General features: G+C 41.5%; 1 protein-coding gene and 1 long non-coding RNA gene across 3 annotated transcripts in view; both read right to left on the reverse strand.

Moving 5' to 3' along the window:
• The window catches only part of LOC118176627, a 16,021-nt gene extending 6,084 nt beyond the window's left edge, over nucleotides 1-9,937 (reverse strand). Inside the window, exons 1-3 of one of the 2 annotated variants that reach the window (XR_004755495.1) lie at nucleotides 9,363-9,937; nucleotides 9,132-9,187; nucleotides 2,371-3,060 (exon numbers count right to left, since the gene is read on the reverse strand). This is a non-coding gene — a long non-coding RNA (uncharacterized LOC118176627). Of the gene's footprint in view, nucleotides 1-2,370; nucleotides 3,061-9,131; nucleotides 9,188-9,362 lie in introns of those variants that run through there. The other variant, XR_004755494.1, reaches the window with a different exon arrangement.
• A 24,373-nt stretch (nucleotides 9,938-34,310) lies between these two features.
• On the reverse strand, nucleotides 34,311-58,980 carry GRPR (gastrin releasing peptide receptor). Its single transcript, XM_035326022.1, has 4 exons — nucleotides 58,535-58,980; nucleotides 57,945-58,443; nucleotides 38,647-38,998; nucleotides 34,311-35,377 (listed from the first exon to the last, which is right to left on the reverse strand). Exons 2-4 carry the CDS (start codon nucleotides 58,361-58,363, stop codon nucleotides 34,985-34,987), a joined length of 1,164 nt encoding a protein of 387 aa, XP_035181913.1. The 5' UTR covers nucleotides 58,364-58,443; nucleotides 58,535-58,980; the 3' UTR covers nucleotides 34,311-34,984.
• Nucleotides 58,981-64,444: the final 5,464 nt, after the last annotated feature.

The following is a 64,444-nucleotide window of genomic DNA, read 5'->3' on the forward strand; positions in this document are numbered from 1 at the left end:
TTGTACTTGCAGAATACAAAAGCCCTACTTTTACACTGGATGCATTTCCCTCTCTTTCACCCTCATTCTCTCTCCCTGAAAGTCAATGTTCCTCCCAAAAGTAATTTGCTTTGCTGTAAATTTAGAGTGTGTTCAATAGTTATTGAAGTAGAGGATTAATGGATCTGTCTAGGGGCAGGCAAAGACAACCAGCAATCCTCACCCCTCAGCTCTTGAAATACTGTGCAACCCTTGATAGGTTATTTCACTCTTCAGTCTTTCTTTTCAAGAAAAAGTATTTTCCAGTTCTCACAGCCATCCTGTCTATTACATGACTAAGAAGACCATACACAAGCAGAGGAACCAGCTGTGCATATGCCTGGAAGAAATTTTCCTAACTAACAGACCTACTGAGAAACATTACAGCACTTGAGCAAAATTGCTTTTCCAGAAAAATCCACATTAGCAATGCTGATTTTTTTAAAAAACATCTGCACAGGACATGTGCAAATGTAAACAGTCCCTCCTGTGTTTGCTACAAGCTCATGACAGACATCATGCCAGTTGATCAGGTAGTCCTGCACTTGGAGTGTAAAAATATATCTGTAACTAAGGGTTTGGTTTATTTATTTATTTATTATTATGTTCTGGCACCCCTTCAACCACAAAAAGACTGTCCTTTTTTAAATCCCATCTCTTTGATAAACAGTCTCTGTTATGTATGAGATTTTAGCAAGATGGATGGGTGCCAGTTGGCATAACTTCCTATTGTAATGACAAGCACCTTCTCCACCAGTCAACAGCAGCTGAGAATGTTGATTTACATGCCCTTTGCACTGCAGATGAAGCTGCCTGACAGATTTTTATGGGGGAAGGAAGAGAAAATGACAGATGCTCCAAGCCGCACCCGTTGTTGTCACATAGGGGTGAGTTTTCCGGTGTGTGCATCACTTACAACTGGAGTCAGGGCTTCCCAAAGGAGCTCAGCTGTTATACAGGCTGTTGTTTAGAAGAGCTCTGAGCTCACCAGACATTGAGTGCTTGAGAAGTCAAGCTCGCATGTGTAACAACTCTTCTTTTTTTGGTCCCAATTCACCCACGTATCATTCCAATGTCAATTTAATCTAACCACTGAGTCCAAAGGAATTAAACTAGCATGGGGCCAGAGTGAATATATGCTGTCTCTTTTAGTTAGAGAAACAAGAGTTTGTTTCAGGTGTTATTCTCCTTGTGTTAATATGGTGTGTGATGAATAAAGAGCCATTTCAACCGACACAGCTCAGTGAAAGTGCTGTGGGCAATACAAATAAACAAGCATGCTATAAAGGGGGATGCTCTAGGGTCAGTCTCAGCCTCCTGGGGCTAAGTCTACATGCTTGGACCATGCTTTTGCTTCCAGTAACTCAGCTGAGACCTGGTGAGGCACCCATACTGCTTAGAAGCTGATTTCTGGACATACTGTGTTGTGTGAGTATATAAGGGTAAGAGTCTGGGTCCAGCTAAGAGCAATGGATGTGCTCAGGCACTTCCCTCCTTACCTTGGAGTATTAAGAGCCAGAGCACGGAGGATGCCGTAAAGCTTAGAGATTGATCTTGCTGTTGGAGTTTCACCAGTCAAAAACTGTAATGATGTATGAGTGACTCAATCCAGATTCCCTCACTGGGTTGTGGAAAGAAACAGACATTTCCAGGCTGGATTCATTCATTGATCAGAGGTGAATCACACTGTAGAGATTCCTCTCTCTTCCTTGACCGCACTGGGAGCCCAGGGTGACAATTCCAGTGCAGTTGTCTATAATGTGAATACCTACCTCTAGTGAGATGAATCTCAGTTACTGTCAGTTCCCAGTACTTAAAGAGGAGAAAGTGGCTTAAAAGGGAAAAATGCTCAGTGATTTCCAAGATGAGGCTTTCCCTCTTTGTATATCTGTGGTAACCTTGTTAAGTCATGTTTGGTGAGATGACCAGATGTTTTGACAAATACATACTGAGATTGTACTTGAGGAGAACATAGTAAGGAAAGACAAGAAACAAAAATCTATTGAACTTTTCATTATTTATGCTGGGTCAGATATTTGCCAGCAAGGAGAGGGCTATGAAAGGTATGGAGATTTTCATTATTTAAAACAAGCCAAAACAGGGAATGGGAAATAAGAAACAGATGAATTGTGATTAATCACAAATTAGACAGATTTGATTCCTGAGTTTGAGTTGAACAATTTTCTAAGGCCAGGTGTAGCAGCAAACATTTCCACTGAGCTGATGCTGAACATGGTTTATAGTCTAAACGTGAAAAGGAAAAATGTCTTTCAGCATTGTTACTCTTCAGCAGGTATATTTTCAAAGACACAACAGGCAGATGCTGTTTAACTATGCTTAGTGACCAGGTGAGCAAGGATTAGATATTTGTTCACCTGCATCACAATCTGTGCTGCTTACAGTACAAAAAAGTGTCAGTGCTGCTACTCACACCAGTTAAGGAAGACCATCAGTAGCTCCGGATTGTTTTTCTGGCTGGAGTTTCATTTTGAGCAATTGAAAAGTACAAAGTTTTTAATAAATTGTCACCTGACCATTTGCTATTCATTAAGAATGCAATTCTTGGCAAAATAGCCTTATTTTGCACCATTGGAAACCACTCCATTTGCTCTCTAAAAAGTTTTCAGAAAGGCATACAATATTAGGTGAAGGAGGAAATAATGCACTGGTCTCCCACTGCCTGTGTACTGGTGCTAATCACTGCACTATTACATAAGTAAGTGAACAACCTGGGGATAAAACAGGGGGTATGCCACAATATAGCTAGGGGCAGAAAGAAATGCAAATGACAGCTACAAGGGAGGAATTTAACAATGTCTCCAGGAAGGTGGGAGCAGTATGGTCAGGCACAAGCACAGAAACAAAATGTTGAGACTGTGGTCAAATAAGTGACAGTTCACAGGCACTTGTGGGGTGTTACAATAAGAAACTGAATCTCATCAAGGTCGTATTTTGAAGCTTTGATAGTTTTAAGAAGAGCACATTAACTTTTTGAGGATCTGGATATCAATCTTCATCATGCCATGCTGAAGTATGTTCTTGCTGAAAAAAGTAGCATCATACTCTTTGTGGGAGTGATGGAAGATTGGAAAAAGGGGAAAGTACTGGAGACAGTGGTAATAAAAAAACATTAATGCCACATCTCAGAAACAGAGTTTTATCATGTATTCCCAAAATAAAATGAAGCAAGGATATTGGCCAATATCCTTGGAAATTATTACTCAAATAATTGGCATGAATGCTTCTGGGCTCGTGTAGGATGTTGCAAAGTTTGTAAGTGCTGCAGTCTGCATCTGCACAATCTTTCCTGTGTGAATATTTCTCTGCCGAGAGTTTTTAACATGGCTGTTTAATACAGCTTTTGACATGTGCAAAACATTATTAGCCTGTATGGAGAAGCAGCAGTTAATACTAATAGATTTTTTTCTTGTTACAATAAATCTATGTCTTTTAATCAAAACTGGTGCTGAGAGGATCCAATATTTCCCTAACGAACAGAAGGAAACAGTAGCTGTGTGGTAGTAGAAACCAGGATATAAACTGCACAGAGCTCCAGTGTACTAAACTTGCAAAGAGGAGTAGAAAGGCAATGTCTGAAGAAAACAGACAGAAAAAGCAATGTTTTTAAGGCATATTCCTCCCCTTGAGTTTTTTAAAGTAGTTAAACACTTGTTTCTTCCAATCTGTGTGCCTTTACTGTATGCTAATTTTGTTACAAATTCTTACCTAACTGCCCATTTTTTTTCTTTTTTTTTTCTTTTTTTTTTTCTTTCTGGGTTTCTTATCTTCATTTCTGCATTGGCCATCTCAGCTGTGGGAACTTCAGTTCCTTTAGTAAGATGGACTAGATGGGTTCATTCATTGGGTTCATTCAGACAACCTCTGATGGTTCTGGGCACTCTCTCCCCTTTCTGATCATTGCCTCTTTGAAATCCATGATGACATCATAGCTCAGTCCCTATTTAGCATGGAGGTTGGAGATTGACCCTAATCCAGTCTGTACCCACCACTGCCTCATATACCTTTGCTTTTTGTTTGCTGATTCCACTTATTCATTACTCCTCCCCATCACCTGGTCCTCCTCCAGATCCACTTTTCACCTGCTTCTGCAAGAACAGGATACATCAGTCTCAGTTAACTTTGATTCTTGAACTGCAACTTTTTTATTAAAGCGTAGCTCAGTTTCTACAGTTTGGAAAAGAGCAATGCTTGGATCTTGAGATTTTCTGTATTAATGCTACAAAATAGAACATTTAGGTGAAAGATATAGGGAGTTGGAGGCAATTGAACTGCTCCCTTAAAACTGCTCACCTCTTCTGTTTGTGTGGAAGTTAGGTGTTCCTTTCTAGTTGTGCTTACAACTTCTGATAAATATTTTACAAGTTTTTCATCCCAAATCCAGAAACAGAACCCCAAAATTTCTTATCTGTGAAAGTGACCAAGAAATTTAATTCTACTCCATGGATGCAATGTCTATAATAAGATCAGGGAAGAAATGAGATTTTACAGGAAATGCAGGACAAATCAATCTGGTGTACATGTTAGTGTCCACTGTAATGTGTGTAGTACTTTAGAGCCCTAAGCAGCTTGCTGGAAACAATAACAAAATTCACACTGACTACCACATAGGTAGCATTGTACCCACTGTTTCACAGCTGAACTTTAGGGTTGTTTTTACTCTTTCTAATCTTCTTTTAAATAATAATAATTATTATTAAAAATGGAAAACTTGCTAAGGAAGAGGCATTGCAGTGACCAGAAGGAACTGCTGCCATTATTTTTACCTAACCCTTATTTAATGTATTGGAATGAACAAGACAGACTTTTTAAATCTGCAGTTTAAAGGAAAGCAGGATAAAATATGACTCCTGCATAAAAACCTAGCACTTCTGATGTGTCAGATATGTGTCAGAAAGGTGAGTACAATGAAAGGTATAGTGATTTGAAACTGGCACCAGAGATCCTGAAGAGGCAGTAGAAGATGAAAGAGAAGGGCCAGAATTTGCCTGGAAAAAATGCATGGTGAAGTGAAGAGAGCAGCACGGAGGCTGAGGTAGAATAGTATCTATAAGAGATTTCGAAAGACTGATTGATTGATTGATCGATTTATTTATTTATTCTGATCAACTCAATAATATGGACTTTGTTCTGAAGGTACAACTGTTTAGATGTTGACTTATGGGACAAGCACACTGAACTTCATTAGAAGTAAGCACTAAAGCAAAGCCTGCCTCATGATTACACCTGTTTGGGGGCAGTTCCTCAGGCCCCATATCAGAAAGCTATGATAAACCTGCTGCTGTCCTTCCCAAGAAGAGGAAATGATTATCTTTTCTTTGCTTAGATTCTTGTTCATCTGCCCAGTGTCTCTTTAGCCAGCTGCATCACAAAGCACATCATGTGATCTGTTTCTTTCAGGTCACTCTAGGTCCCCTTAACTCCCTTTCCCCCTTCCAGGTTTGAATCTCAGATGATTTTTTGGAAGTCTGACTTTCTGAAGCCAGCTGACTTTGCTTTGTTTCTTTTCCTTCCTTCCTTTCTTAAGAAATGTGAATCCTGTCATTGCATGGCCACCCTATCCTCAGTTGCTCTTTGCCTCCCCATTCTAGTCCCAGTGTTGATGCTTCTCACAGTGTCTTGTTTTCAGCTCTTTTCTCAGCTTTCTGCATCCCAAAGTAGTTAAACCTGTAATCAAAAGAGAGCATTTGCTGGGTTGTCTGTGCCTCACTGTATTCTTTTCCTGGATGTAGGATTCACCACAGTTTCTTATTATGGAGCTGCAGGCCCCTTCTGGAAGACAAAGCTGAAGGGTTTTCAAATTTCAAATTTCCATCTCTGTTTGCATTGATGGTATGCTAAAACACAATTTTGCTCTACTGTGTATTATTGCCTCCTTCTTTGTCCTCAACTGCATTTCAGACAGCAGAACTAGCTGGCTCTTCATAACTTTATTAAACTTCAAACCAAATGATCATCTTTGCTCATTTTCCATTTTACTGTCATAGCTTATGAGTAATGAAAGGGCTTCATTGCTACTGATTTCTTTGATATTATTCAGAAAGCACTGCAATATGATCCTCCTGATGGCGTGTAAAACATTGCTTTTGGGCTGCCATCATTCCCCTGAACCAGCCAATTAAATACAATGTGCCAGTTAACATGGTTGTGGTGGTCTCTTTCAGTACAAGAAATCTACTCTTTAGTAACTCTTTCATTCCAGGGGACTGCCAGCACAGAGCACCTGCCCAGAAGCCCACTGGATGTAAGAATTTACTGGCACAACAAAGCCCACAGACAGCTTGTAAGGAGGTCAGGCCAGTGTTCCCAGACTTGTTTAAAGGACTACAGATAACATATGGCATGTATGACATTTTACGTTGGCTCGCCATCTCAAAGTTCAAGATTAGCCAAGGTGCAAGAGATGGCCAGCAGTTCCGACAAATGTGAAAGAGGGAAAAGGGGTGTCCTTTCCTCAGAAACTAGCAAAGGTTATATTTGCTAGGCACAGCTGAAGACTAACAGACTCCATAATGAGTCAAACTAACCAAGATTCAGGTCTTCACAAAAGTTTAATTCTTTCCACATCATGTCTGATGCATTTTGAAGGGTGTGTAAGCACTGGGAATAGGTGAACACTCAGTATCCTGGAGGTGTTCAGGAGAGAAAGGGTGCAATTTTCATAATCCTTGGACATGTCAGTCTTGTTTTCCATGAATCTTGTTGGGAAGGTTGAAAAATAGAAACTCAAATACTTATACCACTAGCATGTGCCTTGGAAATGGGGAGTAGAGGCATGTTCTGAAATTGATTAAATCTTGCCAGTATATCTCATTAACTAGAGCATTTTGTTAGATCAGAATTTATTGTTGAGGTTGAACTATGTTTCTGTAGTTCTGTTCTTAATGATGTATTCTTGCAAGACTGCAGTCTTGGGCTGAAAACTGCCAAATATTTATCAAGAAATTATCACTCAGGAACTCTAGCTGCAATGTACTGCATATGATATTGGTGGACAGTAAGATTTGGAGTGAATCAGTCAATAGCAAATACAAAAGTTGCTTTTCAGTTTGGTCCATTTAACCTACCCTGGAGGAAGCTTGGATTGCTGGTAGAGAATTCAGCTAAAAGTAGTTTTCTGCTTTTACTGTCCTTAGAAGGGAAAGGTAAACATTTTCTATTGAAAGTCCAACAGCTTGTTTTGAAATTTTATACCACTTAACTCTAACCACTTCTAAACTGTCTTTGCTATTTTCAAGATTTTTATTTTTTTATTTTTTTATTTTTTTCCCCTCGAAGTAGTTAAATGACTGTATGAGGATTACACTGGGGAAAAAAGATGGATTACAATTATGCTGTCTTGAAGGCTCCAATGGGATTTTGAGGGAACTTATTCTACAAAAAGTACACAATTTGCAGGGCCAGTGAAGAGGAATAATAGTCTTATACTCTGCCTGTCTGTATCATCATTATTCTTAATGGTCTGCACATGCATTTCTAAGATACACTGTACCTAAAAGTGGATGAGTGGCTGTTCTTTGGGACTCAGTGTATTTGGAGTCTATGCTGCACTTTTCCTTGATACAAAACACAAACTTGAAGGAGGCTCATGCTATAAATATATCTGTCATTTTTTCTCAGACAGTCTCAGGTGCTGTACATATGCCCTACAGTGCTCTCCTTCTTTCTTTTTCTTTGTTGATCTGTTAAGGGCTCCCAGGTATAATGCTGAAACCCAGTCTGACTTCTAATGCAACTCAAGAGAGCTGCTGGGTGAGTTACTTTCCTTCTGCTTGTGACTGTCAAAATAAGTTTGTTTCTCCTGCAAATTGTTTATGGTGTCCATCTGCCGTTTTCACCATAACTTTGGAGTTGGCTCCTCCATGCCTTGTAGTTGTCTTCTCTTCCTTCATAGCATTTTGCACAGGAAATTAAGATGTCTGTGTTGATCATGTTGAGATGCATATAGCAAAACGAGCATACTTCTTTACTGTGCACACAGTATTTTACTGTGTTCCTTAATTTATAAGGTTCATCTACATTCCTACATTAATAGTAAGGAATGCCTTTACTTCTAAGAGCTAGTAAAGGAAGAAGCAAAATTTTCAAATCGGGAATGAGACCACTCTCAGATTAGATTTGAAGGTGTATTCACATGGTCATGAATCTTTTGGTATCCAAATATCATTAAAAATATAACATTTTTTTTCAGAAGTGGGTGTTTAGAAAACAATTTATTGATGCTTTTCAGGAAAATTAATGGACATGATAACTTAGAGTTTTGCCTGTCGGGTTTGCCAAAGAACAAGCTGCTTAACCCATTCTTCTCTCCTCTTAAATTTTGAAAATTTACATGCAAAGAGACTTGACCTTCATTGAGAGATTTTACACAGGAAGACTAAGCATGCTCCAGTAATTAAGCATTAAAAGTAGATGTTAAAAATAACTGAATACGGGCTGAATTAATGGTAACATAAATTATGTTATTATTCAAGAATAATATTTTTTAAAAATACAGATAGTTAAAATGAGTCTTCTAGAGACATTAAGGCACTGAAGAGTAAATTTGCAATTTTTGGCTCAAAATGCATATATGTAACTTTTGTTGCAGTTATTTATGTGGCTAAACTTACATTTGAAAATGTAGCCAACCCACCAGTCTTTCCCCATTTTTGTTAGTGCTCTAGACCAGTAGAAATTGGGATGTCTCTTTTAGCTTCTGGTAACAACTGGTAACACAATAAAGGAAAATTCTGTGCAACTAGGTTCTTATTTCCAGTGCAATTAGCAAATACAAACTGGACAACCATTATCACCCACAAAGCTAGCCCACACCTCTTTCTCTACCATCTTCTTCCCTTTGCTTCTTCTGGGCCAATTAATTCAAATATATTAACTCTCCAAATCGTTTCTCCCACTCCCCAGTGGTCATGTGTCAGATTGCACTGTGGAGTTTGGTATCAGCACTTTTAGGATGTTGCCTGTTACAGAATTTAAAACAAGAGTTAGGAACACACACCGAGGCAAGGCATGGAAAAACAAAACAAAACAAAACCCAAACAAAACAAAAAAGATGAAGGGAAAATATTCCTTTGTCTATCACATTTGATACTTACCAACAAGAACAGCCTGTCTGGTGACATGAAAATTACCCCCTAGGCCAGAAGTAGATCTGTGGCATGTATTATATGTGACATGGAGTCGTTATTGGGATTTGCAGGTAAACAAGTGGTGGAAGGAAAACCAAAAAAAAAAAAAAAAAAAAAAAAAAAAAAAAAAAAGCGTATAAGGGAGCTTTTCATAAGAAACTCAACTTCCTATATCTGTTAATGAATGATTTCACACACCTGTTGTCTCCAATCCAACCACTGTCATGTCCTCATCTGGATCTCACTGTCTACCTATAAATACAGCAATTTTGGACATTCTGTCACTTGTAAATAAAGAGAATCTGCTTGTCTCTCCTGCAAGAGATATAGTCCACCACAGGGTTGTGGAAACAATCTGAGGGGAAGCTGTTCATACCTGGGAACTGGAGGAAGACCACTCTGAGCAGGTGCAACTCAGAAACATCCCGCCCTCATGTGAGTTCACAAGTGGATGCAGTGAGGATAAGGACCACAGCGTCTCTGCCTTCAAAACATGCCTCCATATTAGTGCATCTTCAGGCAGCATAATTAATGCCATTAACTTCAAAGAAACTACACAGACTGCTCTTCCTGGTGCTCTGGCTGCCTAGATGAAAAGAGGTAATGCTGCGTCTGTTTCCTTCTGCACTGTGTGTACATGTTTCCCACTAACAAAGAATGTTAAAGCTTTATTTCCAATCAATTCCAGGTTATATCAATCACAGCTAACGATACCCTGCGCCCCTATAATTAATTCAGATGCATGGACTTAATTGTTTGTCTTGGCAGGTTCGGTTCATTGCACAGTAACTTAGAGCCTGAATTTCAGAAAGCTTAAGCCTTACACTGAAGTCAGCAAGCATTGCAGTTGCTCACCGCTTGCAGTGTCAAGCCATTAATGACGCCTGGATGACAAGCGCCTTCACATCGTCACTGCTGCCAAGAACACTTCCTCTGTCATCCAATCCACCTTCACAAATCATTCATTATAACTGTTATGAAGACAAGGACACTGAATGAATTAGTAATCAGACACAGATTTAAAAAGCACAATAACATTTTCAACAATAAAATAATAAATCAGTGTTATACTTTTCTGGCCATTGCATAAATGTTTACTGTTCCTATTTAGAGCCTTGCTTTCCCTCCATATAGCATGAGCCCATTACATCTGTAGCACTAACAAATAAAGTGAAGTCCCAGTGTAAGAGAAGGTCTCAGCATGAGTTCTCTTTAGCTGGTCTATGAAATTTCATAGATCTTTATGATGCCTGAACCTTACAAAACACTTCAGCAAATCACATTTAAATTCAGAAGACAAACAGTAGTGACACGTAGCCTAACACTTGCCAGATTGCAAGCATTTACAAGGAAAAAAATGTCATGAAAACTTAACATACTGTCTGAATTCAGTTCATGCAATACCTCGTGCCTTTTCATTAGACTTATTTTTTCTTGGCTAATTTAGATTAGTTGTTACAAGATATAAAAATGAAGCATGAACATCTAGTCTTTCTTTCTTTTTTTCAACCGGAAGTCTGTGCCATCACACCTTTTTCTGTGTGGAGATGGTAGAACGCTTACACATGAAGTTCACACATACTCACAAGAGAGCTTCACCTTAAAGAATATATATGTGCTTTATAGGTCATTTGGTACCTAGGTGGCTCAGCATCAGCAGCAGTCCAAGTGCACTTTCCTGGTGTTGGTATTGCCCTGAAGCTGAAAACATGCTTTCAATGCCGCCTTCCAGTCCTGTTCTTCTCATTTTAATTCCTGTTAGCAATTGGTACCAATTTAATGGTACTAAGGAACACTTTAATGTTGATCTCTTCCAGTTCATTATGCAGGACAACCAATTCTATTCACCTTTTTTGCCAAGGTATTTTCCATAAAAATTTTATTGGTTTGATTCCCTTCTGAAAGATCAGCATATCTATCAGACACCCTGGTTTTCCATGTGCAGGCCTCTCTTTCAGAGGAATGCCTGTCTCTCCTCTTTCCTACAACCCAATTGACTTTCCTCAATGTAGGAATTTACTGAATAACTCAACACATTATGTTTCCATAGCCTTTAGTGTTTGTTGACCGCCTCACTAACTTCTGTCATGACTGTGATCTACCAGAAGTGACTGTGTATCTACTTGCAGATCACTGATGAGATAGCTGAGTAATGGGGAAGATCTACAAGGAAGATAAATCCTTCTTCAGTGATTTCCCTGTTGGAAGAAACTTGAAATCTGTCGATGAGATAATGACTTTTCTCTTCAACCTGTGCTTTTTTCTTTCCTATAATTCTATGTTTTTAATCATAGTGTCATGGGTTACTAAATCAAATGCCTTTACACACTGTAAGTCTATTATGTCAGTGCACTTGCATTTAATCATTAAATGTCATCTTACTGAAGAATTAAATCATATTTGCTTGACAAGATTTTTTTATCCAGAAAATTGTGCTGAGCAACACTGTTTCAATAATCTAATTATTACTATTATTATAAATCAAATCCTCACATTAGCTTTTCTGGTATTTTACCTGCAATTTATGTCAGTCTGGGCTGTGAAAAAATGCTCCATGGATGGTCCCATTCATCACTAGGCAGTTTGTTCTGCACAAGTGCTGTCCTTCGTGGTCCCAATCCCATTGATAAGAACTTAGGAATTTTGAAAAATTGCTTAGCAATAATGTAAAAAATTCTTCACTGAAAGTAGGCAAGATAGGTGGAAGAATAAATTTATCTTCTTTTTTATCTTCTTTTTTTTTTTTTTTTTTTCTCAGATGAAGTACAGGCAATGGAATTGAGGATTGATTCTATTAGAAAGTTGCAAAGAAAATTCCATAAAAGAATAATTAATGAATAATATTTATTTCTATATATTTATTTTGACTCATTTATTTAGAAGTACTTTTACAACAGAATGTCTGGGAAGATACCCTACTTTCAGTCAAACATATATGTTGCATAGTTCACACCCATTCAAGAACTGTGTTGATCTGCTTTATTTCAAAGCAAGGGCTCTGGGCATTCCTGGACCTATTGGCTCTTCCACCTTTAAGTAAAAATTTATTTGATAAGACACCTATACTGTCGAGTAATATCCCAAGTTGGAAAGGATCATCGAATCCAACTCCTGGCTCAACACAGCACCACCCAAAGATCAGACCATGTGTCTGAGGGCATTACCCAAATACTCCTTGAACTCTGGCAGGCTTGGTGCAGTGACCATGTCCCTGGGGAGCCTGTCCCAGTGCCTGACCACCCTCTGGGTGCAGAACCTTTCCCTAACCCCCAGCCTGACCCTCCCCTGTCCCAGCTCCATGCCATTCCCTCGGGTCCTGTCGCTGTCCCCAGAGAGCAGAGCTCAGCGCCTGCCCCTCCGCTCCCCTCGTGAGGAAGCTGCAGGCCACCATGAGGCATCTCTTCAGTCCACCATGAACAGTGAGTGTTCTCATCACTTACACTAGACCTGGTCAATTGGCCTAGGATATGCTCTCCATAACAACCATTTTCCTTCCCTCCACTTCTTAAAGAAAGAGACTTCTCATTTTTATAAGTCAATGGCAGTGTCTCTCCCTGTGAAAAGAAGAGGATATGGAGAACAACACATCAGTGAGCTTAACCCGAGCTCTGAGAAATAATTCAGATCAAATAATGAAGTATTTAGAATGTATCTGTGAGATAAAGAAATAGTTGAGAAGCAGACTGTAGGATTTCATAAAGAACAAATTGTATAAAAATAATCTAATTTTCCTCTATGGTGGAAAAGAATATGTGGAATTAATCCGTAGAACTTCACATTAGGAACTCTTCTGATTTGATCTTACATGATATTCTTATAAACCAGCAAAATAAATACAGTCTGAATGAAATTACTGGACAATGTATACAAAACAAGGTCTGTACCTATATTAAGAATTAGCTCATTGGCAAAATATAAAAAGGTGGCAAGGGATCTTACAGAGTTCCTTCTGCTCTGATTCGGCTCAGTGTTTGCATCAGTGAAGCTGCTCATAATTTCTTGTCTGGATGATTGCACTCAAAGAGTTGCTCAATGTCCAAGTGGAGGTCAGTGATGAGTTATGTTTCTCAGGAGCTGGGGTTGCAACTGGTGCTGTTTAACATCTTTGTTGGTGATATGGACAGTGGAAGTGAGTGCACCCTCAGCAAGTCTGCAGACAATACCAAGCTGTGTGGTGGGGCTGATATGCTGAAGGGATGGGATGTCATCCAGAGGGACCTGGATCGACTTGAGAGGCAGGTCTGTGAGGACCTCCTGAAGTCCGATAAGACCAAGTGCAAGGTTCTGCACCTGAGTCAGGGCAATCCCAAGCACAAATACAAGTTCACTGGAACCCAGATTGAGAACAGATCTAAGGAGAAGGACTTGGGAGTGTTGGTTGATGAGAAACTCAACATAACCCGGCAATGTGTGCTTGCAATGTACATCAAAAGAAGCATGACCAACAAGTCAAGGGAGGTGATTCTTCCCCTCTCTATTTTTGTGAGACCCCCAACTGGAGTACTGCATTCATCTCTGGGGCTCCCAATATATGAAGGACATGGACCTATTACAGCAAGTCCAGAGGAGGGCCATGAGGATAACTGAAGGACTGGAACACCTCTCCTACGAAGACAGAATGAGGGAGTTGTGTTTTTTTTTTTCAGCTTGGAGAAGAGAAGGCTCCAGGGAAACCTTATAGCAGTCTTCCAGTACTTAAAGAGGACCAACAGAAAAGTTGGAGAGGGACACTTTGTCTGGGAATATAGGGATACGACAAGGAGTAACAGCTTTAAACTAAAAAGGGGAGATTTAGACTAGATTGTCAGAAGAAATTCTTTACTAAGAAGGTGGCGAGGCACTGGAACAAGTTACCCAGAGAAGCTGTGGATGCTCCATCCCTGAAAGTGTTCAAGGCCAGGTTGGATGGGGGTCTGGGCAACCTGGTGTCCCTGCCCGTGGAAAGGAGGTTGGAACTAGGTGATCTTTACGGTCCCTTCCTACCCAAACCATTCTGTGATTTTATGATTTAGAGAAGACCCAAGGCAGGGCTGAGAAACAGGTTTAGGTTTCAAAGTTGTCTCGACAAATTTTAGAAAAGGCATGAAAAAAAAATCAGTGCGGACAGCTGCAAGGCAATGCCCAAAGAAAAGTTTGTTCAGCTGCATAGAGTTGTTGGGTTGCTTTCCAGAAAAGGATCTGTGGGATTGCAGTGTATTGCCAGCAGAATATAACATGTACTGTTGGAGTTGGCAAAACACCTAATGTATCAGTAAGTCCTCAGAAAGAATACCTGGTCCAGCTTTGGGCACTGTGGGTCAAGGAAAATGGAGGCCAACTGAAGAGTGTCAAAAAAAGAATGAGAGTGTGTCCATACTGTTGAACTCCTTTACCCTGTAAAACTGGCTGTTGGAAGACTTTTCATTGGCCTGCACTGACTCATCAGGTATGCCCTACAGTTCTCCAGGAGAGTACTAACTCACTGGTCAAATTGAGTCAGTAATTCAAAAGACAGCTCTTCAAATTCATTTGAAGTCTAACATGAGATAAGAGAGATCCCCAGATCCCCATGGCTTTTTGTAAAGCTCCCCTTGATGTTTGTTTGATGTTTTGTTTGTTTGTTTTTGTTTTGTTTTGTTTTGTTTCACAGTCTAGGTGAGGAAAGGCAAGGGTAACCTGTGAGAGATGAGGAATCTACCCCATCAAGTGTCCTAAGTAGCTTTCAAATAATTACGTGACATGGAGATGCTGGTTTTTGAGGTGCACATGTATTGGTCTGCTTCATGTCCACCACTCTTGTGAGTGAGAATGTTTTTAATCTGAATGATGTAATCATTCTGTTGGCTCCCTAAGGATACCTTGTGTAGCACTCAAATCTTTTCTTCTTGTGTTGATCAGGAAAGATACTTGGTCTAGATTTGACCTTGTTCCACAGAGAGACATACAGTCCCTGAGAGGTAGCCAGCTCATGAGTTCCTCAGGACAGCCTCAGCTTTTCATCTCTGTTCCCTTGGATGCCTTGGAGAAGCTAGTCCAGTGTCCCATAAGAGACCGTCATCCTGGGAGCTTGGTGGAGAAAAGCAACAGGACATGCTGGGAGGATTTGACCACAGTGCCTTCAAAAAAAGAAGGAAGCTCTGTCTGCTCTCTCTCTCTCTTTTTCTTTCTTTCTTTCTTTTTTTTTTTTTTTTTAATGTATATTTTTTTAAAACATGGTTTTTAAAAATCAACACCATAGAGCCCACATTCAGTCTAACAGAGTCCCATCTAATTCTGTATCCTGTCCATGACTGTGTCTGGTAAAGGAGGTTTAGGGAAATGTTATAAAAATAGTGAACATATGAAGAGTTATTTCCTGAGCCAGAAGTAAAATAAAGCCTGCTTAGTAGTCTTGGATGGGCCTACTCCTCACAAACTCATCTAATCAGTTTCTGAATCAATCTAAACTTCAGGCAGCCATAAGATCTCGAGTTGATTAATCCATGTTTAATTATTCACTTTACATCTCTTGTCTCCACCCCCATCTTCTTTAAAGTTTTAATCACACTACCTGAGAATTTCATCAGTGGACCTTCAAATATTTTGTTGTAAGAAATAGTTAATATTTGTTCCTATTTGCTTCTAGACATCATTCATGACTGTACAGACCAGATCCTCTCTTAGCCTTTTCTCAGAAATGAAAACATTCGGAGCTCTTAAACCTTTCCTCATATAAAAGTTATTCCGTATCTTTGATTGCTCTTGCCTTTCTTTATATATTTTCTACTTCTATCCCCTTGGAGGATGAGAGAGTCAGGACAGCACAATACATTCACAATACAAACATACTTTATGAGCTGGTAAAAGGCTTGGCAGAGGATTATTATTCTGCTTGTTCTCTGTTCCTTTCTTCAGAATTCCTAATGTTTTATTTACCTTTTTGATGGACCCTGAACATGGCATTGAGATTTTAATGGAACTGTCAACAGTAACTCAAACATTGCTTTTTCTGCATGCTGATAGCTCATTTAGAGCCCATCACTGTTATACATGGTTAACAATGGTTTTACCCGTGTGCAATATTTATCAGCATCTCATCTGCCATTTTTTGTCCAGTCACTCAGTATTGTGAGCCATCTGCAACTCTTCACAGTTGAATTCTATTTTATTGCCTGAAATAATAGAGCATCATCAACAAATTTCATTACCTCATTTTTCCATAAGACTTATGAACATGTGGGATAACACGAGTTCTAGCATGGATACTTTCAAAGAGCTACAAAGTGGCTATCTATTAACTTAATGATTTAAAATATGCACGAGAAAAAAAATCCTAATAAGCAAGCAGTAGATAGTCTCTCTTCTTTTCCCTATGATTATATTTTATTTTATTTTTTAGTTTTTACTTGTCCTCGGCAGACTCGGATGGAAGAATATCTGCAGAGGTTATCACTGAATGTTTCTAATGTCCTAAATGCCTTTTACTTTAATGACTACTGCATAGCTGCTATTTTTGCATAATAATCTGCTCTGCTCTGTATCAAAGCAAGATCTTGTTTACCACTCGATGGGGAACTTCTCATCTTTCATGCCATATCATCCTTAGACTTTCTCATCATCTGATCCTTAAACATTTTTTTCCCTATTCATACTATACTCTCCAGTTGTAATTATCACAGAAGGAGAAGTCTCTAAGTCATGCTTTCCCATAGTGTATTTCAAAAGAGCATTGCAAAATGAGTTGTGCTTTCACATTGTCTTTTGTTTGCTCCATTAGCTCAGCTATAGCACAGATGAGAATTTCTCCATCCCCATCACTGCCCAGGATGCAAGTTCTTCTAAATACAGAAAAAGGATGCATAAACAACTTTTCAGAAAGAACCTGTTGATAGCCTTTTTTACAGCTAATTAGTAGTCAGAAGTTTTTTCCCTTACCCAAGCTTCTTACATTGTGCACAGTAACTTTATATTTAATCAAGGGATCTGGTGTGCTATCAACCATATCTCTGTTATATTATCTGCTTTGAGACTGACACATATGCTGTTCCTTTCTTTTCACCAACATTTGGGTCCAGACCTCAGCAATTACATTTTTTCCCAGACATGATGCCATAGCAGTATATGGCCGCAGCTGCACTGTCAAGAAGTGACATGCTTCATTAGGCCTCTGAGACCCACACAATGCAGAGAAGAGGATGCACTCAGTGGGAGCTCCTAGCCACAAGAGCAAACATTTTTCACTCTTCTTGGAGGGGCTGGAGGAAGAGGATATTCATGGTTTTATTCCTTCTCTGTTACCATCAGATCAGGAATGACTGTATTCTTATAAAGATCCATGCCTACAGGATTCTCCACACCCATCAAAAGATGGTGCAGGAAAAAAGCTTCATCAGAGCCAGGAATCTGGCTATAGGATGCAGCATGGTCTGTACCCCATCCTCATCACTGCTCTTCAGATAGCATGGTGCCTGGGCACACACTGGGGCAGCCAGGACCCAACACAGCAGGATGCTAGTGCCTTCTGGGGACACAAAGAGAACAGAGGGCACTGGTGAAAATGAGGATCGCTGCATGGCCTCCAGAGTCTGCACACTACTGACTGAGACCTGTCATCGGCACCGCACTGCGTCAATCCTGTGCTTCTTCTAATTTTCTCTGTGAAACTTTGGGAATTCATATTATTTATCATCATTAATTACCCACCAAACTCTTCATATTCAGCACTTGCATCACTCAGAAGATGGAGTATGCTCCATCTGCTTACCACAGAGGAGATATACTCAGGCTCAGGTCAAGATGGAAGGTATTAAACTGAAGGTATTAAGCTCAGAGGGCAAAAGGAGGAAGGCAGATGAGATAATTTGTGGTGTGTTCTTGGGATAAGAAATCTGCTGAAGGCACTCATATGGGATGGAGCCTTCTTCCCTGACAAATGAAAGCTGATGTGAGAGTCCCAAAGGGATTCAGAGAAGGGGACTGGTATTAATTGTGTTTGGAGCTGTGAGACAGGGTGTATTTCTCAATATACAGCCATCTCTCTCTCTCTTCCAGGAGAGGAGTAGGATGGTGTTGTAAAGTAGAATGGGTTGAAGTGTGGATTGAACAGAAACCCTTCACTGAGTGAAACTATCCGAGAAGTAAATCACAAGGTGATATTTACTGCTAGAAACAAAAGAGCATTTCAGGAAGAGGTCTGGCAAAAGCTCTATGTAGCCATGCCTGGAAGCACTGCACTGATTCATGCCTGTGATAGAGGAGAGGCTACTTAGACCCCTTAACACATCTCTCGGAAGTTTATCCTGCTCTCTATGCTTCTTAGTTGAGCCAGTGACTGTGACAGCAGCTGAAAATCTTTAATAATAATTAATGTGACATGTAACATGATTACTGCATGAGCAAACAAAATCTACTGCATATTTGCCCCAGATGTGTGGGACTGCCCCAGCAATGCTGTAATAATTGAAACCTGTGGGTCCTATTGAGTAGTAGGGAAATTAAAAAGTAGCTAAAGTAATTTATTTGGTGTTTTTGCCTATGTAGAGAGAAGGGATTAAATGCTACACAGGAAAATGAAAGTGAAGAAGTTTCATTTACTACTCCTAAACACTGACACTGGGCCAAACCATTACCTGCAGCCAGCAAACTTCTCGCATAGGACTTTACCCCTTGAAACATCCTCATGCTCCGTCTCCACTGCTCACGTCTGCTTCTTCACAGTTTGCAGCTTATTTAAGATTATGAGGTTCCATGCCCAGTGTAGGCAGGTTTGCTGTCTTCCCTTCTCTCACCTGCAGTCAACAGCATGCAAAGCACTGCCTCCAGTCTTCATGCGCTTTTATGAATGGGGTGTGCACAGCTACAGAAACTGGTGTCACACATTGCCAGCTGGCTGGTTTTTAGCTGGGAAACATTTGCAAGGCAGAGAGGTAATACTGAACAATTCTTAAACTGTCCAAAGGGATGCCAAAAATATAAAAAGGAAAGTTATTTTATTTTATTTTATTTTATTTTATTTTAAAAAAAGACTGTTTTTTAACCTTTGTCCTACATTTTGGGGGAAAGATATTGCTTCGTCCAGGTCAAGAGAGCACTAGAGAGCTTTTTACAGTGTCCATTCCTGTTCATTTGACACAGATATAGGAAATGAATTAAGCTCTGCCTCACCGTCTTTGTCCATCTCTAATATATTTGGGTCAGAGAACATCTATAAATTGCTGGAATAATCAGGCAACCAAAATGTAGCATAGAAGCTTTATATACCTTTAAAATGTGCACAAATGAAGTAACACCCATTACATACAATAAAGTATGTACAACACCAGTACAACTTGCATAAATATCCCCCAAAACTTCATACATTCAGGCATACATTCCGATGGCAGCAGTTTCTTGTAACCAGGACTGTAGAAGGAGAAAGAAGCAGCAAAATACCCAAGGCAGGAAGGAGGAGCAGCAGACACATGTTGATCATGTCTATGAGTGGTCATGACCGTGTGTTAGACATATTGTCATACTTTGTTCCCTTTGACCACACAGTCCTGAGGGTGTGTTTCCTAGATGCTGTAGTGGAGAAGCCATACCTTTCCCTGGTAACTGAGACATCAGAACAATTTCAGTCCCTTCTCAGCTGTGTCCTCATGAGTCAACTGCTGCAGGGAAGAAGCCCTTTTCATTTCCTGCCCATTCACTGCTTTCTGTCACTCCTCTATAAACATCTCTTTTCCTGGGTCTTTTGACCTGGTGAACCAGAATAATGAAATTTTAATGAAAGTCTGACTTAGCTCTGAGAACACTACTCACTGCACATCACTGTGTGAGGTTACAAAACCTGTTACAAGACCTTGCAAGGAATCAGAGCATGAACTGTAACTATGGGTCAACAAGATTCCCCTCCCCCCCACCTTTTTTTTTTTTTTTTTTTTTTTTTTTTTTTTTTTTTTTTTTTTTTTTCAGTCTCTCTTTGCTGAGGGATTTAGATACATTGGCATGAAGTTCAACAGAGTGAAATGCTGGGTTCTGCTCCTGGGACAGAGCAATGCCAGACACAGACACAGGCTGGGAGCTGGGTGGCTGGGGAGCAGCTCTGCAGAAAGGGCCCTGGGGGCGCTGGTGGCAGCAGGCTCAGCACCAGCCAGCCGTGTGCCCTGGCAGACAGAGGGCAAACCACATTTTGGGGTGCATTACACACAACACAGCCAGCTGGTCAAAAGAGGTGATTCTCCTGCTGCATTCAGTGTTGGTGAGGCCTCACGCTGAGTACTGTGTGCAGTTCTGGGCTCCACAGCACAGAAAGGCTGCTGAGGAGGTCCCTGAAAGCGCCCAGAGGAGGACAGCAGAGCAGGAGGCAGGGCTGGAAGGCATGTGCTGTGAGGGGAGGCTGAGGACACTTGGGCTGCCCAGCCTGGAGGAGAGGAGGCCCAGAGGCGACCTCGCTGCTCTCCGCAGCCTCCTGAGGAGGGGAAGCGCAGGGGGAGGCGCCGGCCTCCGCTCCTGGGACCCGATGGCAGGGCACGGGCACGGCCCAGAGCTGCGCCGGGGAGTTCAGGCTGGGCATCAGGAAACTTTCTTTGCCGTGAGGGTGGTCACACACTGCAACAGGCTTCCTGGGGAGCTGGGTGCTGCCCCGTGCCCGTCAGTGCTTGAGGGGCATTTGGGCAATGCCCTCAGTGATGTGCCCTAACTGCTGGTCAGCCCCAAAGTGCTCAGGCAGTTTGACTTGATGGTCTTTGGTGGTCCCTTACAACTGAACTATTCTGTTCTATTCTAAAAGCCTTTGGATCCAGTTGTCACAACCAATTCCCTTTGAAGAGAGCTATGAGTACCGCTGACCTGAGGGAGGGCTGTAGCAGGGCATGAGTGGGGTGTGCACAGCTACAGAAACTGGGGTCACACATTGCCAGGTGGCTGTTTTTTTTTTTTCTTTTTCTTTTTTTTTTTTTTTTGTTTGTTTGTTTGTTTTTTCTGGGAAACATTTACAAGACAGAGAGGTAATACCAAATGATTCATAAACTGTCCAAAGGGATGCTGTCTAAAATATAAAAAGCAAAGTTAAAAAAAAAAAAAAACTAAAAAAAAATGGGGGGGGGGGGGCCCCCGCAAAGGGGGTTCTTCCTTCTAGCTTTTGGGGAAAAGAAATTGTACCTCCCAGGTTGAGAGCCCTAGAGAGCTTTTTAGTGTCTGTTCTCGTATATCTGACACAGATAAAAGAATTAAGCTCTGCATCACCATTTTTGACCATTTGAAAAGTCATCTGATTCCACAAATACAAACATCCACTAGGGGGACAGAAGTAATACGTGTTTCTGGCTTGGCAGCACATCACAATAGTGGGAAGTTGAGCCTACCCTTCCATCTGCTGTGGGTCACTCTGAATGGCAGCAGGAGTTGGCAGACAAAACCATAGCAGAATAGATTTTTCTCTCACTTCCTTCCAGCACCTTCAGAGGTACCACTACAGCAAATAACCATGATAACAAGCAATAAATACCCTAAATATTTCTTTCACAGTTATATGAGGATTCTGTTCGCTGCTGGTTCTCATATCCTAGTTTCCTGAATATTATACTGGATTATATCCTTATATCCTGCTGATAATAATAATTCACTATTAAAGCACAGATAATTTTTTTTATATAACACTAAACTAATATTTAAAGCAACGCAGAAGTTTGCACAATTGCTGAAAAATCCAAAATATTAAGAAGTTATAAAATGAAATAGAAGTATTAACAGAAATTGTGCTTAGAGAGATTCAATAAATATTCTGGAAAGGCATGAAGGACAGATGTGGAATATATTATAATGTTTCACTCATGGCACTTGAGTGATGAGTAACTCTGAAAGGCTTGGCATTTTGGAAGGTGGTACCAGAGCAGGTGTCATAATTAAATTTATTTCTCATCTTGGGCTCTCACAAAGTGTGTTAGAAGTGTACCTTCAAAGTGTGGCTTAATTAATCTAACGGGAATTTCAAGCATTGTGGTCCACTTGAAGGAGTATAATAAAGCATCCCTTAACAAGGTTTGAAGATTGGATTATGATGGGAACTGAAATTTCCATGGCATAAGCAGTAAGTCATGTTTTTATGCAGGGTACTATAAATCTCAAATGCAAACATAACCCCATTGAAAAGTGCCCTTGAAATCTCTGTGTGACTGGTATTTACAGTTTTCTTTTCATGCAAGCAAGCTATTGGAAGGTAACTTGGACTGTGAGTTTTCAGAGCTCTGACAGAGTAGAGCATATACCTCCTCTGTCCCCATGGTTATGTGCGAATGCCAGGAAAAGAGGCAGTGGGCACAAACTGGAGCACAGGAATTCCCTCTGAGCACCATGCAGCACTTCTGTGCTGTGTGGGTGATGGGCACAGGCTGCCCAGAGAGCTGTGGGGTCTCCCCCTTGGAGATCTCCAAAAGCCACCTGGTCCTGGGCCTGGGCAGCCTGCTCTGGGTGTCCCTGCTTGGGCAGGGCTTGGAGCAGGTGAGCCCAGAGGGCCCTGCCAGCCTCAGCCGTGCTGTGATCCTGTGATCCTGTGATTCTGTGAACCTTTTCTTTTTAACCTCTCTAAATCCACACCACCCTGACTAGCTTTCCCTTCAGCCTTTTACCTTTTGTGGAAAAGTGTCCTGACAGGACCCTACAGGGAGAACTTTGGGAAGTAAAGGGATCTGAGGGAGCTAAATGCAAACCGATCTGCAGATGTGGAATGTTGTGTCTCTGCACTTCAAACACTGCCAGAAAAGATGAGAGAAACTATTGATAGACAAGGGCCATACAGGACTCATCTAGGAGAAGGCCCCATTTCAGGATTTGAGAGGTTCACGTTTCTTCCCTTTGGAAGGTTTTGAAGGCAATATTCAATTTGAGACAATATCTGACTCCCTGTATCTTTCTGTAAGAAGAGTCTAATGGATTTGCATGCTATCCTTGAAGCTGACACAGAATCCATCCTGAAAGTGAGTTAGAGGTGGTGCTGTGCTCTGTGGTGTGTCCAGCTCATAATCACTGCAGCACACAGGGAGAAGATGAACACTAGCACTGTAGCTTAGACTGACTGACAAGACTGGCACATGCTTAATCAAAAAGACTACTTTATAAGGAGTTGTCAAGGTTTCCTACATCTCATAATTTAGAAACATGAACATTAGAAACATTGACATTAGCTTTTTATTTTCATCTTGGTAGAAAGCCAAGCCTTCTCTGATATCTGGGGAGACAGATCTTAAAATAACTGTTATTCTGAAAGCACAGAAAAATCATTTTTCTGATATATGCATTTTATCTATCCTGTAAGCAATCAAATTCAGTGCAATGAAAAGCAAACTCTAAAAACAACTGTATTTTTATCTTTAGTCACGTGCCTTTGCTTTTCTTTGGAAATGATCTTTAGACCCACCTTAACATCCTCCATACACTGCCAACAGCTGTGTTCTGTTGAGAATCTGGTCGTGTGCTTGCAGAGGAAGTCAGCATAGCAATTATGCACATTTAAACAGTGTAATCAGAAGGATTTAAATGTCTGGTGGGAATGAAATTAGTGTGACTCCCTCTGTTCAGTGAGCAAGGTTCAGCCATGGCTAGGTCAGACACAGCTTTAGCTCACCATGGTGCCCCGGTTGGAGGTAATGGCAGGGGTTGCTCTACTTTGAGAAGCATCCTGAGGAGGAATATCATATGTTTTGACTCTGATAAAGAGAGCCAGGGTTTTACTCTTAAAAAGAGAGCCAGGGTAACCCTGACTTTTTCACTAAAAATAATGCTGGCTTTTGCAAACTTCAGCCTTCCTCCTGTATTTCTCTCTCTCTTTTTTTTTTTTTTTTTTTAATAGTTGTCTCCCTGCCCATTTCCCAAGGACAGCAGCTTGGCCTGCTTTTCTTAATAAAATATCCCACATTGCTTGAAAAGATTCAACTCGTCCTTCTATGCAATTTTCTTTGAAGGCTTATTTTCACATGGCATCTAGAAGAAATCTGCATACAAGTCAGTGCTTTGGGAAAGAGCTGACAGGGGCTATTGTATTGGAACTTTCCATCACCTCTGTGTGCTACACCCAGCATGCTCACAGCCCGTCCTCAGATCTTTCTTCTTGATCACTGATGGGTAGGTGGCTCACCCATTGTAATGCCTGGATCGATATCTGCCCATACGCACACACTAAGCATAAAGCAGCCAGGCCCTGCTCCAGAAAGCAAGCAGAAGATATCACATTTAATGAATAAAGGTACATTACAGGGTCTCACAACACGAGTGAGTGTTGCTTCAGCTCTCCCTGTTAGCGGTGTGAACAGCAAAGTGGCACAGGTTTGTGCAGGTGGACCTACGCTTTTACTGAGTTACCCCTGGGCTCATTTATTTGGAGCAGAAAAAAGTCTTTAGTGCATTGATTCAGGAGTCTTTTTAAGATTATTCTGCCATTACAGCGTTGGACTCAGAGAGGCTTGTTAATAAGATATAATAAACGAGATTAGATTGAACAAATAGGAAGTGTTTCCTTCCCATAGTGAATACATTATCTCCAACATTGGAAATATTTCAGCTGAAATTTCTCAATTGCTGACACACCACAACTCAGCTGTAGCAACGTTTCACTTAGTCCTTCCTACATAAACTCATTTTGGTTCTGTGAATGTTCTGTGTATTGGGAAGGTGTTGGAGAATGCCAATCCAGAATGCCATCCTGGGCTTGTGAGACAGCAGCAGAAACACTTGTTTGTTTGTTTGTAAATATTTCTTTGTTCCTACCAACATAATATGCTATATTTCCTTCTTCTGTGCAAGAGGACATATTTGTAGATACTCCCCTTCATTTGAATTTTATAGCGTTTTCAAAGTTTTGTTCCTGTGTGTGACTGTATAGTCACTTCTTATCTGTTCCCTTCTTAGATAAAAGCTGCACTCCCAGCTTTCCTGGAGTTTTAAAGTATTCAGAACAGTTCCTACTAATAAATTCAAACTAATAATAAAGAAAATAGCAATCTATCTAAATCACAGTCTACCTAAACCACAATAATTTCTTCTCCAACTGGATTAGAAAGCAGCTGAGGTTGCATAATACTTCGTAGGACTGTGCCTTACATTAAGGGGAAAACATAAGGATCACTTCTAAATCATATTAATTAAACTCAATTGATTAAGTAGCCTGAAGGATCCCGAAATAACTCTTAGTAAGAATATCCTAGCCACATTTGAACAGTTCTGAATGAGAGTGCAGCTAATCTTCCTAATATAAATGTATGGGAAAATAGGCTTCATTAGCTCCATTGCCTGGTAAGAGTCTCCTTTAAACCTGTGGCAGAAAACTTAATAAAACTCAATAATCTGAGGAGCTACAAGGTAGAGTTTTCAAGTATTTTCTTAATTAATATATCAATAAATACAGAAATCTGCGGCAGAAAACATTTCAACCTACAAAAATAAGTTTTATCAGTAGAGCATCTGTAAGACCTCCCACACCAACAGAAATACCATGGACTGGTAATTAATTTTAGCAGTAGACACCATGCAACAGGAAAAAGAATTAAGCTTTATGTAATATTATCAATATTCTGTCAAATACAGAATGCAACGTGAGCACCAATGTAATTATGAATCAAAAAATGCCAAGGAGAAGAAACTGAAATAAGAAGGGCTCTGGCAAACAGCATCTGTTAATATGACATTCCCTGGAGGGGAAGTGGAGAGGGAGGCACCTGTCTCTTCTCACTGGTGACATGGAGATGATGATGATGATGACAGGACGTAAGGGAACACCACAAAGCTGTGCCAGGGGAGGTTCAGGCTGAGCATCAGGAAAGGTTTCTTTGCCGTGAGGGTGGTTACACACTGCAACAGGCTTCGTGGGGAGCTGGGTGCTGCCCCGTGCCCGTCAGTGCTCAAGGGGCATTTGGGCAATGCCCTCAGTGATGTGTCCTAACTGCTGGTTAGCCCTGAAGTGATTAGGCAGTTGGAACAGATGGTCTCTGAAGGTCTCTACCAACTGAACCATTCTGTTCTGTTCTGTTCTGTTCTTCCTCCTGAAGCAAACATACACCTAAAGCCCGTGTCCAGCTCACAGTGTTTGCAGTAAAGATAGGAGGATGTTAAAGGCTTGGTAGAACAGGTTGATGCCTAAAATGCAATAAAGCCCAAAAAGAGCACTGTCTCCTTTAAGCTGAGAGTTGCAATTGATTCTTGGAGGGCCAAAGCTGTTGTGTAACAGATGTGCAAAGTGGTATGAAAGCAAAGACCACTCACTTTTTCTTTCTAATGAGACAGATGCAAAGGCCTCCAATGTCAATGCAGCACCAGTGAACTTCCATAACTTGCCTCTGTATATTTCCTTTAATTAATCAACCTAGAGCAGCTGAGTTTAAAGGCCCAGTGCTGTTAGGCACATCCAGTAATTGAAATGCAATTGCTCTGAGCCTCTTTTTTTTTTTTTCTTTTTTTTTTTTTTTCTTTTTTTCCATAGGCAGTGCTTTCTTCAGTGTTTCACTGACAGTGGCCTTCTGCAAGCCCTGCTCCATCTGCAGCCCCTCACACAACTGTGGCAGCAGAAATGGGAGCAGTGAAGATTTTGAAAACCTCTGCCAAGTCCCTAGTGTCTGCAAATTTGTTGTCAGTGCAGCGTTGCCTGCAGGAGCAAACTGGACCTGGGATGAGGATGCCCAGTGGGTAGAGATTCCTTTTTTTTTTTTTTTTTTTTTTTGGTGATACTGCCTCTGTCTTTGTCTGTTTGGCTGCTGGAAGATAGCTTTCTAGTGTTTGAAAATTGACAAAAAAGCAAATGAATAAACATGTTTATGAAGCTCGAGATGGTTTCTAACTAGAAAGCAACAAAAGCCTTCTTATTTAATCTATCATGCTTTATTAGCTAGAAGTTTTGTGTAATTCAATATTTACCTTTTGATAGAGTGTTCAGTTTGAGTCCATATTTCAATAGAGGTCACTCATGCACATTTTTGAAAGCATAGTGTACAAAATTAAAAAATATAACCAAAGATCCAAAGGCAAAATAAACCAATCAAAATAGAACACATGCTTTCACATTTTGATTTCTTTCTTATAAATCCCCTTCTAAATGTTACTTCAAGGGAGCTGAAACATTAGCCTTTATGCAAATTTTCATTTGATAAGGAAATTATTTTTTCTTTTTCTTTTCTCTCTCTCTCTTTTTTTTTTTTTTTTCATACCAGATTATACAGCATCTGGAAAAGAGAAAGCAAAGCATGTTTCTAGTAAAATAAACTGCATTGCCTCTGTACACAGCAATTCAAGACATTTGTATTGTAGACAGATGGCTGAATGCACACAAACATTACTTTACAAAGCAATAAGTAATATTCAGAGGAGATATTAAAATTACACTTTATAAAATATGTACAATCTTGCAGTTCATAACTAAACTTTTCTACACATGTACTAGGGAAATGATGTGAAGTGGTTTGTGTCCTCAGCTGCCTTCAGAGTGAACTGTTGATAAAGCTGGTCTATAATATGTAGCTGGTTCTCTGTGTCATAGATTTTATAAAAAGCAAATACTGTGTGGTCTCTTAAAGATATTTTTTAAAGTGCGTATCATGCTAATGGGTCACCATGCTTCCTGGATTGATTCTTGGCTTGTTCTAGACTGCCAGCAACTGGTCCTGAGTGCACATTCAGAACAATTAGAAGCACACACTGATTTTTCCTCCAGGAGGAACCAAATGAAATAGAAGTGCTTGCCTGGAGTCCACCTGCTATTCATAGGGATCTGCTTCTTGGAAGAAAGATGGGTTCCCCTCTGATACTCCTAATCACTGAATGAGGGAAGTGTTTTACAGTAGTGTAATTATTTTATTTTATTTTATTTTTGCTTTTTTCCAACCTACACTCTGTTCCTCAGATTGTACAGCACAGCTGTACAAGAGCTGTACTCTTCCCTTAAATGCAATACAGCACTGACAGGGAGAAATATAGTCAATTTTTCCAAAGAGCACCACATTTCCTTTTGGACATCAATAAATTACATGGCTTACAGTTTGCCTCTTTCATGGTAAATATCACATTACTGTTTATTAAACTGAGGGTCATGCTTATCCATGTCTCTTGCTCTTCACCTTCAACCCGTGGCATAGCTAACAAAAGTGTAAGTGCAGTAGGCATGAGATTGGCCTGATACTTTTTCTCAGTTTGCTATTATGAATGAGCCTGAATGTTCCTGAATGAGCCTATGGGAATAAAGACATTCTTCTTAGTTTTCCTCCTGTTCAGTCTGATACATGAGTAACTACATGGCAGAGGGAAGACAGGCCACTGCTGTCATTATGGTCTAACAAAATTTGTGCCAGGGTCAAAGGTCACACAAAGGATGACTGTGGCAGTAAGGGTGTATTCACAGCAGCTTTCCTCTATCATGCCAGCAAGGAGCTGCACATCCCTAGAGCAAATGAGCAAAGGGCTGTGAACCATCTTCTGGAAGGGTCTTGTACATGCCTCATTCAGGTGACTGATGATGAGGAGGAAAAGCCTTCTTCTTGTTAAACCATCTTAATGGCCTGTTTAAGTGGCATCAGATGGTGGTGACAGGGCTGCATGCAAGAACAGAAGGCTGCAAGGTGAGAACAGAAGAATGAAAAGAATGTGTGCCCTTCTGCTGGTCAGCATGGAGGCAGGGCAGGCCTGAGCTGACTGCCACTGGAGATGTGCAGGAGGATTCATCTGGACAGACATCAGCCATTTAAAAATTAGGTAGATAGTCTATGCTGATCAACTAGAGCTGGTGTGGGCGGTAAAGGCAAGAGATGGGGCACCATGTCTCATGAAAAGGCATGTGTCCAAAACAAGAGAGATGATTTGCCTGTCCATCTTCAGGAATGGTGGAGAGGAGACTGTTGCTCACTGGGGCTGGGTGCCAGATTTTTCAGGGCAACAAGTAGGAGAGGCACCCCACACTGGGAAATGTGCTCAACTCTGTCGCTAACCTTCAGGGCCAAAAGGTCAGAGCCTGCTTTGGTTTTGTTTTAAACTATTCATAAAACAAAGGTAGAAATGTCCTTTTTTTTTTTTTTTTTTTTTTTTTTTTTTCCCCTTCTTCTTCCTTCTTCCATTTTTCCCCCCCCCCAGAATGCTTTGAACCCTTTGGATGAGAAGTCCTGTCCAGCAGGCAGGTGCTTTAATTATTGCTCTCTGCCTCATAGTGCAGGGACTGGTGTCATATCCACCTCCCACTAAAAAGAAGCTGCCGAGGAATGGTGGTGTGAACAGCAATAATGCACTGTCTGACTCTGGAGCTAGAAGTGTTGGCACAAAGCCCAGGTTCTTCTGTTTCAAAGCATCATATTGGAAGGATGCAAGGGACTGACTTTTCTTGAAAACATGCAGTAGCACTTACTAAAGATGTTCAGCATAAGGCAGGCATTTTACCATGAAGTGTAATTAATTTACATTAAAACAGATTAAATCCTTTATTTCAAAAGAATTCCATGATCGGTTCTCTTTAATTCATATCTACTTATGGTGAAATAATCAAACTAATCACAGAAATTTTCTGAAGTAGCTATTTCCAGAAACAAGCAATTAGGCACTTTTAAAATGAGTTTTGGATGTGATTTTAATATAAAATTAGACATAGTCTTCATTGATAATCTTTGCAGAAAGCGGGGTGGTATTTAATCTCTGTTCTTAACAGATTTTACAATTGCGGTGATGGATTATGATGAAATGCAAGGTAGGGACATAAATATCAGCCAGCCAGCCATCAGTGATGGACATCCCAAGGTGGGGGCTCTTTCCAAAGGGGACACTTTCACCCCCTCTGTGGCATGACCTACACAGATGCCATACCAGGGTGAGGTCTCTTGGGTTAAGTGTGAATCCATATGAGAGTCCACTGTTTTCAAGGTGCTGAGCTTTTCAAGGTGGCCCATACAAATAAAATTCAGTTTTTCTAGGGAAACTGTTACAGAGAAGGAATAAGTTATTGGAGTTATTGACCCAAGCCAATAGCACTTGGGGTGCCTGAAGTGTGATTTGGAGATGAGCCTCTCTTTTCTGCGGTTCTGCAGGATGCTGTGCCCACAGCCCCATGATCCTCCCGTGTAGCTACTTATAGGCAGGATGAGCAGGGGTGAAACCCTTCCAGCTCCATTGGGAAGAGAAAGGGGCTAGGGAACAAGGAAATCTTCCCAGAAGAGATATGGGGCACCCAGCTGGTGCAGGGCCACTGGCTTTGGGGCAACAGTCTGGCCAGATCTATGCATGTGAGCTGTACAGCCCTTGTGCAAGAAACACTCTGTACAAGGGAGGGCTACTGCAAGCTCACCATCCACTGCAGAGAGCTGTCTGCAGGCTGGATGAGCTCTCTTGTGGCTGTAGCTACCCAAGATAAAATGCATTTTACAGCCCAACAGCCTATTCTGTGATCTTAAATAAATATCAGTTTACAGATGGCCCAAACCAGCTGTTTCTTCACATGCATGCATTTAAAAGATAGCAGCATGTATAAACATGTTGTCATTGAAAAAAAAAAGAAATGGACTAGGGGTAGCACAAATATTTCAGTAAACATGCAGAAAGCTTTCAGGTTTGAATAAAGTCATCTAAATATTCCTTTGCCTCCTACCTTCTTTCACTTGGAAATGGAGATATGGTGATATAAGAGATCTCTACCGATTTATTGAAGAATGATACAGGCACATCAACTGTTGTGATTTCCCAGGATGGAGAGGATAGGCTGCCCTCTTATCATTGTGGTGCCTAGCACTAACAATGAGCTGCACAGTTAACATTCAGGGGATTGCTTACTGCTCAGATAAGCTGCACTGAACTTCTTGCCTTTAAAGAAGGCTGAAAGACTGTTTTTGTTCCCCAACTGAATACACACAGATGGTTTTCTGCTGTAAGAAAAAAAAAAAAAAAAGTATTTTGTCAGAAAAATGAGTAAGAAGGTATATTATTTCTGCCAAACCATGTATAAAAATGCAATCTTTCTGTTTTGTAACTAAAACATTCATCCCATACAAATCAAACTAATTAGGGGAATCAGGATCTCACATAAGTTTTCCTGTTAGGTAAAGAGAGGATTTTCAAGTTATTTTTTGTTTAACACAAAGAAATATTCATTACCTTATAGAACATTCAGTGGTTTTTTTCAACATGAAATAAATATTTGTGTTCAACAATACAACCCTTCTTTTCCATCATTTTTCTTGCTTACAACTATTGTTGCCATGCAGAAGAATCACATGCATTTGATTTTTCATACTTAAACATTTCCTAAAAGGCAATATGTGGAAACACTGTGACACAAATAGCCTTTTGTAGGCAGAGCTGAAGGACTCTGAAACCTGTACTTGGCATCAGTCTTAGAAAATTTCTGTTCTTTTTCATTCTTTGATTCTAATCTCTTTGATTCTTTGCAGTGATTTTCAAAACTGATGAGAAAACATTTTTAACCAAAACAGTCCTTAATAATCCTAAAGCAGGAACAGCTGAAAGCTGTGATTTATTCAGTGCTTTCATCTCCCACTACCTTCAGTGGGAGCAAAGGGAATTCAGGAATTTCAGAAAATTCAATTTCCTAATGAAGAACAATGTTTTGTCCTTTTGCCCTATTTAATCTGTCCTGAGAAAGCAGGGATAGAACTCAAGATGTCCCTGTTAAACATTAGTTTCATATTTCACACTGATTCATCTAATAGCAGTTACAAATATTTAATAACCCTGCAGCACATCTGACCCAGGATGAAAGCACCGCATCCTCATAGTAGAAAGTAGCACACCCCACCATGTGACATGCAGCAGCCTGACCCAGGGGCCACTTGTCCCCCACCCACATGCTGCAGAATTTTGGGAAAACTGGTATTCAGAGCCTTGTAATGCAGTATTTCCTAACCAATGCAGTCCCCAGGGTTTTCCCTATCCTAAACCAGAGCATTTCCAAGGAGCAGGCAGCATCTGAGCACATGTCTCTGCAGTCACTTGCCAGGCAGGGACTTTATCTTTGTGCTCTTTGAAAATTTATCGAGCGCAAGCAATGCTGCAGACAACGCTCCAGGTTCAAAGAATCGGCGCTGCAGGTGTGCCAGCAAACATTGAAATAGCTCTAGATAAGGAATTGGACTGTTGCAGCAGTATAAAGTACATCATGTTTTTGAAACCAAGATAATGAGACAAGTAGCAAGAGGCAGAAAACTAATTACAGCTACAACTAATGCAGTGACGTGCTAGGATATTTCAGAAAACTTTCTTGGGTTCTCTTTTCCCTGACATCAACTGCTGCATTGAGTGTTTTAATTATTTTAACACAGGGATGAAATATAAATAATTCCAACGTCAGTTTTGCACTTTCCGAGGTATTAAAAAACAAGTGCAAGTTTGTGAAATACATTCCAAAATACTTTTTTTTTTTTAACCATGAACTTTTTTTCACTAGATTTTTTTTTTTTTTTTTCACAAAACCGCCAAATTTTCTTAAAGATATGAAAATTGGGAGTGGGGTGGGATTTGAATAAAAAGAATAATTTTACTGAAAATATATATTCTAGTTTTCCACAGACAAGGCTTGCCCTATGTTGCTGAAAACTCAAAGAAGTTACAGGCATTTTAGGTTTCAATGGAAGTTTTACATTTTACATGGAGCTCCCTCTAAAGATTTGCCTATCAGCTCTGAAAACAAATGGGGGGAAAAAAAAAAGGAATAGTGAGGAAATGAAGCAATGGTGTGGCTGTGACACATGCGAACACCTGCAGCTGCATTGTTGGAAAGCACTTTCCAAATGAGAGCCAAAACCCCCCTCTTTCCTGTCCTCAGCGGGGTCACTAGCTCTGTTAAGAAGAAAAGGGCGAAACCCACAGCACTTTTTTTAATTCCATGGTGCCGCATCTTCATAATTTTGCTGTGCTCAAAACATCATAGCTGTATTCAGTGCAGCCCTGAGCAAGCTACAGCCTGTGCTCTTTTCCCCATGTTTACAATTTGCTCACATCAGAGCTGTGTTTTCCCCTTTCCCTCAGAAACATGAATTCAGAAATTATTGAATTCTCTTGTAGAGCAACAGTGATCTGTTGTTCATTACCAGTCAGGACACGCAAGGCAGCACAGTCACTGCGGCTGTGGTTGAAATGTGCAATTCCTGCTTGCTTTCCATGAGATACTTACATGGCTGAGGAAAATATTTAGTGAAAAAAGTATCTCAGGCAAGATACATTCTTATCATTTTGAAATATCGTAAACAGCTCAAAACTTGGCAAAACTTTCTGAGACGGTCACAGACCAGGCTGGTCATCAGCAACTTCACGTTAAAGCTCAGGGAAAGCACCGTCCTGCTGAAAGTGGAGTAACTGAGGCCTCTGAAAGCCCAGTAAATTGCAATTTAAGCCACAACCACACAGTTGGATAAGCAAGAGATTGGACTCAGCTGGAAAATGACCCCACTGCATTAATTTTTCAGGCAAGGATATCCTCACCTGGGGGGCACTGCTCCCTGAGCCTGCAGCCCCTGCAGACAGCAAGTCCCACCAGCATCCCTGGGCACCCATGGGTGTCAGGCTGAGCGAAATTACACTGCATGCCTTTTCTACATTCATCCAGCAAGCCTAACACAAAGTTTTACTAGCTTTCATTTTTCTTTTGCCATGCTAAGAAACAGGATCATCCTCATAGAGGATGAGGGCCATTAAAAACTCAATATTCCACTGCAGGGATTGGTTTATGGCCTCATTTGTAGCAGCTTGCTTTATCAGGTGTGCAGCCTCATTGCCTGTCCTATAGCCCACACGATTTGAGAGCTTGTTATCTGCAGGACACTGTGCTCCTGTTTCCAGGACAGCTGGTGCCTGGCACAAGAACTGCTCTGGAGTGAACGTTACAGGAGGCCTGCCTTGCCAGGCTGCCAGCCAGCCTTGTCACTCGGTCTCCACAGATTTCTGTGAAGATAGAAGGAAAAAAATTGTAGGCCGGAGATCGGACCTTGCATTGCTGATGGCTTCTACTGCGTAACTGGTGAGTTTCACGAAGCACTACTGCATGAAAAGTGGCTGCTCTTCATTTTCTGTTAGATATCTACCTCTAACCAGACCCAACTAAACTCCTGTGGTACCCCTTAGGTGGTGAAACACATTCACTGTCTCCCACCTTGCAGACAGGAAGAGCAAAGTAGTAACACTTGGAAAATGCCCTTCTGTCTCCTCCATAACGTGGCAAAAGCTCACACATTTGAAAACTGTAAACATATTCCAACTCACATTTATTTACGTTACTGCTTTCACATTGACGTAGTGCAAGAAAATGCTCATTTATTTCAGATGGGGCCACCAACATACCCCAGTAAACTCTTGATATTTTTTATACCATGAATTAATACTGTACTCCGAACATTAATAAATACTTGAAAAGTCTGTAAATGACCTACACTGAACTCCTTTGTAAAAGTATTTACCTTATTTAAATGGATTTATTTTGGTGTCAAAAATATTATGCCATGAACTGCTGGATGCAACTGTTCTGATGAATTTTGTGCACCTGGTGTAGTCTTTGTCATTGCTGTAAGTCTGTCTGAGTTTGGGATTGAGCAGAAAGTCATGAAGAACTGGCAGAGCCAAACTAGATTTGATCTTAAGACGCTCACTTCACTCTCGTTAAAAGCAGCGAGAGTTGAAGCAACGCAGCCCACCTCAGGGAGCTCCTGCGGGCAGGTGCAAAATGACCTGCTGCTCCAGACATGCACAGTCCGGGATGAAATGTTGGATGCTTCCAGCTCCTCTGAGTTCATTTTCAGAGTGCATCAGACTTCCTTGCACACGTGTGCATGCATGTGTGCATATGTGTGCTACTCAGCATCCCCACAGAGCAGAACCAAGCAGCTGCACTGGGTACGTCATGCAGCGGTCCTCAGCTGCACATTTTAGACATAGCCTTCGTGGCAGATGTGGTTGCCATTGATAAGGCTGAAGGTGGCCAAGGAGTGGTTGGTGCTCTTGAGGGAGGTCATTCGGGTGGTGCTCCTGGCCATGCTCTGCGACCGGATGAGGAGACGAGCTCTGCAGCAGAACAGCTGTTTGTTGAACTGTTTCCGAAAGCTCTTGCTGAGCAGGTAGAGAGCAAATGGGTTGACGCAAGAGTTAGTGAACGCCAGGATCCGAGCACAGATGCTGGCAATGAAGTGCAGCACCGAGGTGTCCACCTCTGAGTAGTGGTAGGACCGGTATAAATAGATGATGTGAGTGGGGAGCCAGCAGAAGGCAAAGAGGCACACGAAGACCAGTACTGTCCTGGCTAGGCGCTTACGGGATTCAATCTGGAAGAAGAAAGAGAAGTGCAGGTTAGCAGATATCCCTAGCTTGGACCAACAGCTAACCGTTTTTCCTAGTGCTGCACCTTAGGGGTTAGCACGTGACACCTGCACTAGTTACCCATATATAACATACAATGCTATGCAATATACAGAGAAAAAATTATATTAATAAATATTAATATTAATTATGGAGTAGGGATCTGGGATATTTCACAGAGCTCAGAGACAGGACTTTCTGCCTTGGAGCCATGTGGTATACGTACACAAATGTGCTGCCAACAGCTTACAGCCCTTGGAGACCAAACACAGTGCTCAGAGGCCAAAGGAGCTGGAGAAGTCAAAAGAGGAGATTCTGTACCTACAGAGACCCCGAGGCAGCAGCACAGTGGACCCTTCAGCTGAAAGAGCTGGGGTCACAAGGAGCAGGTGGCTGTAGGAGGTGACCAGATGGATGACCAACCACCTCTCTTAGCATAGCTGGACCTACCCGAGGGGAAGGTGCTGTTATGATGTCAGCTAGCTCGCAGTATAACCTTCAAGCAAACAAGCCACACTTTTGTTTTACTTACATGTGTACTGGCTTGGAGTCAACACAAAGTATTGCTCAACTGAGGGGAGCTGAGGTATCCCATACCTTACCTTTTGCCTGCCAATGCTGCATACTAAGATAATGCCACTGAAAAACACATATTTCTTCCTAATGAAGACAAGATCCATGCTGGAGGTCACACAAAAACTGAGGATGAATGGAGTTGCCCAGAAAGATCTGCTGAAATGCTCTGCTCACTGGGTTATACTGCATAGCAAGTATAATATCGCTGCCTTTTCAGGGATCATAATATTCTCCTGTATGGTAATTTCTGTATGGTAATTCCCAGACCCTTCTAGGATATATGCTGCCACCTGCTTGCTCCCTGTATCAGGGAAAGACCTGAATGGCCTGAAAATTTCCCCATCCCTGGCCACGCTACCCTTGCTGGTGCTGCAGCAAGCAGTGCCTGGCCATGCTCCCGGCCACATCCTCATCCTCACACCTTCTGAGCTACACAGAAACTTCTGAACTAGATCAGAAACTGAGCAGCTGACACAGGCTGTTTTTTGCTCAGGACAGCTGCAAGAAAGGAATATGCAGGAGAGACCTGATGCACACATTTGGACTTTATTTGGTGCCCCTTTAATGGCAGCAACTGAAAATGGGCTATTGAGCTTAGAAAGAACTGACGTGTACCAGATGATAATGTCTCCAGGGAGCAGTCTGAAAATTAAATCCTTCGAGAAAGGGCTCTCCATGGCTAAACCATATATTCTTTTTAAATGTATCCTTAATTTGATACAGGGCTATTGAGGCCACATCTGCACTATAAAGAAAGGAAGCAACGCAATAAAGAAATCAATACCAGTTATCTCAGATGGAGACCTATAGCTCCTGAATGCACAGCAGGACAGGAATGATGGACTGATGGTGCTAGACTGTAGCCTGGCCTTTTGTTTTCTTTAGACCTCTCTCCCCAAAACCAAAGGGGGAAAGGGCTGCTTTTACAACTCACTTTATTGCCACTAATCAAAACATTCACAGAATCTGCAAAAAAATGGCCTGCGGTGTAGAAAGATTTATATACATTCAGAAGAGAAAAGGAATAAGGATTTCAGGGACAGCACCTCACTTAATGGGCAGAAAACATAGCTTTCCATCCCAGTTTTTTCAACTTAGTACTGGAAGGCTGTGAGAGATTATTGTGTTATGTCAACCTAAGGTGGAGATGTCAACTTGGTGCAATTATATGGACGCTTGTTCAGCTGAAGAATGGCTTGTGTCAGTTTAGCTTAGGTTAAAGAACCTCTTAGTTGAAAGAAAGAGGATCTGTCAAGGGAAATAAGTTGTTTAGAAAGAAGTTACCTTCCTTTTGCTTTCTTACTTAGACAAGCCCAAGGCTTAGATGCATCCCAATTTAAGCAGTGACCAGAAACACTCAGCTGCACATGAAGGATTTGGATTTACCCCTGGAGATAACTTTTTTCACCCTAGTGGCTTACAAAAGGAGCAGCCAAGAGTGAACAGTCTCCTGCTGAAAGCCTGGAGTTAGTTTGACCAAATCCTGATTAAATCCTCCAACTAGGTGCAGGGCCTGCATATTTTCAGCCACACATTTTCAGCCAGAGCATGAGACTCAATTGCAATATGTCCCAACTGAGCCAGCTTGGCTGTGAGTTCTGTGGTGGCACTACTCAGGGAATTTTTATTTTTTTTTAATAATATATATATATATAAATATATTTATATACTCATGAGTGATAGTAACAGAGGTCTCTCTGCTTTTAAGGGTACAAAGGGGAGGTTAAGAGTCTGCATTGGTCCAGAGTAAATGCCCTACATACATAAATCAAATCAGTCTTAAGGTGAAACTTGAGGGTATGACCTATTGAACCAGAAGGAGACTGACCAATCTGGTCTGTCAGAGGGCAGATAACAAGTGGGCAGGCTCTTTTGTGCAATACCACTCCCCTCTGCAGACCGCAGAAAAAGAGGCATTGATAGATGGAGAATAAATGAAAGGTTTCAGGGAGACAAGACAGGCCTCTCCTTTTCTCCTAAGACTTCAGCCTGGATTGCACCACCACAAAGATCACACCATCCACAAGATGTGTAACTTCAGTGCGTCCATTAGGAGGCCTCACTGTCCTGCTCTGTCCTGCTTCTTGGGGACACTATGCACAGCACTGTTACCCCCCTGTCTCCAGTTCCCTAGTCTCTCTCCAGCCTGTACTGGTTTTTCTGCATGGAACAGCACCAGCAGATGACACCCCATTGTCACGTCTACATGCTGAGGACTGAATCAGAGCCAGAATTTCCTTCTGCATGAAGAGGGACTGCTTTATGAGGGAAGACTTTATCCAAGGTTCTCTCTGATAAAGGAACATTGATAAGTTTTGATTTTCTGCCGTGCCACCCCTCAGTTTTGATCTCACACCACCATGCTCATCTCTGCCCCATCTCCTGCATCCTAGTCAATACCTTCCCAGGCTCTGGCCTGAGTTTCCTGCTGTGTTTGTTGTGGTAACCACCCTGTCAGAGTCTCCAGAGTTAGAAACATGAGATGTCTTTAATGTTGTGCCGCAGCTTGTGTCAACCATTGCAATTCTTTTAGCCCACAGTCTAATAAAATTAGCACAACAGATGCAGTCTCTGCCCTCATGTCATTTTCCCTGTATGAGCCCTCTTAGCTACCAGGTTCATCAGGAGTGTGGATTTTTGAAGAAAGCCAAGTCTCTACCTGTTTTCTCACGTGCAAGTTTCCTTCCACAGGAATGTTGTAAGCACTCCGGATCAAATTCTTAGCAATGAAATAATAATATACTGATATGACAGATAGGGGAATAATATAAAAGATCAGAAATGATGCCATTGAGTGGATTTTTGGATGCAGCCCATCAGAATGTGGGTAGGGAGCACAGCTGATGAAGGTTTTGTTAGTCCCTTTGTCATGGAAAGGGTGCAAATCTGAAAACACTGCTTCAGGGATGGCAAGCAGCATGGAGACAATCCAGATGATAGCAGCTCTCACACAGATCTTCATCAGTGCATGGGACACTTGGATCTCCATTGGTCTTACTATAGCTTTATACCTAAAGAAAAAAAAAAAAAAAAAAAAAAAGAAAGAGAAGAAAGAAAAACTGAATAATTTATTGACCATAGCACTGGTCATTTATAAATTTCAGGCATTATATTCTTGCTCATCCTTCACAGACCCCTTTAATTTAGAAACAAACAAGGAAACAAAATATCCTTTTTTACTCAAGACTTTTTTTTTTCTGTTGTTTTAAATTTTACTCTTTTCAAAAGATTTCTCATTTTAAACCAGAGATACCTGTTATGAATCCATTCAGTTTCATGTGTATTGATTCTGCGTTAATTTAATTTGTAATTGACCCAAAGAAGCACAATGCTGCCTGACATTAATATGTATGTGTCCAAATAGCATTAAGATAGGAAGTACGATCACAGACTTCTCTTCAAAAGCATGTAACAGTTTACACCCCATTGCAAAATACTGTTAAAAGAAACTGAATGAATTACTGAATTTGCAGATTTTGTAGCACATTTCATTTTGTGCTGTGAGTATGCTTACCTTCTGGAAGCAAAATCTGATGCTTTCTAAAGCTACAATGAGCGTTGCCCATTTAAATTGCTGCTTGGTGCTGTAGATCCAACAGTCCATTGTCCTAAATGCTCCCAGGCTAATTAGCCAGAGATGCTAACTGGCTTGCTTAAAGAAAGAAAGAAAGAAGCAAACAGCAACACCAAAACCAAACAAAGCCAACAAAACATAATTAAAAACACAAGAAAACAAAAACAACAAACTAAAACCACCGCTATTGCTTGCTATGCTAGACATATAGAAAAAATTTTTTTGTTTTGCAGTTTTGTCTTTCATGATTTCAGCCCTTTGGTATAATGTACTTTAGAATCCAAGAAAATGGAAGAAGCAAAGTTATTTGAACCCGATGTGTGGAACGAGAGGACCAGAGAACAGAAGAGTTTCATAACTGCAAGAGCCCTGGTCTGGCAGGAGTGTACACACCAAGTAAGCCAAAATCTACATATGCATTTAAAGACTACAGTAGAAGGAAAAAAATAATTGAGAAGAATTTCCAAACCTACAGGTTTCACAAATTGTTATTTAAACTAATTATCATAGCAATTACAGTCTGCTGAACATTTTTTTCCAGGATCCACCTCACACTGCCCATGACACTTTTGGCCCCTTGGTCACTGTCAGCTCTCTGCGGATTGATGAAAGCCTGTGTCCTCAGCTGCCCAAGCCTACTTTTGGCATGGCAGAGTACATCCCTACGTAGGTGCTCCAGAGTCCTTTCACAATCTCCTTCCAGGGTCCTGGCTCTTTCAGCCAGCTGAATCAGGCACTGAGGCAGGAGCAGAGATAGCAAGTACAATGCTCTGCACTGTTTTAACTAGGTAAGTGCATTATTTATGGGATAAACACATGTTCAGTTTCTAGTTATAAGCAATACCCTGTTCAACGTACCTATAATTTCCCTCTATGTGTGTACGTCTATAACTGTGTATGTGTATTTTATGTTGTACACACACATTTATGTACATATACTATGCATGTACATGTACCTACAAACCCACATGAGAACATACATCCACACATAAATGCATACATGCTTATATTTAAATTGTGGGTGGTCAAACACTGCAACAGGCTTTCTAGAGGAGTAGTTGATGCCTCTTCTTCAAAGAGAAGTCCAAGGACAGTCAAACAGAGCTTTGGGGCAATGGGTTAAAGGATCAGGCACATGGGTAGTGTTTTCCTCTATCCTTCCAGTAGCAGAGAACAATATTGAAAGGAACAGGCAGACCCAGCTGATCAATATGTAGCTATGAGAACAGTGTCACCTGAAGAATTTTGGGTTTCTCAATGATGGGATGGTCTACACAACACCAGGCCTGCTGGCACCTAATGGGATATACCTTTTTCAGAGAGGGAAAAGGATTTTTGCAGAGAAGCTAGCAGGGCTGATCAATAGATTTTTAAATTAGATTTGAAGGGGGAGAAGGATAAAACTAGGCTTATCAGTGATAAGCTATGGGATGGTATGCTAAAATCTGAGGGACTGCATGCTAGTGAGATTCTCCAGTCTGCTCCACGAGGTGCCGGGTACAATGAAACACATTTGAAATGTTTCTACTCTAATGAACACAGCATGAGGAACAAGCAAGAGGAGCTAGAAGCTTTGGCTCCGTTCCAGAACTATAACATCTCTGGCATAAATGAAACTTGGTGGGAAGAGGCCTGTGACTGACATGTTATGGTGGATGGTTACAGGCTCCTCAGAAGGGATAGGCAAGGCAGGTGAGGTGGGGTGGTGGTGCTGTTTGCAATGGAGAAGCTGGGCTGTACAGAGCTTACAGCTGGAGATTACTTATGGGTGCCTTCAACTTGCCAGACATAAATTGGGAGTGACACAGAGGTGATGTGTCCAGCTCCTGATAGGTCCAGGAGATTCCTAAAACACCTTGATGATGACTTCTTGTACAGGTACAAAGGGAGCCAACTAGATAAGGTGCCCTGCTAGATTTGTTGCTTGTAAACAGAGAGGGTCTCACAGTAGAAGTGGTGTTTGGTGGCTGTCTTGGCCATAGTCACCATCAGGCAGTCAAGTTAAAGTCTTTGGTAATAGGAGGAAAGGTGCCACCAAAATTTTAAACCTGGATATGGGGAGAGCAGACTTCAGGCTGCTCAGGGAACTAGTTAGTAAGGTCTGCTTTTGAAGATATCGGAGTTCATCATTGCTGGTCAATTTTTAAGTACCATCTCTTAAGAGCACAGGGACAAACAATTCCAATATACTGGAAGTCAAGCAAGCAGACCAGAAGGTCAGCTTGGCTGAGCAGGGATTTTCTTCTAGAGTTTAGATGGAAAAAGAAAGTATATGGCCACTGGAGGATAGGTCAGGCAATGTCCGCTCATGAGGGGAGTGGAGGGGCAGGCGCTGAGCTCTGTTCTCTGGGGACAGTGACAGGACCCGAGGGAACGGCATGGAGCTGGGACGGGAGGGTCAGGGTGAGTATTAGGGAAAGGTTCTGCACCCAGAGAGTGGTCGGGCGCAGAGACAGGCTCCCCAGGGCAGTGGTCACAGCACCGAGCCTCCCGGAGTTCAAGGAGTGTTTGGACAATGTTTTCAAACATAGGGTCGGATTTTTTTTTTGGGTGGTCCTTTGGGGAACCAGGAGTTGGATCTGATGATCCTTGTGGGTCCCTTCCAACTGAGGATATCCTATGGCTCTTAAAATCTTAAAATATATTCTATCATTCTATGATTCTAATTATAGTGTTACAAATGCTACAGTACAAAAATGGAAGAGCGAGGCTGATTAATAAAAAAAGGTATCTAAAAGAGCTCAGTTTATAGTCAGTTTCACCAGATTATTTACTGAAACACTAGCTAAATGAACATGTTCAGTAAACCCTAAAGAATATAAATGCAAAAGGAAATGAATTACATATCAAGGTATTCATAAATTTAGTTAATTCAAAGTTATTTCTGCAGGTGTTTATTGTATGCTTATCAACATGGCATATTAGCATAATTACTTTAGGGATTTTCTTCGATATAATATAGCCAGCTGAGAGACCATTTTCCAGTATTAATGTCCAGTAATATGAATGAATTGAAGTATACAGAGAAAGATAGAATCTGACTTATTTTTATTAATATTAATAGATTATGGAGAGTCAGAAAACTAATCCATTTAAGGTTATTAGTACATTTTAATTAGACATGGCATTTCCAGACAATATAATTTTGAAAGAATGTAATTGCAAATGTCTAGGAACGCTGGCACTGATTATTAGGAATTTAGTTTACTTTATAAAGCCTGCTACAACAGTTACAAAAGAAGATCTGAGAGACTTTTTGCTCACAAGGGTTCAGTGTACCAACATGAGGTCATGAGGTCAAAAGCACAAAAAATGAAAAAAAAAAAAACAACAAAGAGGAAAAAGAACTGTAGAAACAAAGGATTTGAAGATGTGGGTTCTCATGTATAGGAACACGAGTGCATATATTCTTAAGAACCTGACAATTAACTCAAATTATTTCGCTGACTATCTGCATGACTTTTCTGATGGTGGGCTAACTTAATCAGAAAACTCCAGTAATTATATTAATCTGAGTATTAATGTTTAATTGGTTAGTATTGATCTGGTGGGAGTCTTCATGTCCAGCTGCCTTATGGATGGGTTGATGGGTGTCCCCTTAGCTTGCATTTCAGCAGCTCTGCTTTCTCTCATGAGCTTTGGTTGTGGACAGTAGCTGCAGAGGATTGCTCTGTCCAAGGGCATAAGGTGGGCACGCATCAGTGATTGACCCTCTGGGCTGGGCTGGTGTTGGGAGGATGCTGGATCTTCCAGCGGTGTGTGCATGGGGAGTGAAAATGCTGCACCTCCTGGTTAGTTTCTGAGGATGGGCTCAGAAACTCCTTTGCTCCTTTACTTTTTTCATACAATTTACATGGTAGGGTCTGAATTTTAACATCTAGTTGACATTGCTTAAGAAACGCAACAAGGTAGACTGGATTTTGAGCATCACCTTGCCCTATTTTTTAGACTGTATTTACGGCTCATGCATGAAATACTCTTGAATGCTTTCCACAGCTTTGTCCACTGCCATTTATTTTTTCAGTGAGATGGTCTTTCCCTTTCACCTATCAGCTCCAGATCAGCTGCATGCCCACTTCTCAAACAACAGCAACAACAACAGCAAAAACAGAAAAAGGACAGCTTTGGTGCAGGTGGCTGTTACCTTTCCAGTTAAATGGCTGGTCCTGTGCCATCAAGAGCAGGGCTCACCCCTGTCTTGCAGGCACCTTTTCTCTCCCCAGCACCATTGCTGGCAGGTTTTGCACTGCTTGGACATGGTGGCCACGTTCTCTGTTAAGTGCTGTGCACTGTTTTCCTACTCTGCACAGTCACATCAGCTGTGATCAGCATCACAGCAACTTACCCACTCTGGAACACATCCAGTTTTCTAGGGTAGGCTACCCCTTTGGGACATGAGAGACATCTAATCCACACCATTTACATCTCCAGCATATGCCTTTTAACTCCTTATCACATTTTGTTTTGTCTCCTGAGAAAAGCACAGGGTGAAGGTAAGTAGCTGAGGTGTGAATGGCCACCTGAGGGCAGACTGAGGCTGAATGAATCAAATCCATTTCTCCATGTCTGCGTCAGACTGTGGAGATGCCATGCATCTCAACTACTACAGCTGCCCAAGGGCAGGGCATCAGCCTAGGTGTCTGCTATAGTCAATGGAGAGAAAGAGGTGACTTGGGGTTATTTCTCCAGTCCAGAAATAGGTGCCTGAAAGGAGTGGGGTGATAAGTCACCCGGAGTTGCCCCTCTTTCTGCTTTCTGTAGACAGAGCTCAGGCAATGAGATAATGAGTTTCATAGCTCGTTTTAGATAGATACTTTCCCACATTTAACCTCCAGCATTTGAGTAATCCAATCCAAAACTCAGCTTGTCCGCAATAAATCCAGTTATGGTCATGTATTTATCACCTCTGCTTGCTCTCCAATTCATTCTCTCTAATTTTTGTATGATGCTGATCTTTTTCTGTTGTAGTCTTTCCCCTGCCTGCTTAAAAAAAAAAAAAAAAATCTTGCAAGAGATTAAAAAACAAAGGTATGACTCATGCCTTGCAACAAAGGCCAAAACTTAAAGGGAAAAATATGCCTTCTGAAGATTCTGTTGAATAAACGACACAGTCAAGAATTTCTGTCAACTCCAATCTCTCCAGCTGTCAAACAGCCCAGATGAAAGTGACTGAGTTGCTGATCTGATAGGAAATATGAACGAGGCTCTGACCTTTACTACTGCTCAGTCTTTGAACTTCTCTGTTCTCACTGTGCTTGCTAGGTAGCAGCCTGCCTCACGCGTAGCAGATACCAATGACCTGCTGGCCAGGATGAATGCCAGCACATCTCTGTGTCTAATGGTCTCTGTCTCAGCCTGCACAAAGAAATTACATATGGGGTTGTCTTCAGTGCAATTAATGCAATGATAGGATAGCCTCAGAAATAGTGGGTCAGTGTTTTGGCCAGATGGAGCAGCTCTTTGTGAGGCTCTGGCAGATCAAAACAGTTTGCAAGGTGCTGTGAGGACTCAACATGCAAAGCAATCCTTCCCTCCACTGGCTGTGAAGCTCCAGTGCTGTCCCTCTTCTCCAGATCTGTCTTCAGGCCACCAAGAGGAGCCTGGTCAGAGGATTGCTTCAGCATGGTGACCCAAACTATGTTTTCACAGCTCATGAAAATCTCTCCCTGCATACCGAAAAGTGACTCCTCCACCTTAGGAGATGGGGCTGGCAGGGTTTTGGGCCAACAGTGTTTTGGAAATGAAACCTGACCTGGTATGGCATCTTCAATGGAAGAATTCAATAGCATGTAATGCACAATCACTTCTTAACCTAATCCCAGTGATTCAATTTGTGTCTTATGTAAGTTTAACAGTTAGAATTAAAAAATATGCCAGAACAGATGGTTAGGAGCTGACAAAGTGTATGTTTCTTATTGAATTCTGGAAAATATCTTACATGCATCTCTTAGGATCTCTACTGAGCATATTGAGCAATTGTTTCTCACAACTGAAACTACTGAAATGACCATAAACCACCAAAGCGTGACACCCACACAAGGTTTTTCTGTCGTAAATACTTTTCCCTCTTAGGTTAATAAGTCAGGGAAACTGGAAAACTGTGTCATTATCCTTGTGTTAATAATAATGCTACTAGCGATAACACCACATAATGTACTCTAAAACTTTATGCAAACATTGGTTAATACTGTAGACTTAGCCCCAAAGGCACAACTTCAAATATAAACACAGAAGTAGCTTTATCATGAAAAAGTCAGTTAAGATCCCCAATGGATGTCAGTTTCCTAGACGTAACTTCTCTGCTGGTGCAAAATATTCTAGCTGTCTTTGTGCTCCACAGCTGAGACAAGAAAAAGCACATCAGCTGAAGTATAAATGGACTTTGCCCTCAAAGTTATATTGCCTCTACGTTCATAGGCATAGAGATCTGAAGGGTTGCTTTCACACTCACAATAGGGGAGAAAGGAACTTATCCCTAAATGGCACCTCCAGTGCATCCTTCATGTTCCTTTTCCTGCCACCTTCATCCACTTACTTGCTGCCTGCTACATCAGCCACAAAAATGAAATTAAACCAACAAAGCACAGGAGGAAAATCTGATGTTTCCATTGGATTTTAAATTAATTTAGCTCCATATGTCTCACTTTTATTTATTTATTTATTTAGGTAGGTAACTTCATTCTTTGTGGAGAAGCTTGTGCAGTAGGCAGCCTTAGCTTGCTTTCTTATTTTATGATTGCTTTGTATTAATGCTTTCCCCTCTTTTCTTATGTCAGTAATTACAAGTAATATAGATGTTCCATACAGTCCTCATTGTATACTTGCTAGATATGGGAAGCAAATAAAGAGACAGGCTTTTTTAAGCTTGTAGATACCACCTCCTACAGTATTTTTAAAAGTAGGAGGTTCATGGATCTTAATTTCAGAAAAAAAAACCACTTGTGTCTGATGTAATAATAGTACCTCTGTGGCCAAGAACAAATGAAATTTGCAAAACCTGTCCTGCCATTGGTTCATTACCAACAATACTGCTTAGACTGCATCAGGCTGGCAGAAAGATTTGCCATATTTCAGACCCACTTTCTGTTTTTTTCTCTGAAGGTAGAAAGCCACTTACAAACTTTTTAATCTGTTTAAACTGAGATTTATTTTGAGATGTTGAGCAAATGTGAACCCGAAACTTAAATAAAAAGCAGGGATTTGTTAGAGTGGACTGAAGCCTTACAAAAACGGTTATTTAAATTGCTGTGACATAAAAACACCGAGTTCATCCCAGATCTAGAAAATGAGCTTCTGAAATTGCAACCACTTCCTATTGTAATGATGGAAGAGCTGCCTCTTAGTCAGGATGTCCACATATTTCTTCTGTTCCAACCTGTAACTGAAAGAGGGAGAAAAATTGTCCCATTTTTAAGCTTAACATGTGCACCTTGATTTGGTCTTGGCCTGTGAATAGACTGAAAGAAAACCTTCTCATTAAAAAAAATGTAATTATGTTCACATTATCATTTTGCCCACATAATACGAAGGACTGGCTCAATTACCATGCAAAAAGCCTCAAGCAACAGAGAAAAAGTTGATGCTATGCAAAGACTGCATAAATGAAGCACATGGAGCCTTGTTGAGTGTGAAGTCTGAATTTGAAAGCAATGAAAAAGTCTTATTAAATATTGGAAGTACTTTATGAGAAATGTGATGTCCAAAACTTTCTCATTGTTTCCAGCATGAATGTTATGAATATTTATAGCTCCAAAGATAAATAATTGAATAAATCCACAAAATTGCTAGACTGTCTAAGCCATCAGCACCCTACGACAATCTATTTTGGGTCTATCTGCTTTCTGCATACTTAGTTAAGATTATCGTTATTATGCATGACTCTTGGGTGAACATCTGTTATTAAAATCTTCAGTAAATTGCATATGGGCACAAAGACATCTCTGATGGGCTAGTCTTACATACATTGGCAGGTACTGCCTACTATCTCTCTCCCTCCATTAACATTCAAACAGAAAGAAAGAGGATAAAATGAACAGAGTGGCGTAGTTCTAAATTTTTGAAGCAAGTTTTCCAATTTCAGTCCATGTACCTGCACGCTGCTACATCGGTCTGAAATCTGGATGAATGGGAATTTCAATCCAGGAATGACTGGGGTCAACACTGAGACTACACACTGGAGAGAAAAAGGCTTACATAGTAACTGCTGAGTAATGACTGTGTTATTCCTAGTCATGACTATCCAGAACACAAGATATTTCAAAAATTAACTATACATATGGAAAGCAACAGATGTAAAGGTCACTGGAGTAGATAGTGGATGTCCCATGGGCAATACTGTCCTTATTATAAAGACCCTCCTAACACCTAGGGTATTTATTCTTTGCAGGTGACCTTCATTCAAGCCTGTGAATGAAACCCTGATCTCAAGTCAAAGATTTCGATTGGGTCAGCCTTGCCATTTGCCACAGTTCTTGCAGTTAGACGTAAGACCTGCTATCTGAGGGAGGGATGGGACCTATGCACTGAAATGCATCCTTTGATTTCAAAACTAGTGAGCTTCCCAGCACAGCCAGTGCTCCAGCTGGAGAAGCTCCTTGGTGCCAGCTAACTGCTGTGCAGGTCTCTGAGTGCTCAGCACCCAGTACAGGCAGGGGCAGGGGGATGTGCTGGTGCCCATACTGCATGGTGTGGGATCAGGCACCACCAGCATGGTTTGCTCATGCCAGGGCTGCTGGTAATGCTTTCCATCTAAGGATTTGCTGTAACAGGACAAGTCTCCGGGGTTGTCAGTGGTGTAGGACTGAGGGCATGGAATTAAAATTTTAACAGGGAAATTAAAGCTGGGGCCTCAGATGCAGACCCTTAATCTCAATAGACAGTCAGCCTAATTTCTCTGGAAAGCACAGCCTTCAATGCACAAAAAGAACATCAGTGGTTAACCTAAACACATGAGGTAACTGCTGAATATCTCACAGAACCTGCAATAGAAATTCATTGGAGTTTCTAAAAATGGCAGTTTCTCAGGCCCAGAAGTCCTGCCTGTGATGAGCAATAAATCAATATTGTACTTTGCTCTGACAGAGAAAGAAGAGCTCATCACTGACCTACAACTTAACAGTTCCTTACACTGTAGCACTTATACTACAGTGCACAGCCATGGTGCCTTATCTTTGTTTTGTAGAAAAAGGACAAAATGCTGTATATATATGGAACCTAAAGGAAGCAGGCTTCTTGAAGTTAAAAGCAGCTGCTAGTACAATGGATTGGGAATGCAAATGTGTAAAGTGAGAAATGCTAATGACACATTAGTAGCTGACCACCAGTCTTCTCCCTTGCCACACCTTGCTCTGAAAAAAACATGCAGGGCAAAAAGCTAACTTGAGTGAGAGAAAATGAGAAGTTGTGCTAGAACCTCAAAGAATTAATTAAAAAGAATCAATATGCAACAGATGGGAAAAAAGGCAAAAGTAAATGACAGCAAATATTGGAGTTTAAAAATGTTGGTGTCTGATAAGGAAAGCTGGAGGAGCCAACAAAATATCAAAGGTCATTGTGTGACAGACAAAAGTGCATTTTTAAATACATGGGGAACAAAAAAATCATTAAGTCAGGCATACATATAAACAGTGAAGACATAAACAATGATGGAGACAAGGTGAAAGGCAATCACTAGATATTTAAGCCTGAATACGGAGGAGGTGTCCATAGCTTGTGTGCAGTGCTCTAGAGGTAGCAGAAAAGTCACCAGATGTATTAAAGAAGATGTGAGCCAACATCTGCAAGCCCAAAACATTTTCACACCAGCAGGCCTGAATAATTCCCAGCCATGAGTATAAAAGGAACCAGCTGGAGAATAACTGGTGTTCATTTTTATTATTATTATGTTTTATTTTTTTACAAATCTTGAAAAACTGGAGATTTCCCAGGAACTGGAGAACTGGCTCCAAAACTGTGAAGTTCAAAAATGTGGAAATTGTGACTGCAAAAAGTACAAGAATTTGGACTACCCAGGGCCAATAGTAGATGGTATAATGGAGAAGCTAATACTACTAACAGATGACAATTAATATTAGTCCATGTTGTTTAATGCATGGCAAGGTTAGTCTTTTTTTTTTTTTTTCTTTTTTTTTTTTCTGTTGTCACAAGGTTGTAGGTGATGTAAGAAGGACGTGTGCCCTGCTGGCATACAAGCGAGCAGCCTGTTTGGGCATGCAGGCATGGGTGACCTTGTTAGATGTAGACATGCCCAAGAGTATGCCCAGACACACATGCTTCTCCCTTCCCCATCCATGCCCAAGTGATCCCTGCCCCTCTCCATGGAACAAGGGTTAAAAATAGAAGCCCTGGCTCGGGAAGGGGAGCCGGGCCAGGTGGGGACCCTGAGCCCCATGGCATCCCCAGAGGGTCCCCAGACATGCTGGTAAAATTGTAGCAGTGTGTGGAGCCGTTTGTAGCCTGGGTCCTGGGAACCTGCTCTAGCTGCAGTACTATTTACTGTGGTTATCAGGTGCCTTGGGCAAGCTATAAAGCCTCTGCTGGGAAACTCTGCAGATGGCACAGTGGCTGAGCAGACTGCAAAAATATGTCAGAGTCATTGGGATAAATGCCCATAGTCTAACAGAAGCCATTTTAACTCATACAAGTGCAGTGTGTGTAGGACCCAAGTGAGCAGATTATGGCAAAATAATTGGGAAGCTTTCGAGGAAATGAGACCAAGACTTTGGAGCATCTCTTATGCACCTGCAATCAGGTATCCTGTGCCATTCTTATGGTGTCATGGCTTTAGTGCAATCAGCACCTGAGCTAGTCCCATAATATAAAGCTGTCATCTATGCTTATATGATGCACATGCCCCTTCTGTGGCTTCATCAAAGACAGGTATCCCAAAAGGCCATTACCTTCATATCAACTTTTAGCTCCATGTTGGGGCTAAGTAGTCTAACGGTATCCTTGACTGGTGTTATTACTTCGATTACTAATAGTAGCATGGAAGTGATGTGTCTGTGGTGCCTCCAGCACTGTAGGACCATGCTGAATGGTCTGTCTGTGGTACCACATGCTTTTAAGAATGATATTGAATAACAGGAATAGTTCAGAACAGCCTGCCAAAAGGAGATGGGATCAGAGCTTTAAGCCAGTGTAGCTCAATGATGCCTTCCAAGGAGCCTTGACTACCACACAAAGGCATTTTCATATTGAGAAGATAAGCAGAGGTAAGGGATATTTCCATCCTGCTGAGAAAGGCATAGACAGATGTAATGGTCAGAGGTCAGACAAATTTAGATTGAAATATGACAATTTCTAAGCAGTGAGGATAGCAGAATATTGGAGACCAATGAGAGGGAAAGGGCACCTTTACTTAGAATATTTTAAAGTTGCCTTGTGTCACTGAAGTGATCTGTTTTAATACAAATGCTATGAGATACGCAGCAGCCTCTCTGTGGGGGTGGGGACAGGAAAAGCAGCTGAACTGGATGGCCGGAGCTGTCAGTTCTGGCCCAGCATCCACAGCTCTGGCTCTCCTGGGCCTTTTGAACAGCCATGACTAAATCTCATGCTTCAGAGTTGTCTGCAGGTATGAAGAAATAGTTTTTACCTTTAGAGTGCCATGGTACTGTTTTTCGTCCTGCCTTCCCAAGGAGCCACAGAGACTGTCTTTAACCAGAGGGCAGGCAAAGACAGGGTGGACAGAGCTTTGGCAATGCTTTTCCCTTTGATTCTTGGCAGTTTTCTGCACTCTGGTTAATCTGATCACTAGCTTGGGGTCAGGAAGGCAGTTTTCTGCAAGGTACTCCAGCTTTCTGCCTTTCTCTACATCATGCATATTGGCTGATGCTGGGATGCCTTTTGGTGCCTCACCAGTGGAATGGGCTTGAGCATCACTTCAGTTTCTGCCCAAGACACAGGCTGGTTTCAGGACACTAAAATTCCCTTCTCTGCTCGATCAGATGGTGTGGGGGCAAACCAAAGAGCCTGCTGACAGGAGCTCAGGCAGGACCTCATGGTCTCCTGCAGGACACATGGCATGGGTGAGCTGGTCACGTGGGAGCAGAATTGGTGAGAGGCAACCTGAGGGGTCTCTGCAGGGCTAACTCTTGAGTGACTTTCCAAAATAAAAAGAAAACAGGTTATTGCGGAGGCTATCTCCCAGGAAAGCAGATGTAGGATTTTTCACTGCACATGTAGGCCAGCTTTTTCATCTGAAATCCCTTTTCCTATTTTTGGCCAGGCTGTTGCCCACATCTGAGTGCCATGTACAAATGCCTGAGCTGATGGGACCAGCAAATTCTCCGCAGCCAATTGCTCTCCTTGCTAACGGTGCACACAGCACCTCATACCACGAGACCATGACAACTGATTGGGGTTTTCAGGTTTTACTGAAATGTAAACAATAGGTAATCCAACTTTTCTTCCTTTTGATTGCTTAAATATTGACAGTCTCCAACACATTAGCACTGACTCTAGCCTCGGATTCATGCGCTGGGCCCACTGATATGAATGGGAGCTCTAATGTTCCTGGCTATAGTACTGCATCTATCATGTTTTAGCCATCTGCTCCAGCTAATCAAGACACTCTGAAAGTTTGTGCTGTTGATCTGTTTCTCTTGGTACAGATGGATGCAGGAGCTTAGGAAATGAGAGCTAAAACCAAGGGTGTTAAGAGTGTTTATATTGTATTGACACAGTGGGCAGCAACACAGTATCTAAGACATGGAGCAGGGGCTGAAAGAGATACCTGTATCTCCCTGTGTGCACCTTCTCCCAACAGCACAGGAAGAGCAGCGGCAGGGTCACCATGCCCGCAGCACCGACCTGGTAGTGCCTGCTCGTGCTTCAGTGTGAGGGAAGGCTTTGGGATGGCATTCAAAGCCCCTCAGCACTTTCTTGTTTGGAAGGACTGATATTCTGGCTGAGATCACATTGATGGACCCAAAATGCACGTGTGAGGGTATCATTCTGACACCTTGCATTGACCAGACACGGGACTGTCTTGATAGTTCAGAGAGCGGCTTTCTCAGCCACCCTTTCAAAGCCTTCCTGAGGCTGCACACTAACTTACAGCACAAGTATATTGCCCCAAAATAGCACCTTAGTGACCTGAAGGGATTTCATGAATGCTGTAACTAGAGTGCCTGAAATGAATTCATAATTGTGGACCTGACACTTTGTAGATGATATATTAAAGAAAAGCATCATTCCGTAAATCGACTCTGTGGCAATCAGTTTGGCTTTTCATAGCTTTATTTCAGCGTGGCACACTTAATCCTCTTGTGGAGACATAATCTGGCATTGTAAAATAAAACAAATGAACTGACATGTAGACATTACTCCTTCTCTGGTATTGAATGTATTATTAATAGTGGGAGCAGGAGACATCTAAAGCCCAAAATGGATAAGTCCACCAAATAAATATATTTTTTTTTCATATTCAGAGACATCTTTCTAGAAATTTGGGGTCTGTTTCTTTCCTTCCACCACTGTTTTTTTTTTTTTGTTTGTTTGTTTGTTTTGGGGGGGGGAGAGAGGAAGAGAGGATTGTATGGGTCTTTATGTCTTGCATAAACAAACTTATGTGTGAGTTCAGAGGAACATCAGAAGGTTGTGGCTGTGACCCACTCCAAAGGGTCCGTGGCAGCTGGACGCACTGCTGAATCCCTGCATCCATCCCTGCATCCAAACAGTGAGCTCAGCATTTGCAAGAGTGATTGCCATTGTTAATGCCCTTATTTCAGGTCTCAGAGCTCCTGTGTTACTGCAATTCCTGCTGTCTGCAGCTGGTCTCACCAAGTTAAGCCACCTAGCCACATATTCATAATGTCACCACGTCTCCCCATGATAAGTGTCACTGCCTCTTATGACTGCTGGGCAGCAGCTCAGGGTGTCAGGCATTCCTGCAGTTTTCCAGCACTAAAATCTGGATAATGCAAGATGCTTAAGGTAAAGATTCTGCTTGCAAACTCCAATTATGTTTTACACTTTGCTTTGTACTTGTAAAAGCAACATTACTTCAGGAAGGCTTCAGTGCATGAGCACCAGGGCATTTCGATTTTTTTACGATCTCAGCAAAACAGTGGGCAAGTATGATCAGTGCCTGACAGCTTGCCTAATTTAAATGCAAATGTCTAAACCCTGTCAGTCATGGGAGAAACAGTCAATTAAATAAAGACTTCTCCCATGACAAGGGCAATTAAATGGGCTGCTTTTCCTCTTACTGTGCGAAGATTTTCCTTAATTTCCTGTCACTTGCTGAGCCAGCTTTGGCTTTTCTGCCTGGGCTCTCAGCCCAGGTGTGATTGCTCTTGCAGGCTGCCTCTATACCTTGAGTCTCTTGCAGGAGGAGGGCAGACAAGCAAACTCAAGCTCTCTCTTTGCAGGGATGAGCTGAAGGGTAGCTGAAGAACTCTGTTGCTCTGATGGAGCAGAAGAGCAGCTCAGACAGATGTTCTTCCCCTGACAGTCTTATTTGCAGTCCTTCTAAAACACACAAACACACATACACACGCATCGACTGCTTGTTTCCTTGCTCTTGTATACTCAGCCCTGGCACCTTATCACTCCTGGAGGGTGGCTGTAAGCACACTACAGGCCTTAACTCTGTCCTGGCTGCTCTGTATATCTGCCAGGCTCAAAGGAAAAGTCTCACAGGCAGCTCCCACTGCTCCTGGAAGTGTGGCCAGACAGATTAGGACACCATGCAGCCATCGGAATGGTCTGGAAGAAAATACATTTCTAATATTGTTAAATCTGTTTTGCCCTACCTCACACTCTCTTGAATAACTTTAGCCTGATGCAATCTCATGGTTGAACACAGAGCCAGGCTGAACACCCAGGGACCCCATGGGTATACCCTGTATAACCAAACCTGTGCAGGTCTGCGCGTGTGCATGTGCACACAGAGCACCTCGCAGCCCGGGAGACTCCCAGTGCAGGAAGAGATGAAGCTAGCAGTTTGTCCTTCTGTTTTGTTCTGAGAAAGGTTTGCAAGTGAGCAACCAATCCTCCGTATAACCTCTGGGTCTTGGCGGGTCAAACCACTGAGCTGCTTTGAATGCTCTGTGGTGGAGGCTGGCACTAAGCTCAGCATCTGCAGTCACCAGGAGATGACAGAGTCGGTGTTATTAACCCTGCCTAACACATGATGAAGTGGAGATGGAGAGAATAAAAGTGTACCTCAGGAAGGTACACCCCTGCATCCATGGCATGGGCTGAGCACAACGTATTAAAACTGGGCCCCTGGTCTTCAGAAGGGGATGTAAAGCAACTGAGATGGTTTGTGGCATTGTGGTAACTTCTAGCAGACTTTTCCCACCACTCTCTGCCATAGTGTATTGGCTCATCATATCCACATGTTGCTTTTCATACTGTGTTTCAATGGGCACCTCTATGGGAACAACCCTGCTGTATCACACTGTTTTTTCTTTACACAGCAGATTTCTGATCCCAGAGACACCAGGTCTCTAGGCATTACCATGACACCGTCAGCAATGCCTGCAGTTGTTCCTACTAGCTTTTGTTAATAGAAGCTGACTATAATTGAGTGGTTTTTTTTTGTTTTGTTTTGTTTTTTTTTGTTTTTTTCCCCGGAAAATGAATTATAGACAAATGTCTTTGGTGCACCGACAACTCTCCCTTTCCTTGGAGACAGTGCTGTGAAGTGTTATTCACATCAGATGGGTTAGGAGGTTTTTCTCTCTGAAAGTCCATGGCTTTGATTCACAGTTTCATGTGAGAATCTCAGGCAGGTTTCATGTTAAACAGCAAGAGTTTCTCTGTACCCAAGGAGGGAGGGAGGTATCCTGACACAGTGGTTTATCCTATCTCCTCTGGTGGTACCTTTCTCCATGGACTATGGGACACCTTTCTGCTATCCTGGAGGGGCTCCTCCGTTCAGACAGCAAAAGCTGAGGGAGATGAACTGTGCCTGAGCAGTGTCACCCACCAGACTCCTGAGTCCTCCTGTTACCCTGCTCTGACCACAACACCCTCAGACATCTCCCTGCAGGGCTGAGCTGCTGCTCACCCTTCCTGCAAGGCCACATCTGACCTCAGACGCAGCCTGCTATGAAACCATTCCACGCTCCAGCGTCAGCATCTCCTTGCCCTAGGGGCCACCTCAGAATGCTGGACTAAAGGTCCCTCCATTGGCTCAGGCAGGCATCAACATGCTGCTCACAGCCAAAGCATGTCTTGGAAGTTCTCCCTGTATATTTTACGTTTATTATCTTAATGATTCTGACATGATTAATACTGTGTACTAGAGTTGGGGGTGACAGTTCTCAGAATATACAGACTAATGGTCTGTGAGCTGGCAAAACGTAGACCATATTATTCCATAAGAAAATTATCCTACCACTGCTGCTAATATACCAAAATGAAAACTTCACTAAGCATAATATATAAGTTCTGTTTGTGGTCCAGTGCACAGCATTTAGGATTCATAGATCTAATAAAGGTAAATGTTTTATTATTATCAACTACACTGAACAACAGATGCATTCAAAGACAGTAAAATTGTCCCTGGAAGATGGGAACATAAAGTCTTCTTGCACACGCATACCCATCTCCCTTATAGCCAAGTGGCTCAGAAAAGTGTTGCAAAATTTGATTACCAGTGCAGCATGATGGTTAAGAGGATTCAGATAATGCCCAAGTTGAGAATTTAAGGACACCAAAACCCAAGCTTGCCACAGCTGCTGTTTTCTGCTCTGTTGACTTACTTCAGGCAAAAAATACTATCGATGTGCTGCTCAGTAAAAGCATTTGCCTTGTTTACTTTATGTGACGTGATCAGACAGCAAGAAATCTCTCTAAGATAATCTTCTTTATGATGAATTTTTATTTTCCTGACACTTTTTTAAAACAACTTTGGCCAGAGCCTTGGAAAGATGAGTTCCCTGGAGAAGTACTTATTTTCCTAACTTTTTCTCCAGAGCAGGGTTCCAGCTGTCACAAGAAACTCAAGGGTGAAAGTGTAGGTGATCCTTTATTAAAGATTTTGTGTAGTTTTCCCATTTTCCCACTGCTTTTACAGTAAATTGTCTGAAGAATTTTGTCTGCACATAGGCATGTTTGTTATCTGCTACTAGGGCAGGCAGTGCTATTTTTATACATAAATATCGCAGAGGGGTTGAACTGCTGTGATACAAAACATATTGACCATGCTCTGTCTCTGAAACACAGTGGAGTGATCTGCTTTTATTGAAATACCATGAGGTATATTGAAATGTGTATGTGAACAGCCCTGAAAACTGAGCATAAACAGTCTGATGTTTTAAAGGAGGAGGTTGGGAGGAGACACACAGCATGGCATGCAAGGCACTATCTAAAACAAGGCTATTTCCACTATTTCCATTTTTTTTTTTTTTTTTTTTTTTAGCAGAACAAACTATAAGGATTTTTCTCATATGAAATCTTAGTATTTCTGTGAAATTTCCTATGTTTAATATGGTGACAATGTATTCCTTGGTCTCTTTCTGAAGCATCAAAATTAGAAACAAGATAGCCTGGTGTCTATGATGTGCATAGGAGCTTCTATGAAGGCCAACAGTCTAACAAATACTTAAAATCTTTTCATAAAGAAAGGCTTCATTCTTCAAAATAACATTTGATTTCAAGGTCTTTTGATTTCAAATCTGCATGTTCTGAGATAATTTTCCAAATCCTCACAAAAATCCAAAGCAGAGTTGGATTATTGGAAGCTTATCATCTGCAGAAAAACTTTTTCTCATATATAGTCTAAAGTAGCACAGCAATTACATATTATTTTCACCAAACTTTATTGGAAGACAAAGTTTCCAAACCAACAGCACAGATCAATTTTGACTGGCTACAGGGCAAACCGTTTAATCAAGGGAAATGTACTGACTACAGCGAACTGAGATGCCTGACTTCAGGCATCTTTGAGTTCTTTGAACATATTTCATGAAATGTTGCCTCATATGGTGTTAGCCCTAAGGAAGCAAGCCACTAGAAAAAATTGATTCTAACTGCACTTTAAATTGCTGTTCCAGTGCCTTCATGAAGTATGGATCAATGATCTTTTTGGCAAATATAGACATGCTGTCTTTTAGTAGAACTTCTTTCATGAATAGCTATTTTTCCTCTCTGGGATTGATCTTAGTTTTCTTTTAATTAAGTTAGACTAGTTGCTAAACTGCACAGTTTAACCCAGAGAAAAAGTAACCTGCATTCAGTTTGTTTCTTCTTCAAGCTTTGTGCTCATAACCACCAGAAATTTAAAAGAATTTGTTCTTTTTCCAATGTGAGGTTAAAAATGCCACTTAGGAGCAATGTATTTGTGACCTGAAAATAGATGTTCATGATCGCGCATTTTTCAGAATCGGAAATATGCAGAGTTTTCAAAGCTATGGCAGCAGGCTTACCTGTCAGCTGAGAGAGCAGTGAGAGTGAAGACTGACACCCCTACAGAAGTGAGCTGTATGAAGGGGATAAGTTTACATCCGATTCTGCCAAAGAGCCACTCATCAGCAAGGTACCTGCTGGCATCCACAGGCACGCAAGTCACTAAGAGCAGCAGGTCTCCCAGAGCCAAGCTGGAGATGAACAAATTAGGGACATTTCTCATGGATTTCACAGTACAGAAGATCTTAATCAAAGTGATGTTGCCGATAAGGCCTATCAAAATGATGATCCCATAAATGGTGGGGATGGCATACAGGAAGGCTGGGTAGAACCACTCATCGCTGAGGATGGAGAGGTTTGCACTCTGGTTGACAGAGATGTTGTAGAGGATGAAGTTATCTGCTTCCAGGTCCAGCAGAAGGCACTCTCCAGATGCCATTGTCCTACTTTTCTCAGAACACAACTTTTTGAAAATCCTTGAGTAAAATTTCTTCCTTTGATTTTGCTGCCTCTTGGTTGCTTTAAACAGTCAGAAAAGTTTAAAAGTCATTTCACCTTGTAAAACATTTTTAAAATAAATAAAACAAAAAAGCCACTGCACATTGCTTACCAGTACAGTTTCTATAGGTTGAAAGGAGAACATCTTTTACCAGAGTTTGAATCCTGGAACTTGTCTTTTCCTCATTGCCTTGTCTTGCTGTTAGCTGCTCCCCAGCTCTGGAAGGTCATTTATCACATTCAAAGCCCAGTCAGCAGGAGGCATTTTCAAAATCAAGGCTAGTTAATTTCCCAGCTCCGGGTCTGCCGAGCAGAACAGAGTCTGAAACAAGGGAATTGCAGCCAGCAAGAACTTTTGGTAGTTGCTGTCATGCTGCATTCCCGGTATCTCCTGGCTTTCAGCACCTGCACTCCTCGGCCGGATTTAAAGTGAGGGAAAAGCACGGCTCCTCTGACGGCTCGGATCCTATAGGCAGGATCTTCCGGACGTCAATTCTTCCCCGGCTTCCCATGATGAGAGCAGGATTGCTTTAAATGATCGCAGTCATTCCGTGGGAGCCGCCGGCTAGTGCCGGGGAATGCCAGCCACCTACTGGACAATCTCATCACTGCCTGGGTAGGAGAAAAAATAGGGGAAAAAAAAATCACCGTTAACTCTTTAGATGAAAAAAGGTCTGCTCACTAATACCTCGTGAGATGAGGTTCGATGCCTCCCCCCCCCCCCCAATAAATAAATAAATAAATAAATAAATAAATAAAATGAAAGGGTTTATTTTATACTGCAAATAATGTGACCATAAAGGCTTTTGGGCATTCTTAAATGAGAGCACACTTACTTTGTTTGCACTCCAGTATTCAATTGTTCCAATGAAAGAGTATAATGATACGGAGCCAAAATCATCCCCCAGGGTAAATGAACCGAATAAAGCCAATTAAGATAAAATCAGAAACACAGTTAAAGCAGGAAAATGCATATTAACACCATGCACCTGCAGTTAACCAAGGAAGCCTGAACTCTGCACATTTTTTGTTTATGTTTTAATTTGGAGGCAACAATAGGAAGGGACAAAGTTTACTGTTCAAGGCGATCATTGTTATTTATGAAGTACCCATCATAATGGCATCTATAGGTAACACACTTTTAGAGGCAGCAGAGAGAGACTTACTCAGATTATAAAAGTCTGAAAATGCTCTTTCTTAGAGCTTAATTAAGATATAACCAACACTGATGCCTTACGGCTTTATAACAGATAGGCTACTTATGATTATATACAAGGACTTTCTGGACTGCAGAAAAATACAGCTAATTTGGAATCCAGCGTGCAAAATTAAATGAATCTGTAATTTACATTTCCCCTTGCAACTGCTCATTTTTGCAGGCAAAAAGAATGTTTTATCAACTGCTAGAAGTACTTGGAAGTGAAGGAGATGGTGATTCAAATCAGACATTAGACAACAAAAATGTGAAAATTGATTTGCTGAGAAGGGAAATATTTCAGAACATGATCTGGAAAATATCCAGACGCTTGGGAGCCATGTCCTAGAATAGGATCATAATAGGGAGGCTCCAGGAGCCGTTTTTCTGCCTCATTCTTGTGACCCAGGTCAATGTTTTCAGCTGCTTTGCTGCTGTTCACTCTCAGTCAACAAAGGACTTATGTGTACCCTTAACTTTAAGTAGGGCTACTTACATGTGTTTTCAAACCAAGCAGCCGAGAGAGTGCTGTGCTGAGAGCTCAAGGGAATGGAAAACAAGCCAGATATTCTGGTATTCCTTTCAGACAAAAGCCTATTTAAAAAAAATAAAAAAAAATAGACCTCAGGTTGCCAATGTTAAAAAAAAAAAAAAAAAAAAAAAAGAAGAAAAAAAAGGAAAAAAAAAAAAGAGGACACAGAGCTACTGTGCCATCTGATCCACGTGCACTAGAGAAAGTGCTTCAGTGGGTTGGGGCCAGCCCTGTACAAGGCTGCCAGGTTGGGCAGAGCCCAGCTGGAGGCAGTGTGGTGTTTGGCACAACAGAACGCATGCCAGAGGCATGGAGAGACACCATGGGGCTACAAAAGCAGCCTGTCCACACTGTGTGGTGGGACACCTCTCCCAGGAGTTCCCCCAGCTTTGTTGGAAGTCCGGTCAGAGGGGCTTCACAGCAGAGGAATGTGTGCTTCCATGAGGATGACTGTAGAACTGGAACTTCTCTCCTATGAAGACAGGCTGAGGGAGTTGGGGTTTTTCAACCTGGAAAAGAGAAGGTTCAGGGCAGACCTTACAGCGGCCTTCCAGTACCTAAAGGGGGCTACAGGAAAGCTGGGGAGGGACTCCTTGTCAGGGAGCATAGGGATAGGACAAATGACAATGGCTCTAAACTAAAAAAGGGTAGATTTAGATTAGCTATAAGGAAGAAATTCTTTACTCAGAGGGCAGTGAGGCCCTGGAACAGGTTTCCCAGAGAAGCTGTGGATGCCCCATCCCTGGAGGTGTTCAAGGCCAGGTTGGACGGGGCTTTGGGCAACCTGGTTTAGTGGGAGGTGTCCCTGTCCATCACAGGGGGTTGGAATTAAATGAACTTTAATGTCCCTTCCAACCCAAACTATTCTGTAATTCTGTGAACCTCTGGGATTTGTAAACCCACAACTGAGAGCCATAACAGCTCCAGCTCTCACCACGAGCCTTTAGTCTTCCAGATGGACAACAATATGATTCATTTGCAAAAAACCCTCTAGCAAAGCCACTAAGTCATGATTCATCACAGTTTAAATGATTATATGCTGACATTTTTCATACCGTTACATAGTGAACTTCATGGGGTGAACAAAGCCAGGAAAGGGAAAATCCTGCTGGAACCACTTGTTATCTTACATCAGACTTTGATTTGGGTCACTCTTCTGTTCTTTTGAGATGAGTGCAGGCAGATCAGCATGTCCCAGGTGTTTTCACATGTGATATAAGAGGCTTTCAGGTTCTCTGAGAGGATCCACTTCACCTTTGTCATTGCAAGGCAGCTATTTCATTCCAAGACAATTTTCGAGCCTAAAGTAAAAGATTTCTAGTTTGGGGGGTTTAATAAAACCAGGCTTCAGGTTTTAGGACAACTTATTTGTATCACAGAGAATGAGAAATTGAAAATACATAGAGAAAAAAAAAAAAACACTACAACAACAACCAAAAAAAAAAAAAACACAACCAAACGACCAAAAAAAAACCAAAACAACAGGTTCTGTGAAGCCTGAAACTTAATTTAGATTACAAAAACATTCATTGTTTATGTCAGACTTAATAGACTGCTTTGGGATATATGACTGCTCCCAACATGTAGGACACAGGCTGTATTCACACTTGCCTACCCTACAAACATTCCCCATAAGTAACTTAGAAATGCTGAACATGCTTTCCAGAGATATTTTTGTCTTGTCATGATTCATAATTGGCATATGAGAAGTTTTGTTAATTATTAAACTTTTTTTTTTTTTTTTTCATCATAAAATGAATGCTGTTTAGTATTATCTTCCCTGACCAGACAAAACATTTGGGCCTTTAAATGAGCATAGACATCTCTGCTGTAGTGTTCATTTCAAGCTCCCAGACCTCTCTCCAAAGCAAGGTAAGCATCATTACCCATATTTTACTGGGGGTAACCTTCAGGCACTTGCAGACAAAAAGTGACTGGCACGATGTTACTTAACAGGCTGTTGGCAGAGTTGTGAATAGAATAATGCAGGTCTCCCAAGCCTGGTCCTGCATTGTAATGTTTTTCTGCTGGACAATGAGAGATTCCACAGATAATTCTAATAGATGCTTTTGTCAGTTCTCAACCTTTATCCAGCCTCTAAATGATAGCTGCAAAGAGACAATCTTTTTTCTCCTTAATTGTGCACAAAATTTGTAAAAAAGGTCCTTGAGTAAAATTTTCAAAACAGTTAAACCTATTTGAAAAGTAATGAATTTTAGGCATGTACAGTGCTCATGAACTCAACACCCAGAAATTGAGCCAAATTTTTAAATGAATGCAACCCACATTGAGAGAAGTACATGGGGACCAGTTTTTCAAAGGAACTCAGCAAGCTGCAGCTGCCACAGTGACAGCCACAGGCAGATTATCAAAGAGCTCAAACACCCAGTGTACTGAGATCTTTTGAAAGATGCTGATCATTTACTCTTCATATCTAAACTGGCCTTTTTTTTTTTTTTTTTTTTTTTTTTTTTTTTTAAATCTAGTCCAACAAGCACAGCACTAAACTACTCTCTGGGTATTAAGATGAGTGGAAATTTCCCCAGAGAAATTAAGATGTGGGACACCTTCCAAACAGCTAAGAAACCTCACAGACTACAGGAACACAGACCGTGTGAGGTCCCACAGGAGATGCTCTGCTGATGGAAGCCAGAGGACGCTGCTGTGGCCACCCACAAATCCTGTGGCTGGCTCAAGCCAGCAGCACACTCCAAACCACAGAGGCGGAGGTGATGAGGGTCATCCCCCACAGAGCATGGCTCTTTGCTGAGGGTTTCATGTTCATTACTTTGCTACTAGTATGACTTTCCTTTGTAGCAGCCTCTTGAGCATCTCCTTGGAGAAGGATAAACTCCCTTCCACAGTCAAGTGTCAGAAAGGATGTCTCTGGACTTAGGGCTCTACTGTTCCCTGACAACTGGGTCACTGGGACTAGGAGCCATAACAAGGGATCGCTCCTTGCTGAGCTCATCCATTGATTTACCAACTATTTCCCTTCAGCAAATTCTCTCTTAGAGGGAACAGAGTGGTGGAGAGCATCCTTCCTATGATCTGTTCAAGTAAGGTCTTTATTTTTACTGCTGTCACCCTGATCCATTTACATCATGCTCCGTGTCTCAGTTCACCTCTCTGTTTCAGTCACTGAAGTTAATAGTAACTTTTTACAAAAGGGTTATTTTCTAACTTAGTCCATTCCAGAGATCTGGTTTACAGTAGAGCTTTACAGCCAGATAATTACATTAAAATATTTATTTTTCGAATAATGATCTGGGCTCATACCTGCATAACTGGAGGTCAGAGGGCATGGAGAGGAAACTGAATATAACCCACGGTACAGAAGTCTCTTGAGTGTATACTACATGCTGATTTCTTGCATGTGTAAATATGGAAATGAAGCATTGTCAGGTTTGCTCATTGATCAAGCAGAAGATGCAAATCCCAGAATGTGAGGCACTCCTACTGTGCCTTTGAAAACAGCTTACTCATCCTAAATTAGACAACTCCTTCAGTTTGTTATTGAACTTCATAAATCCTGTACTCACTCCCAGCATCTCATCACGACACAAAGTCATCAAAAACAGACACGGCTGGAGGGGATGTCTGAACTGGATAGCGCCTAGGATATGTGCACACAGACAAGGAAGGATTTGAAGGAGAGGGCATGCAGACATTTATTTCTATCTGCTGCCAGGCTTGATAAAGAAAAAACGTAACAGCATCTAAAAATGCAGCGAGACAGAGGTTGTGTGTTGGACCAGCAAGAGGAAGGAACTAGACCATGCTTTGCAAATGTGGGACGAGGAGGGACTTGAGAATACACGTATGAGATGCTCTTGAGGATGGAGCAACAGGAAAAGGTGCATGAAGAGTGTCGTGTGAGAAAAGAGAAAGGGAAATGACCTTGGCAGCAGCCCTCTGCTTATATTGGAAGAGCACAACTGCATTTTCTAAGATCAGAGAAAACAATGCTGTAGCCAGAAAGATAAGAGATATTGAGCACCTGTGGTGGTTTCACACAGATGGCTAGCTAAGCTCCACTACAACCACTCTCTCAGTCCCCCTTCTGAACAGAAAAGGGGGAGAAAATGCAATAAAAAAGGGCTCATGGTTGAGATAAGGACAAGGGAATCACTCACCAATTACTGTCATGAGCAAAACAGAATAAGGAGATAATGTAATTTATTGTCTTCTGATAGCAGACTAAAGAAGTGAGAAACAAAAAGCAAACTACAAAAAACAAACTAAGATTACCGGGGGGGGGGGGGGGGGGGGGGGGGGGGGGGGGGGGGGGGGGG

The sequence above is a fragment of the Oxyura jamaicensis genome, chromosome 1, assembly GCF_011077185.1.
Source record: "Oxyura jamaicensis isolate SHBP4307 breed ruddy duck chromosome 1, BPBGC_Ojam_1.0, whole genome shotgun sequence".
Classification (NCBI taxonomy): domain Eukaryota; kingdom Metazoa; phylum Chordata; class Aves; order Anseriformes; family Anatidae; genus Oxyura; species Oxyura jamaicensis.

Bases quoted from the DNA above. Each gene is read 5' to 3' on its own strand.
- GRPR (XM_035326022.1), bottom strand. From the start codon at position 58,363: ATGGCATCTGGAGAGTGCCTTCTGCTGGACCTGGAAGCAGATAACTTC. The intron at 38,999-57,944 runs GTAAGCCTGCTG...TTTTTTCTTTAG, and splicing joins ACTGCTCTCTCAGCTGACAG to GTATAAAGCTATAGTAAGAC. The intron at 35,378-38,646 runs GTAGAGACTTGG...TTCTTCTTCCAG, and splicing joins ACTTGCACGTGAGAAAACAG to ATTGAATCCCGTAAGCGCCT.